Source organism: Gigantopelta aegis, chromosome 3, assembly GCF_016097555.1.
Source record: "Gigantopelta aegis isolate Gae_Host chromosome 3, Gae_host_genome, whole genome shotgun sequence".
In the NCBI taxonomy this organism is placed as follows: Eukaryota; Metazoa; Mollusca; class Gastropoda; order Neomphalida; family Peltospiridae; genus Gigantopelta; species Gigantopelta aegis.
In genome coordinates, this window is record NC_054701.1 from 16,223,571 (window position 1) to 16,276,743 (window position 53,173).

At 35.6% G+C, this 53,173-nt stretch overlaps 2 protein-coding genes across 2 annotated transcripts; both read right to left on the reverse strand.

Annotated features, from left to right (window-relative positions):
• Nucleotides 1-502: 502 nt before the first annotated feature.
• LOC121368515 (gamma-tubulin complex component 6-like) lies at nt 503-35,812 on the reverse strand. The gene is made up of 31 exons (XM_041493251.1): nt 35,622-35,812; nt 34,749-34,909; nt 33,912-34,045; nt 33,283-33,368; nt 32,434-32,500; nt 31,929-31,985; nt 31,339-31,466; nt 30,622-30,658; nt 30,228-30,367; nt 29,173-29,380; nt 28,145-28,440; nt 26,820-26,892; nt 26,327-26,436; nt 25,816-25,907; nt 25,257-25,396; nt 24,190-24,332; nt 23,484-23,575; nt 22,023-22,111; nt 21,120-21,235; nt 20,128-20,296; nt 17,716-18,805; nt 16,960-17,046; nt 15,695-15,851; nt 14,514-14,655; nt 13,925-14,081; nt 11,079-11,116; nt 9,235-9,367; nt 8,352-8,406; nt 6,023-6,184; nt 3,714-3,913; nt 503-3,034 (listed from the first exon to the last, which is right to left on the reverse strand). The coding sequence occupies exons 1-31, from the start codon at nt 35,810-35,812 to the stop codon at nt 2,952-2,954; spliced, it is 4,833 nt and encodes a 1,610-aa protein (XP_041349185.1). The 3' UTR covers nt 503-2,951.
• Nucleotides 35,813-37,937: 2,125 nt separating this feature from the next.
• On the reverse strand, nt 37,938-38,595 carry LOC121368516 (the record flags this gene model as incomplete). The annotated part of the gene is given in 2 exon segments (XM_041493252.1): nt 37,938-38,354; nt 38,356-38,595. Coding segments are annotated over 2 exon segments (657 nt in total), but the record flags the coding sequence as incomplete, so codon positions are not given.
• Between the last annotated feature and the right edge of the window lie 14,578 nt (nt 38,596-53,173).

A 53,173-nucleotide genomic window follows, 5' to 3' on the forward strand; every position in this document is an offset into this window, starting at 1 on the left:
GAAAGCACCGGGAATATCCGAAGCGGATTTAACAAGAGTCTGGCAACATCCGGTATCATGTCAACATCTGAAACGACTTTGGACAACTCGTTAGTTAATTGGTATCAACAGCAAGATATCGCGCTGATACCAGCAAGGAATAACCACCAGTTTAGCGGGGGATTCATATCATCGGCGATTAACGCATCTTCACCCAGAGGTTTTTCACCCGACGAACTGCCACGAATTGAGCTCGTGTCCCCTAACATCAGGCAGGAGATAATCGAAGGTAAAGACCTAAACTTAGCTACACTTCTGATTCAAAATGCAGATTATGGGAATTATAGAGGGATTAAAACTTCAGATGAAGAAATATTTATTATTAGAAATGACCCACGCCTATATGCTAATTTAACAGTGGAAGATTTCATCAAAGCTTTCAGTATATACAAAAATGTTGTGTGAAGTATATCCTAGAAGGGCAGAGTTAGATGCTTATCTGTATGACACTCTTTACATGGCAGAGAGGTGGCCAGGGCCTGGCTTCTATGAATATCACAAAGCTTATTCCCAGCAAGCAGCACAGCTGTTACTGCAAGGCTTCAAAGTAGATTGGAGCAAATGAAACACACTGTTATTTCAAAACATTTTTTACAGGGCAAAACATTATTTCTTGTAGTTCTTCACATACAGACAATTTCTGTCCTACCCCGAAGAAAGACATATACTTGCACCCTAGAGGGAGGGAAGACTAACTAAAATGGGCGCCAAGATGTATGTAACAATTTTAATGACAAGAAATGCTGGCGTCGTAACTGCAAATTTCTGCATATCTGTGCCTTGTGCAAAAAGGAAGGCCATGCAAAACTTGACTGCTATACTAGAGCAGCAACCAGCAACCGGATACCCCTCTGCCAAATGCAACAGTACAAAAAAAAAGCAAAAGGGCAAAATACAGGAGTACAAAGAGTATTTAGAGACAAACCTTGACAAATGGTAGCCACCACACCAAATAACATGAGCCAACTGAGTAAAGAGCTAATATTTCACCCAGATAGACAGTTTGTTGATAATCTTAAGAGCTAATATTTCACCCAGATAGACAGTTTGTAGATAATCTCATTAACGGTTTAAAGTATGGTTTTGATACAAAAATAGTTAACCCACCACTCCAAACAAAGGAATGCCGAAATAATTTGTCAGCCCGACAACAGCCGGAAGTGGTTAGCAAACTGACTGAAAGTGAACTAGAGAAAGGATATATTATGGGGCCATTTGTTACTGCACCTTTTAGTAATTACATTTAGTAATTACAGAGTGTCACCATTAGAAATTGCCACAGGCCGATATTCAGGCAAAAGACGCTTAATCGTAGATTTGTCAGCACCACATCATAATAGAGAACCTAGTATCAATGAACTGATTGACAAAGAAGAATGTTCTCTTAAATATGTCCGGATCGATGATGCAATAAAATGTATTATAAAATGTGGGAACGGTGCCGGTCGAATAAATCACAATTAATATAATCCCATATATATGTACAAATCATCCAAAAAGGCAACAACTTGTAATTAAATTAAACAGTAATTTATAATTAACCTCGAACATTGTACTATGGGATAGCGGTAAACAGTCTTTATACGTGTTCCCTTTTAAAATAATTATATAATCTTGATCTTTATTCCAGTTCAAACTATTATTTAAACCTTGAATAATTATGATAATGTCAGTGTTATTTTCCTAAGGAGATGATTTTATGACTGTGCATATTAAAGTTTCTATTTTGCATATTAATGAAGGTAACGACATGTTGATAGCTAGATAAAAAAATTCATAATTTTGTTACTAAATCCTGTTGTACATGACTAAATTGTATATTGTTAATTCATAGTGAAAGACAATATATATATGATGGTATGGTTTGCTACAAAACACAGAAATAAAAAAAGTTAAATGTTTCAGACATTTTGTGTTGTTCTGTAAATTATTAGTTTATATAGTAAAGTTTAAGAGAAAAATAATCCATCATATGCAGTCAAGTTGGATACAAAACATACACCCTCAGTGGTGTAAATTCTGACCCAGGAACTCAGCAACCCTCCTCCGTGGGCCAAAATGTCTTTCACTTTCGGTGCATTTTTGTAACCCACATGACTGCATATGATTGATTCTTATATGCCTACTCCCTTTGAGCGTGACCTAGAAATATACATGATTACAGCTCACATATTTTTACTGGAAAACCTGGAAAACATCAAACCCAAGCATGGACATAAGCCACTATTTAAATTAATTTATAAAACTGCATATGGCAGCTGAAGTACATCTTTTAATAGTAGTAGTAGTAGTAGTGTGCAGATGTATATTATTAATAATATATAACAAAAAAAACCTTCGAACGTCTTTGTGTAAACTGTTTCTGAATTACATCAGGTATAAGTGCTCAATATGTACATTACATATTTACGTGGAGATCCAAGGACACTTTTTTATATTATTTCCAACATATATTACTGACAGCTAATATACTTTTCACAAATGCCCTAATTGTTCAAATCTGATGATTTGGCAGAATGAAACTTTGATTTTTGGTTTTTGTTTTGGCACATGTTCAATTAATTTGTGTTAGTACTTGAAATTCCATGTTGCCATGACATTATCAGTGATAAGCCAAGTTGGAAACTGAATGTGGTCAATGAAAAAAAATATCTGGAAATCTTAATATTGGTTATTGTTGGACAATGGTCTAAAGTGCCCCCATTCAGAATGTATGCAAAGCATCAGCCAAGTCGTAAGTGTTGGACGGAGAATATGAAATATTTTGGACAAACATTGGAAACCCTGAAAAAACTGTACAGATTACAAATCTGGAATTCCAGATAAATTTGGAAATGTTTCCATCTCTTTAAGTTTCATTAAGGTAAATTCACTCCATATTGTGTTGTCAATGGTGACAAGACTCAGTCTGATTAGTAGTAGTTGTTGAAGTTGAGTCGAAGCAGCAGTTCCTGAAGATGAGTCTGGTAACCTCGGATTGCCAACTTGTTCACAACTGAAATACAATCATTCAATTAGCACAATTACTGAAATAGATATTAAAACACAATCCTAATCTCTCAATTAGAAATATTACAGAAATAGACTGCATCATAAAACCCAATCATAATCATTCAGTTAGAACTACTATAGAAATAGACAATAAAACAACAATAACCACTGAATTAGAACTATTACAGAAACAAGATAGCATGATAATGCAGTAACATAATCATAATTACAGAATGAGAACAATAAAAGAAACACACTGCAAAACTCATACCACACCAACATTAGGCAAGGTTGTGTTAACAGAGAATGAAAAAACTTTTTAAAAACATTTGAGTGAAGATTTGCCCAAAACATACCTGATTCGATACTCCCTTAATGAATGTCAAGTTGTTTGTTACATTGAGGTAAAGACGGGGAATTTAAATGTGAATAATTTAAGAGGTCGTTCCTCTTTCTCTCGCCTCTACCTCTGTCTGTCCGTCATTCTTCTACTTCTCTCATTCTTTCTCATTTGCTCACTATCTCACCTACACACATCGCAAGGTATAAAGAGTATTTCAATTTTAGAAATATTGTGATATTATTTGCTTTTCACACCCCCACCTCCTCCAAAAAAAAAACTTCAATTAAAAATTTACCATTGTACATCAGAAAATTTATGCTTTATTTTGTTCAAAACATACCTGTAAAGAGAAAGGCTGAATACTGCTGGAACGACAAGTAAGCCTCTTTTATTTTAACAAAGTTAGTGTGAGCTATCTGCCCGGTCTGCGGATGTCTTCTCCACTCTCCGTTGATCAGATTTGTCCGGAACTTGATGATCAGACAAAATATATCCTGAATGATTTTCATCACAGGCAGCGCTTTCTTGTTCAGTAGGGACCTGACAAGTGAACAAACGTACAAAACACATCAGTATATTGGTTTTCTTTATGTGAGAAGTACACATTTTATACTGTAATCACTAACAGCTAAATATAGCACAACATATCAGGATATTGGCTTTCTTTATGTGAAAAGTAGACATGTTTTATACTGTAATCACTAACGGCTAAATATAGCACAACATATCAGGATATTTGCTTTCTTTATGTGAAAAGTAGACACGTTTTATACTGTAATCACTAACAGCTAAATATGGCACAAACTGTACATAACATATCCGTATATTGGCTTTCTTTATATGAAAAGGAGCAACATTTTATACTGTAATCACTAACAGCTAAATACAGCACAAACTGGTGGTTTAGTCATAGCTGCAGTTTTATTAGAAAGAAAAGGAATATTTTTTAATGACATCGATAACATTTTGAACAATGGCTATCTGGTGTTTACTTTGAAGTTATTTTAACACACAGACACAGACACAGACACAGACACAGACAGAGACAGAGACAGAGACAGAGACAGAGACAGAGACAGAGACAGAGAGAGAGAGAGAGAGAGAGAGAGAGGCAGGGACGGAGGGAGAGTGATGAAATCCTGTTGCATGCATTTAAAAGCTTATTCCACCATTAATTAATATTAGCTTCTTGTTTGGGGACGAGGCTGGTGTAACTAATCTTTGTAACAAAATGAAGAAAGTAGTTAATGAAAGATACTGGTAGCTGGTTTATTTTGACAAGCCATATCAAGACAAGTAGTAAACAATCAGTCAACAGTGACTAACCCCAGCACCTAGCTGTCCAGGTATTCTCTGTTATAAAAACTAGTCAATGAAATATTCTGGCAGCTGGCTTATTATGACTAGGCAAATCATGTATTAACAGAAGAAACAAAAACAAAAAAGAAGTTTGTTTTGTTTAATGACTCCACTAGAGCATACTGATTTAATAATCACTGGCTATTATCATTATCATACATTTGGTAATTTTAACATATAGTCAGTGTTCTACGCTCGTTTTTATACCTTATTCTTCTTTGGCTAGTGGACCAAAACATTTCACTCGCAAAGCTTAAAATTTTACTAGCCAAGCTTAAAATGTTACTAGCGACACTACTCTGTTTGTATCATTTATGCATGTGTTGTAATGATCATAACATTGTACATGACTTATACTGCTGGATTAAATAAATAATTTGAAACAATAAAATAGTTTAGTTTTTACTCAATCATGAATTTAAAATAAGGACCATTTCAGAATTGATCGAATGATAGAGGTAGGAGGTATTTAGTTTCTGCTTTAAAAAATGACATGTTAAAAAGATGTTGCCGTTAAGTAAACCTTGACAAACAACCCCTCCCCTACAATGTTTGTAACACATCCCATGGTCCACCATAGCATGTTACGTAATTGTTGAAATGCCCACTGTGTAATGCATTGTTTAATAATCAGTCTCCATTTTGCACTTGTGATTACAATGTGGATAGTATGAACAGTGAGTGAGAAACCTTTACTTGATTTTGTACTCGTGTGAACTCTTCAATCAAATGCAACCACCAGTAATGTCCCATAGTTAATCGGTTATGTATAGTACAATACAGTATTTGGAACTTTAGTCGGCCAATTACATACATGATCCAGAAATCGATATCAATTGAGATATTCCAAATGGTTGCATGCATTAAAATAACACACCAATCGATGTATCTGGATTGTTTTCGCCACATCACTGCCGGCACTAAAATCAGCGATGAGTTCCAAATGCTACCGAAAATTAATATGGAATTCACAATAATACTAAGATGTTTTTGGAGTCAGTCACTAGATGGCAACGATAATAAATTCAATCAGTCGTCACACAAACATTTTGGTTGCATTGGCGACCATTTTGGTCGCAACTTAGAGCACTGATAGTCTTAGAGAGGAAACGAACTGATAGTCTTAGAGAGGAAACCAGCTACATTTTTTTCATTAGTAGCAAGGAATTTTTTATAAGCACCATCCCATAGACGGGATAGCACATACCACAGCCTTTGATGTACCAGTCGTGGTGCACTTGCTGGAGCGAGAAAGCTAACACTGACTGACCTAAGCTAACACTGACTGACCTGAGTACACAGCTATCTAGGTATTCCGTGTGAACCTGGTGTAGGCCGTCCAGGTTGTCGACGTTCTTGTGCAGATTGTCAGAAAAACTCGTCCACATTACGTGAATTATCTGATTCGACATGTAGCCCTGCATCACCTTCACAAAATGCTGCATCTCCTGTCTAAAACAGAGAAAGACACAAATAATTAATATCACTTCTGCAATCCAAATTTCAGGTGTATGTCACTGAAGATATAGTAGTATCTTTGCATGCAATAACTAGGTTACTCAGGCCTTTGGATTTCACGGAAACAATAGTTTCTGTTACCGTGTCAGTAAAATCATGGAACCGAAAATTTGTTTATTATATGTGAATATGATTATTATTTAAAAAAAGAATTTAAAAAAAAAAAAGAGAAAAAAAGTTTCCAATGGGTTCCCATGATCACAAGGCACAGAACCGAAGTGTTTCCCATGATGAAATTTAAAATCCTATGGCCTGTCAGTTAAGAGATTCTGTTGACTTGACACAGATTTAGCACACACACAAAAAATCATGTTACTACTACATATTATTACATGGTTACTTAAATATGTACATTCTAGACATTAATTGACAGAGTAGAAGTGGGTGTTTTTTTTTAAAGTATACCTGTAACATTCCCTCTTAAAATATACAAATTCTGTGCAGAAGTAAATGATCTACTGTATTAATATGTGAAGCAATGTATGAAGTTAAAAAAAAAAGTTCTATTGTTGATTCACCTGTGTAACAGCAGTTGTCTAACTGAGGGACTCACCTGTGTAACAGAACTTGTCTGAACTGAGGGACTGACCTGTGTAACAGCACCTGTCTGAACTGAGGGACTCACCTGTGTAATTACATCTGTCTGAACCGAGGGACTCACCTGTGTAACTACACCTGTCTGAACCGAGGGACTCACCTGTGTTAACTACATCTGTCTGAACCGAGGGACTCACCTGTGTAACTACACCTGTCTGAACCGAGGGACTCACCTGTGTAACTACACCTGTCTGAACCGAGGGACTCACCTGTGTTAACTACATCTGTCTGAACCGAGGGACTCACCTGTGTTAACTACATCTGTCTGAACCGAGGGACTCACCTGTGTAACTACACCTGTCTGAACCGAGGAACTCACCTGTGTAACTACATCTGTCTGAACCGAGGGACTCACCTGTGTAACTACACCTGTCTGAACCGAGGGACTCACCTGTGTAACTACACCTGTCTGATCCGAGGGACTCACCTGTGTTAACTACATCTGTCTGAACCGAGGGACTCACCTGTGTAACTACACCTGTCTGAACCGAGGGACTCACCTGTGTAACTACACCTGTCTGAACCGAGGGACTCACCTGTGTAACTACATCTGTCTGAACCGAGGGACTCACCTGTGTTAACTACACCTGTCTGAACCGAGGGACTCACCTGTGTTAACTACACCTGTCTGAACTTAGGGACTCACCTGTGTTAACTACACCTGTCTGAACCGAGGGACTCACCTGTGTTAACTACACCTGTCTGAACCGAGGGACTCACCTGTGTAACTACACCTGTCTGAACTGAGGGACTCACCTGTGTAACTACACCTGTCTGAACCGAGGGACTCACCTGTGTTAACTACACCTGTCTGAACCGAGGGACTCACCTGTGTTAACTACACCTGTCTGAACCGAGGGACTCACCTGTGTAACTACACCTGTCTGAACTGAGGGACTCACCTGTGTAACTACATCTGTCTGAACCGAGGGACTCACCTGTGTTAACTACACCTGTCTGAACCGAGGGACTCACCTGTGCAACTACACCTATCTGAACTTAGGGACTCACCTGTGTAACTACACCTGTCAACAATCTGATTAAAATTAGCTCTACTGGGTATACCAGTAGCTCTAACAGCATTGCATGGACTGCCATGTCCAGGAGACATTTCATCTATAAATAACAATTTAAATATGGACCAATTACACTTCGCCTTTTATAACGTTATTTGGGAGCATACAAATTCTAAAAATATTGTGTGAACTTGTTGGTCTATTACAACAGATTTTATCTCTATAGATCATGTTGGGTTTTTTCATCTTGAAACTAATTTTATATAAAATTTTATATTGCAATTAGTTTCTGGCATACCAAATCATTTCGTATACCCTCGGCATAATCCCAAATGTTTTCAAATTCTTTTCAAATCACTGCTATGATTTTGCAAGTACGGTCCAATGAAAGGTCAACTGGACATGAGCTGCAACGGGCTGCTATTAGATCCACATGTAATAGTGGATCTAATTTTAATTAAGATTTCTGTCTGAACTGACGGACTCACCTGTGCAACTGCACTTGTCTAAACTGAGGTGAGTTGCCTACACCAACAACAACAGCTGAAAATAAAAACAACAAAAACATTACCTCTATGTAAAATGAATTTATCTTTTGCAAAAAAACCCACGATTATAAATGTTATATCAACAAAAATACTAAGCTCTAATAAACAATCTTTTATGTTATCCAAACTAAAACATAAACATATGCAAAATTTCTGTAATACATAAATCAACCACCCCGTCGGGAATTTGAACCACAGACCATCAATATTTGAGTCCAGCACCCTTATCAAGTGAGCTAAAAGGAATACTGGGCCATTTTACACCAGGGTCTCCATGAACATTCTGTTTATTGCAAATCATTTTAAAACGTCTTAAGTTGCAGAAACTGTATTTATACAGCAATGACCTAGGAATATTTAATAAAGTACACCAAGTTTGAATCATTGTTTTAGTTTCAAAATTATTTGCAATAAGCAGAGTGACCCGGGAAGAATGAAAAGGAGATCCTTATATGAAATGGCCAGTAAGAACTCTTTATACCTCTGCCCTGTCAGTGGACTCATTTGGGCCTTTTCTCGTTCCAGCCAGTGCACCATGACTGGTATATCAATGGCCGTGGTATGAGCTATTCTGTCTGTGGGATGGTGCATATAAAAGATCCCTGGCTACTAATGAAAAAATATAGCGGGTTTCCTCTCCAAGACTATATGTCAAAATTACCAAATGTTTGACATCCAACAGCCGATGATTAACAAATTGATGTTTTAGTGGTGTCGTTAAACAAGACAAGACTTTTCTTTTTATACCTCTGCTACATAATCCCCATCTACTGCCCGTGGAAACATTGTACCCAAAACACATGATGAGATAATTCATCCTTACAGTCTCTCTTGAGGCGGTGCCAGATGTCTTTGAGGATCCACACAATCCGTTTGAGTTGCAGCATGAAGGAAAACAGCCGACTGTATTTTCTCATACTGGACTCCGTCAACACAATGTTTACTGGCCATCCAACCTGAATAAAACAGAAAATAACACTGCCCATCATTCTCATTATCTTAATCTAATAAAAACTTTCCAATTTCTCCTACGATTTCAATCTGTTTCGACCCTCCCTGTCAGTTTCCTCTGATACTATCTTCTGAGCTGTCCATACCATCGCCTACCTGTCTCAACTTCCTCCACGGGTGCAGTCTCTGTGTATTTCCCTGTACCCACCTGGCATCTTCATCCTTTGCCAATAATAAAGCTGATGGGGGAATGGCAGGTGTGTGGACCAGATAGCCACAAGAGACAAGCACCTGGGATGTGGAGGTGGACAGCGAAAGAAGTTGAAAGATAGGAGTTGCCATATCGGGAAGAAATGAGATGGAATTCAAAGGAGAGAAAGGAAAGGGAGCAGTGGGATAAAAAAAAAAATATATAATAATAATAATAAAAAAAAAATAATTAAAAACTCAAATACTATGTTGTTTTAAAATTGTGTAGTGACCTCTGAAACTTTTGTAGCAAACTGCAACACAATACTGAACCAAATGTGCCCTGACAGAGATGAAACCTATATTCACCTTTGGTTGGACAAGTAGGGGACTACAATACAAAAGATCACAACATTTTGTTCCCTGATTTCCCATCCAACTTCACCATCAAAAGGGACTTAAAATTAACAACAGAACCCAGTGGTTTTCCGTTTCAAAAAAAGCTATTTTCATTTCATATTTTTGTTAATTCCGTTTCATTTCCATTTCAGAATACAATATGTAATTAACAATTTTACTAACACAATTTGTGACAAATTAAAGCAAAAAAATATTTATTCAGGATTCTTCTGGTACATATTTCTGGAACCAACTTTATAGCAAGTGATACGGTAATAATGTCGCCATTTGTCCTTAAATCAAAGTACACATTAATAAAGAAAAATCGCATTAGGAGTAAAGGTCACAATTATAACTATATAAAGCATACTTGTTCAACAATTAAATACACTGTTTTATTCAAAGAGACTCAGGGTTGACAAACCGTAAACGTTTATTTTTATCACCACTTCGACAGTCTTAAGTATCCACATGCCACAGCAGAAATAAAGTAATATTGCTAGTTGTTTTTTCGCTAAACGTTTGCAAACTATTTTCACTGGTTCCCGAAATTGTTATTCAGTTTAATGTGTAGCATACAAATCAGTCTCCCAAGACGAGCATTAGCGACAAACGGCTGGCTGAACTTACTCCTGGCAAAAGACTATGACAATTAATCTTCAATTTACGTTTGTCCAATATTGAATGGGCAATAGTTTTTTTTAACTTAGCTGAAAATTGTAATTCCATTTCCAAATGTAAATTCCGTCCTTCAGTTTTTCATGACGTCGGAAAATCACTGGGTCTACTGATAGCAGCACAGGAAGGAAGAATGAAGGAAATGTTTTATTTAACAACACACTCAAAACATTTTATTTACAGTTATATGGCCATCAGACATATGGTTAAGGACCACAGAGATATTTAGAGAGGAAACACACTGTCGCCACTTCATGGGCTACTCTTTTTTTCAATTAGCAGAAAGGGATCTTTTATATGCACCATCATACAGACAGGATAGTACATACCACAGCCTTTGTTACACCAGTTGTGGAGCACTGGCTAGAACAAGAAATAGTACAATGGGTCCACCGATGGGGATCGACCCTAGACTGACCGTGTATTCAAGAAATAATGTTTAGTTCTTACCTCGTATTTGAGCTCAAGACAGTCCAAAGTATCAGGTGCTGTAAATATATACAACAACAATTATTACCAAATATGGTAACCAAGCTGATTTTTATTTACTCTCTCTTGTTTATTCTGCAAGAAACTTTTCATCCACTTAAAAAACAATAGGGAATTGGTAATGTTAATCATTACAATTATCTATCTTGGATGCCAATAATATTAACACACCTTTATAAAAATAAAACTAGTTATCAACTAACGATTGATAGCAATGTGGTTTGAAATAGCTTTAAAAAACCCATCAATGTTATCCCCCATTAGGGAATCACTTTAAAAAGAAAATCAGATAATTATCTTGAAATCTTTATTCAAATATATTTGTACTTTGATCAGTTCATCCAAACAAAAGCTTGTGAACGACAGATTGACATTCTCTTTATAGTCCAGTTCAACATACATTGTACCAACCAGGAACATTTTGCTAGGGGGAATTGCCAATATATTTTCTCTTTTCTTCCCTAAAAGCTTTGCTCACCAGTCTAGGTGACCCCTGTACAATTTCCTGCACATGTGCCTGCCTACCCTTGGGTACCAGATATTGAGGGGCAAAACAAAGCTTTCAAATATTTTTACATTTTTTGTTGTTTTTTTGTGTGTGTGTGTGGGGTTTTTTTAAAGTGCTGTTCCAGATGTATGATGTATTGAGCTATATCAATCAAGATATTATTTAATATGATTAGAAAATAAAATAAAAAAATGTAAAAAAATTATATACCGGTATATTTTCCATTTAAAAATATTGCCCTGAAAAACAGAACCAGCTGAATTCGTTTCGGGAATTTCCGTAAGATTTGATCCGTGACGTCACGAAGGGAACTCCTTTCGATAGTCAGCGCCATTGTTCATTGCTTCTTTTGTGTTTATTATGGTTAAACGGCGTGTTGTTGGCGGCTGTAGCAATACAAACGCCGATAAATTTAGTCTTCACGCATTTCCTAGTAATGTTGCTGTGAGAAAGCTGTGTGTGAATTTGATTAAAACAACGTGGAAATAATGGACAGGAAGAAAATGCCGGAGACCGTTGCGACAGTAGACACTTTTAGTTTCGATTCGTCCGAACTGGCTTGTCGGCTTAAGCAAGATATGGGAATACCATGTGTTATGGCTTTTAAAAAAAGATGCCGTACCAACAATTGTTCTGCGACACAAAACAAATGACAACAAGCCGACGCCATTCACACCGAAACGACCGTGGGCCGCATATCGTCAATGTCCCAAATTGCGTTAAGCTTTCAACTCCGGTCAGTTTGTTTTCTTATGCACGGTTCGTGCAATCATCGAGATCCGATTTGTTGTCGTTTGCATCTCGTTCATTTGTGAGATTTTTCTTTACATTTCGAGAACATTAAAACAATAAAGTACAGACAAGTAAGTATCTATTGCCGAGTCCATCCCATCCTACAAAAATGTAGGGTTTTATTGTAAAAAAAAAGAAAAAGAAAAAAAAAAAAAAAAAAAGAGAGCTAATTTTGTACGCATCTTAGAAAACAATCGGCTCAGAAATAAATTACTTGTAAATTCCATAGTATGAAAAAAGGCGTTCCTTGTAAAACAGACTATAAATACATTAAATTAATTTTACTATACCTTCCCACAGAGAAAACCTTTTTTCATACTATGGAATGTGCTATAAGTTATTTATTTCTGAGCAGACTGTTTTCACAACTGCACACCAAAAAAAGGTATTGTTTTGTTATTTCCAAAATACTTTTACTATTTTTTTTTACGTCAAACTAAACTGAAATTATTCACACAAAAAAAACATCTTCATAGATGAATGGGACGGACTAAAAGTCATTTTTGTTTATTTCTTAAAATTAAAATAAGATATTTATTTCTGAGCAGACTGTTTTCACAACTGAACACAAAAAAATAGTATTGTTTTGTTATTTCCAAAACACTTTTACTTTTTTTTTTACGTTAAACTAAACTGAAACTATTCACACACAAAAACATCTTCATAGAGGGATGGGACAGACTAAAAGTCGTTTTTGTTTATTTCTTAAAATTACCGATATCGGGTCCACTTGACTTGTAGAATTCAAGAGTTATTTATCGTCTTTTCTACTACATCACAAGTATTAGAACATACAGTGTAGCAAAATAATTCGCACGAAAAGCTAAAGAACAAAACAAGAATAAAAGTTGTAAATTAGTGGTAAGCTGTCTCCACGACCATTTTCATCGTCATCTGTCAGGCCGGTGGTTCGTCGGAAGATGTTCCAGGTTCAAACTGATAAGGCATTATTTGTTGTGTTGCACAAATATTAGTCCAGTCGTCATTACTACACTGTTCATCATCGAAAGAAGAATCGCATGATCAATGAGCTTGGCAGTCGCTGTCGGTCCCACTTTCGCTTGCGCTGGCAGTCATCTTGTGGTAGGTTTCTGTGAAGCGCGTTCCCTTCGTGACGTCATGGCTATTTACAGGCAAATGTGTTTACCGAGAATTTTACTCGGTCGTTTCCGGCAGTGTTCTACGGGAGTGATGTTTTAATACTTTTATGGGGCATTTTCGTAATTATTGATTTACATATCGGTGTAAAATATTATTGTAATGAATTAAGAAAGCATTTAATTGTGGAATTTGAAATTTTAGTGTATGGTCTGGCACAGCACTTTAACCAGCAAGAACATTGTTGCATATTTGTTGTCATAGTGAATATAAACTGCGTTGATGATGATAATTCCAAGTATAACTCACCATTAAAGTTGAGGACTTTTGGGTATGACTTGAGTGCAAATGGTAGATATCTAGCATACTTGTCATGTTAAATATAATGAAGATAACAGATATAACTCACCATTAAAGTTGAGGACTTTTGGGCATGACTTGAGTGCAAATGACAGATATTTAGCATACTTGTCATCCGGGTGAACAGAAGACTGGAGTGCACGTGTTAGTGCACCGTTCAGGAAGATTGGATTCAACAATTCACATGCTAAGGGGTTTGTAGCCAGCTGAAAATGTAATATATCATACTTTATAAACCCTCAGAATAAAAACTACTCTGTCAACAGGATTTGATCTGGATCTCACCAATTATAATCAATTTGGCTAACTTGGTTAGAAAAAATCTGTAATCAGATTATTTGAGTTAGTCAAATAAAATACAATGAAACAAAGGCTCTATTAGTAGTACTAAACCAAATAACTTCCAGCTGAGTGCTGTGATTGGTGATAAAAGTGTGTGTGTTGGTTTTAAAAAAAATTAGTTTCATCTGGGCAAAAAATGTATGCAATTTTATTTTATCTAGTACCACTGTGTCAAGTAGCCGTGTCCTTGAAACATGTAAAGGTTCCTGTAAAACAAAATGTACTCAAATTTTGTGCAGAACTAGGGTAGTCAAAGAGTTTATCAGATGAATAGGTATACTGAATATTTGCATTACCTTTTCAAAGAGAATATCACTAACAACTTGTGAAAAATGTCCGTCAGCCATGAGTAAGAAGCGTCGAAGTGCATCAAAATGTTCTACTATTTTCAGCTCCACAAAGAAGTAGTCCAGAATACACTGGTTCACCAGAGACACTCTGAAATGAAAGTGAAACTACATTGACAAGTGAAATACTGGGCTTACACATGATTCATACAAGATTTGGTCTTTTGGATGCATAAAAATATACAAGAAGAAATCATTAAAAGGATTTGTTGTTTGGCATATGTGGTTTGATCTTCTTAGTGTATCCAAAAAATAAGGCAATTTTTTTTGTTTTACATTTTTATAAAAAAATTAGTTTTTAAAATACTATGAGATTTGAATATTCAAAGAGAATATATGGCTCACACTGGAACAAATCTTGGTTTAGCCAATTTTCAGATATGTACATGTATGTCCAGTATTTCCTTGAAAATCATTAAAATGTGGTTACTTTAAGGAATATTTTAGCCAAAAACTAAATGTTGTAGCCACTTTGAATAAAAATTAGCAATTGGCTGATCTGGATTAAAAATCCCACACCTCGACTGGGATCCGAACCCAGTACCTACCAGCCTGTAGACCGATAGCCTAACCACTACGCCACCGAGGCCGGTATATCAGATATGGTGGCTCGATATGAAAATAAAATTAAGTTAAACCACCAAGATACAGAAGGTTCTACCGAGCCCTGATGGAAGCTGTGACAGACATTTTCAGTAGAGACAAAAGATGCATGTATTCTTAAGTCGTAATGCCAGTGCTCTGTGAGAGAGATCTTGAGAAAAGACAGAAGATGCATGTGTAACGTCAGTGCTCTGTGAGAGATCTTGAGAAAAGACAGAAGATGAATATAAGTTGTAATTTCAGTGCTCTGTGAGAGAGATCTTGAGAAAAGACAGAATATGCAAGTAAGTTGTAACGTCAGTGCTCTGTGAGAGACCTTGAGAAAAGATAGAAGATGCATGTAAATTGTAACGTCAGTGCTCTGAGAGATCTTGAGAAAAGACAGAAGATGAATATAAGTTGTAACGTCAGTGCTCTGTGAGAGATCTTGAGAAAAGACAGAAGATGCATATAAGTTGTAACGTCAGTGCTCTGACTGATCTGGTAAATTAAGATACACAAAGGATGATACTGAAAGTTCTACTAACTGGGCCCTGATGGGAGCTGTGAGAGAGATCTTCAGTAAAGACGGAAGATGCATGTATTCGTAAGTCGTAACATCAGTGCTCTGACTGATCTGGTAGTCTCCCAAACTACTGAAAACAATGGGCGTGTTTCCCAGCAGGTCAACCTTTGGAGGCAGATCTAGAAAAAAACAAGTTGAACTGTTATTGAATATTCTCAAGCTATGTTTTCCCTAGCCTGTTTTAGCATGGTGTGGCACCATGCCTCGATAGTATAGCGCCATTTTGTTCTTAATTAGTGCCATGCTGCCCTGAGATTAAACAAGCCTTTTCCAATAATTCTAAAATTGTCTTAAAAACACTCGAAAAATGTGTGTATTATATATTTTGCCATTCATTTGTTAAAGCAAGCACATTAATTACATTTATTTTTATTTTAACTAATTTATCTTTAATGAAAAAATTATCCTGAAAATGGTAAAAATGCCCCAAAAGTGTTCTACCATGCTGTGACAAATTTCTAGGAAAAACACTATATGAGATAAAGGATATTTTAAAACAATATATAAGCTACATAAAAGTAAAGAGAAAATCTTACACAAGTATTACTCTAAAGAGAATACCAGCTTTGGTGGTGTAGTGGTTAAGCCTTTAAACATAAGGCTAGTAGATACTATTTTAATATTTAAGCAAGATCTAATGGCTTAGTTTTCTTTCACTAATCACTACCAACAAAGCATTAATACACTGTCCTGGACAGACAACCCAGATAGCTGAGATGTGTGCCTGGACAGTGTGCTTGAACCTTAATTGGACAGAAGCATGAAAATCAAGGTAAAATAAACTCTAAAATGAAAATTTAACTAAAATGTATTTATGTAACAAGATAAACAATTCAGTAAGGAAATTTTTTATATAACGATGCACTCAACACATTTTATTTAAAGTCATATGGAGTTAGACATATGGTTAAGACACAGATAGTGACGAAACCCGCTGTCGCCACTTCATAAGTTACACTTTTCAATTAGCAGCAAGGGATCTTTTATATATCCCATTCCACAGATAGGATAGTACATACCACGGCCTTTGTTACATCAGTTGTGGAGCACTGGCTGGAACAAAAAATAGCTCAATGGGGCCACCGACGGGAATCGATCCTAAACCAACCGCACATCAAGCGAGCACTTTACCACTAGGCTACATCCCCCCCCACCCCCAAAAGATAAACAAATGCAACCAATGCAAAGTATGTCTTTTGTACTAGCTAAATATATACAAAATCTTACCAAGAAAGTCAAAATTGTCTGTATAAGGCTCCACCATCTTTTTCAACCATTCTATGTCAATAGAAAAGGTCTCTGCCAGTGGCATGACTGAAAAAGAATTTATAAAATGCCATAAATACATTTAGTATCTAAAAATAGTGACAAAAGAATTCAATTATATGAGGTTTTACTATTAGCTCACAGCTAGCTTTCTTTACTGGGACCCATTCTTACAAACCTCGACTAAACTTAAATCTTTAATGAAACCACAAGCAAACAAGTCTAATTCGCGATTACAATCTTGAGTCTATATCCTCTAAAGTTTATCTGCTGTGGCAAAAAAAGAAAGTTATTACAAAAAATGAACTCAAGATTGATTACTTTGATGAGTCAAGATGCTTTGTTTTCACACAAATGTTACATGAACATAAAAGCAAAACAAAAAGAAGTTTGTTTTGTTGAATGACACCCCTAGATTTATCGGCTATTGGATGTCAAACATTTGGTAATGTTGATATATTATCTTAGAGAGGAAACCTGCTACATTTTACCATTAGTAGCAAGGCATCTTTTATATGCAGCATCCCAGACAGGATAGCACATACCACAGCCTTTGATATACCAGTCGTGGTGAACTGGCTGGAACGAGAAATAGCCTAATGAGCACATAGACGGGGATTGATCCCAGACCTACTGTCCATCATGCAAGTGCTCTACCACTGGGCTACATTCCACCCCGATATGCAAAATGCTCTTTGACAAAAGCCTAACACTGACCTGCACTTTTATCAGCGTCTGTCTGTTGATCTGACGAGCCAGTCTTTACACCATACAGCAACCTCTGTACAGAAGAATCTGTCGAATGTCCATACACATTTCTCTCCTTGAACTTCTTCACTCTCACTTCGTTTTCGTCAACGTATTCAGACTCCTTCGTGGCATACATCAAGGCACTAGACTTATGAACCGACCTGACATCCACGCACTGACTTTCTGTCGTGGCAGACATCTTCTTGCTCATTCTAATCCTCGGTCGAATACCATAATCTTTTGGGTTCGATTCAAGATTAGCATAAATCCATGCATGTTTCTTTAATCTTGGAGCAATAGCATTTTCCTGCTCGGTCTGGTCAGAAACGTGACCGAACTGTCCAGCCAGCTTGATCACCAGTTCTTGGGGTTTACTTTCAACATTAGCGTGAACATTGGATTGTCGTTTCAAATGTGGAGCATCAATTTCTTTCCCTTGTGTTGATTCGGTACTCACACATTGATCCGGGTGGAACTTTAAGTGGGATTTCTCCTCACGGCTCTCGGTCTCCTTCGTGGATCCAACATCCTTGAAGCACTTGATGGTGGGTAGGAATGTATCATCAGAAACGGTCTCCGTCGTTGCCTGCCGTTCAGGAAATAACTGGATCTGTGGCTTGCTTTTTTCATCAGCTTCCGTCTCCTTGGTAGCATGCATTTTATCTGATATCCTGATGTGTTGTTTTTCGGGTGTAGGCGTGGTTTCTTCGGAAACATGTCTGGTACTGTGGTCTAGCTTAACACCTGGAGAGCCAGTTGGACTATCAGCCTCTTTGATCTCCAGGTCAATCTGACACACATCCACTGACGAGTCATCAAGCCCATACTTCTTTAATCCCTTGATTGCCCACTGTGGCATCGTAGCAGCAGCAGCAGTATTACCATCATCATCATCTTTGTCATCAACAACATGGACTGCCACCAGCTGCCTGTCAGTGTCGACATCAGCCCACTTGGGTAGAGCAGCTTGGTCATCGTGGACAGTTTTAACTTGATCAAGGTTCTGAGCCCATGACGGCAAAACAGAGCTGACATCACCTTTACTGTTTAACATGGCCTATAAATTAAAACATTTCACACTAAGTAAAGACTTATTACAACTCTATAGTTTAACATGACATACAAGTTCTCATAATTAAAACCAATTACTATATAGAGATTATTATTAGAGCTTGTGTGTCGTACTGATTTTACAAAACGAGTATCAGGATTTTTGTATAACATGCAAGTTATAATGTCTTTATTATCCATATTATTATTGTTGTTTTCTTTATGAATAACAAGACCCAACTCAAAATGTTTCAGCCACAACTAGAAGGAGACGATGAAATGACGTCATATTTCAAATGCACAGTCTGGGCTAGGACTGAAGAAGCAGCGTCATGTTATGACGTCACTTCTCAAAATTACATCATTACACTTGTTATTACACGTGTGCTTCGTGTGATTATTATTAACTCGGTTATGTTGAACCATATGGATAATAAAACTATACAGTTTAACAAAATGTTTCACTTAACTAAAAACTATTACTACAACAATATAGTTTAACAATATAAAACATCTCACATCACTAAAAACTATTACTACAACAATATAGTTCAACAATATAAAACATCTCACATCACTAAAAACTTAGTACAGCCATACAGCTTGGTATGGCTTACCACACAATTGATATTTATCATATAAAAGCTATTACAATAATTAACACTGAATAGTTCATAAATTGTTTTGTATAAAATGTCAGTTTTATCTTGAGAATATGCAATCAGACTTCCCACTTATAAAAGACTAGATATGAGGCTTGTTGAACAGGGCTAGTGACCGACTGGTTTATGCCCCTAACATTAGATGATTTTTTGTTTGTTTGTTTTGTTTAATGACACCACTAAAGCACATTGATCAATTAATCATCAGCTATTGGATGTCAAACATTTGGTCATTTTGACTTGTCATCAGAGGAAACCCGCCACATTTTTTTCTAATGCAGCAAGGGATCTTTTATATGCACTTTCCTACAGACAGGAAAACACATACCACAGCATTTGTCCATTTGTGGTGCACTGTTTGGAACGAGAAAAAAACCAATCAGCTGAATGGATCCACCGAGGTGATTCGATCAACACAAGCACCTCAAGCAAGCACTCGACCGACTGAGCTAAATCTTGCCTATCTAACATTAGATGAATGTGATGTGATAGCAGATGATGGAACTAGTGAAATTATTCGAGTGCTCGGCCTCTTGAACATGCCAATGGTTTTTAAATATATCTACAGACAACTGGTTGAGAAATGGTCTTTATTGCCCCAGTTCTCTCAATTATTATCTACAGTTTGACACTGTACAAGTATTTGTTATTAATACGGTTTAGTTACCTGAGCTTCAGTTGATTCCATCATCTCTCTCTTCAGTTTGGCTTCGTCTGCTAACAGGAAGTCTATCCTGCGCTGCCCCAGCCGGCCGCGGCGAACCTTCCACAGGGCTTTCTGTTCACGCCGGGCGGCCTCATCACTCAGTCCAGCATAGTACGCTATCAACTCCTCTCTAACATTAAAATAACAAGTGTTCCTCTTTAACTAAAGTATTAAATAAATATGTACACTTTTTTTAAATCCCACCTCTGCATTAACTGCCTTATCCTTATTGTATGTTATCAACTCCTCTCTGGCAAACAGTAAAATAGCTTAACAGTAAAATAAGTATTTTTTAATATTGTTTCACGTTTAGGTTTTTCCACATTAACATAAGTATTCAATAAATATGTATAATTGTACACTTTTTAAATCCAACCTCTCAATGCATCAAATTTCCTTATCACATCAAGCAACGTCACTTAGAGGCGTGGTACAAGCGAGTTACCTCATCAGGTGTCAGCTATTTCAGCATATTAATGGTAGCAGTCTTCTCAAATACATACTTCTCTACCACAGGAACACTATTAGTTGTTTCGACATGGCATTACAGAAGTGTTTTCATAGTTTTCTCATACCTATGTGGTACACTGAATGTTTATCAACACCCCAGCACAAAAATACACATCAGGCATTGGGTGTCAAATAAAGGTAAGGACATGAATATGGTTATTTATTACCCCAGTGGTTTCTCATAACAAGGAAAATATTTTTAATATTTTCTCAGTGGTAAATATTATGCATTGGTTTAATGAATACTATTGGATGATTTGATGCTTACAAACCAATGACCATGTCGGTATTAAAGATGGTGTCATTACAATTTGACAAAGACACAAAATGACGTCACATAGTTTAAAGAATTTGTGTTTACAGCTCTCCATTTTCATTGCTAAATTTGTAATAAAATGTCATTTTAATGGTACAATGGTACAGAGTATTATTCCAAGACCTACCTGGCTTGTCGTTCCAGTTCAAGCTCCTCTGTTGCCATGGCTGACTCTTCTCTCCTCAACCTGGCCATGTATTCTCTATCACTAGCCTTCTCTTCCTCAGACTTAATCGCTTTACTCTGGTAAAACAATCAGTAAAACAACTTCAAACACTGCCTCATTACTTCACATCACGTACAATACTTTACAAACTTGTGTTATTAAAGGAAGGAAATGTTTTATTTAACAACGCACTCAATACATTTTATTTATGGTTATATGGCGTCAGACACATGGTTAAGGATCACACAGATATTGAGAGAGGAAACCCGTTGTCGCCACTTCATGAACTGCTCTTTTTTGATTAGCAGTAAAGGATCTTTTATATGCACCATCCCAGACAGGATAACACATACCATGGACTTTGATATACCAGTCGTGGTGCACTGGCTGGAATGAGAAACAGATTAATGGGCCCACCAATGGGGATTGATCCCAGACCGACCACGCATCAAGCAAGCGCTGTACCACTGAGCTATGGCCCACCCCTGTGTTAATAAGGACATCTGTCCAATAATAGTTTCACTTCAAAAAGATTACCTAAAATGAACTGTTTAACAAAATGAAGAAAATACAAAGAATCGAGTTGAATAAAGCAATGGCTCTGTCAACATTTGAGATGTTATTTACAATTACATTTTAAATGAAAGGTTCTACAATATCACTGTCCAGGCTTCTTAGCCTAGCAGACAACAGACTACCATTACAAAGACAGCATTATGGAATAGGATTTTTCTAAGAAAACATTTTCGTCTTTTATTAAACATAATTAAGTACCACAATATTTTATTGAATGGGCCAAAAAGGTTTGATTTTAAATGGTTACTGTGTGTACTAAAAATATTTGTGAATTGGAGAAAGTCAAACCTGTTGGTCTTCAATCATCTGATTCTTTAGACGCTGGAACTCCCGTCTCTTCTTCATGTCTGCAGCTTTCTTCCTCTTGTCAATCTGAGCTGAAACACACACAAAGTGAAGAAACATAAATGTTACATCAAGTGTAATAGCGACATTGTGTAACAAGTTGACTAAGTTTAACCTTTAGACTACTTGATTAATTTGTGACAAAAACCATGTTGAGGGTACAAATTTATTACTTTTACTCACATATTTTCACTTAAATATTTTCATAAATACATAAAATAAAGTTTATATTTGAATCGTTAAGTATTATTTTTGTAGGTTTTTCAAATTTTTATATTTTAGATCAGTTATTGTTGATTAAAATGAGACAAAAAAGCAAAAGTAGCATTAACTTAAAGAGCATTTGTGGCCAGATGTCCAGTATTTATGTCCATTATTTCCACTGTTTCTGATCATAATTGTTTTTGAAAACTAACTACGATTTATATCCCAATATTTTCTTTGTTGATAAATGATCAAATTTATTATCAAATTAGCTCTCACAATCATCTATCAATTTCTGAAAATGACTGACATTCCACCAATGTTGTCAAGTAAAAATACTTGCTGAAAACCACTTTTCAACTCAAAATTCCCAGATATTTTTCATATAAAAACGAAAAACTAAAGCTGCCATACTATCAAATAATCTATTTCCTGTTATATTATTATTATTATTTCCGGTGAGTGCCATGTGCAAAACAGCGGAAAATGTGAATTAGGGAATGTACTGTATGCAATGTACAGTGTGTCTACTTGCTTGACATCTGGCAGATATCTTGCCTGCAGTAGTCACAAGGTTAACACATAACGCACTACACACCATCAGCTGTTAAATGTGTTTACTCTCCGATTACTGACCGACAGGATGGGATATTTTATCCTGCAATCACCGTTTCTACTGACAGAATATGATGACTGATAAAGCAAACTCATATCCTGCTACTAGCAGAATAGGACTTCTGACGTCACACGAGTGACATCACACACATAGCTACATTACAAAATACGACTTCTGACGTCACACGAGTGACATCACACACATAGCTACATTACAAAATCGCTCATTTGACCTCTAGGTATAATGTGGCTGAAATAACAGAAATAATAACTTTTCCCCTTAATTTTTATGGTCTTCAGGATAAAGAAAATAACTAGTTAATGTCGGATATCTGCTTTATCCTGTTCAGGCTGAATGAGTAATTGCACATTGCAGAGCCTCGCAGTATTTCCCATTCTTACCTTCACAGGATAAAGCAGATATCCGACATCGTTAACTAGTTATTCTTTATTTAACATGCATCCCACACCATAGATGAACAAACACAGAGCAATATCCTTGTCTATAGATGGTCTACTACTATGTTACATGTTGGTGTGAGGTAATCGTACTGAAGTGAGAAATAATATGTTAATCTAGAGAACCTTGTAGTCGCTGTAGTTCCAGTGCATCTGTGCTATGAGCTTTCTCTACCAGGTCTCGTTTAGCCTCCACTTCCATCTCCTCCATCTTCTGTCTAAATTACAAACATGTCAAAATAATCATTCAAATCATTCCATTACTGAACTGGAAAATATTTCAGTTATATTTTACATAACAGCGTTTAAAAAAATATTCGTGCTATGTTGTTACATGATATCAATGAAAAGCCATATTATTACATAAACTGCCAAAATATTTACGTAATCTATATTTCAGTTAACTTCCTCACACATGAACTAATTAACTAACCTGTTTCTTTGCAAACTCACCAGTTCAAAAAAGAAAAAGAAAGAAATGTTTTATTAATAATGTTTTATTAAGCGACACACTGAACACATTTTATTTACGGTTATATAGCGTCAGACATGGTTAAGGATCATACAGATATTAAGAGAAGAAACCCGCTGTCGCCACTTCATGGGCTACTCTTTTCGATTAGAAGCACTATCCCACAGAGAGGGTATTACATACTACGGCCTTTGATATACCAGTCGTGGTGCACTGGCTGGAACGAGAAATAGCGCAATGGGGCCACCGACGGGGATCGGTCTTAAACCGACCACACATCGAGCGAGTGCTTTACCACTGGGCTATGTCCCGTCCCTCACCAGTTCAAATGCAAATTCACATGTTTAAATGCCAACTCACCTGGATATGGTGAGCTGCTGGACCCTCTGTTTCATCTTGCTGTAGTAGACACTGGAGACGTTGTCGGCCGAGCGGAGCTCTCTCTCAGAGAATGTCAGTCGCACGTGAGGGATGTCTTCTTCGTTCACGTCACAGATGAAGTGCTGAGGAAAACAATAAACTAGTCAGGTCACAGAACAGTATTCTCGTTGGTCACATCACAGATGAAGTGCTGAAGAAAACAAACTAGTCAGGTGACATGACACAGTATTCTCATTGGTCACATCACAGATAAAGTGCTGAGGAAAACAATAAACTAGTCAGGTCACATGACAGTATTTTCATTGGTCACATGACAGATGAAGTGCTGAAGAAAATGATAAACTAGTCAGGTCACATGACAGTATTCTCATTGTCTGATGATAAAAACACAAGCATTCTGAGAGTAGTGCTCAAGCAATATATGTCTCCTACCAGGCCCAACAAATTTTCGTATCTCCTAAGTTCAAGGGCCATAACTCTGTCAAACATGTATAAATCAGCATGAAAGTCAAACTCGATCTGTAACAGTACCTGATAAAGCTATACACACCATTTCAGCTTAATATTTCAATGCATTGTGAAAACAAACATTCAGGAAAACCATATGTGGGACAGACAGACACACACACCGACAGACAGACAGACAGAAGGACCGAGATAAAACCTATAGTCTCCTCCAGTTGGATCAGTAGGTGATTAGTAAGCTGCAAGATGATCACATGAAACATATTAAATTTGTTCTTCTCAAGGATAAAGAAATGAACTGCAGTAGTCTTCAAAAAGCAAATATTCCCAAAATAGTTTCTTAAAGCAAATTCTGAATTTATTCCATCTACATTAGATTATCTTTTAATCACCAATTAAAAAACATTTAATGCAGTCTGTTCAAAAAAGGGGCACCATGTTTTACAACCCTCAGTTGATAGAGATATATTGTTGATCTCCCTCAAAACCAAACATATCAAAAATGCTCAGTATTACAAAACACATTCCATGACCATTTGGAGAGAATCCCAATAAACCGTGACATAAATAGATAAACTGACCTGTGGACAACAGATCTTCATGAGGTTGATAGATTTACCACAGATGTATATGTCCCTGGCCAGGTCACTCAGAAATAGTGGCATACTTTCTTCAGCGTTTGTCGAAACCAACGTGTAGGCGTGGGTCCAAAACAACTTGTCTGAAAATGTATAAAGAAGGTAAACATAAAATAATTCCACAATTAACTCAAGAGAACCCTCACACATGCCTGAGATTAATATATGTTTGTGGTCATTCACATGCCATTACTGACTACTGAAATTTCTATTTTTCATTGTAGAAGTGATTCAATGGAGAACAAATTATGCACTGAAACAAAATCTTCAAAAAAAATCCCCATTTCAATTAATTAAAAATTTGTTTAGGTATCTCACTTGAAACATTTCTGATGGATTTAGCAGATTAGAAAAAGTAATATTAATAATTAAAAAGAATAGAGTGATGCAATGACCGAAACTGTCTTTGTAACTGTCAATCTTCATGTAAAATTTTTATTAGATGGCTATAATGAAGAAAGAATAAAGGAAGCTAAAATGTGACTAACTTTTAAAACATTACCTCGACATTTTAAATAATCTTGGTTGAAATGAATAGAAAATTCTCCATATACATCATGGTAACTACCGTGAAATAGCCAGTCTTGAATAAATCTAAATAAAAAGAAACAACAAAAAACAATTCATCACAATCAAGACAAACAGTATAAACATCGGTATTAAGTTGTATTAAATATAAAAAGTAGAGAACGATAATAAATGGTTACAGCTGTAGTATATAAAATGGTTTGCAGAAGTTAAAAATTAACATTTTCTACATTCAAAGTGGCAGAAAAATTGCAATTATGTTGAAACTGACTTGGCAGATGTCATGCAAGAGGAATTTTTAAAATTATTATTCAACTACATACTCAATACATTTTAACTATGGTTATATGGTGTCAGACTACAAAGATAATTAAGAGAAGAAACCCGCACATATGGGCTACTACTCTTTTATGTTATGAAGAATTTTATTTTTTTAAATTCTGACAACATGGTAACCATGGTTTATTCACCAGCACTACACTTACGTTGTGAATGGAGCACTAGTGATCTGCAAGATGGAGAGCATCATGGGATAGTTGTCTGTGCTGTTAGCTTCCAACGTCTCCTTATAGAGCACCGACAGAAGTTGAATACCCTGAAGAAAACCCAAAACATGGAATGGCATAAACAATATAATATGATACTTTCTGCTCTTATATGATATACTAATTCTGATTGGAAGTAACGGATGTTCTCTTTCAATAAAACATTCAAAATTACCTTCATTAAAGAATATGGATATTGAAAGGACAAGAAAATTATATTATTTTATACTATTTGTGACCGTCACGGATTGATAAATTGAAAACAAAAAACATCTTTTAAAACAACCACTTATGACAGTTTGTAGGCATGTTACTTTTGTTTTTTGAAAAAGCTATTTTCAAAAAAAACATCAAAAGAAAAGTATTTGTCTGTAAAAAATAAATGAGTTAAGGTCAGTTGTCTGTCCAGTGAATGGAGGGCTTGTCGACTTACAGTTGGAAGAGCAGGTTGATCAGCGACTGGTTCCGTCGTCCTGTACTCACATCGACACAACTTGGACAGGTATCTGAAAATCAACACAACATGTATTCAACAGTAATCCCAACTGTCAATGTAATAAAATGAAGATATGTAAATGGAAAGAGTTATAGCACACTGATTTATTAATCATCGTCCACTGGATGTCAAACATTTGGTAATTTTTGACATATAGTCTAAAATAGGAAACCCACATGTTTCTATTAATAGCAAGGGATCTTTTCTATACACTATCCCAAAGATAGGATAGAACATACCACAGCCTTTGGTATACCAGTCATGATGCAATGGCTGGAACAAGACTTTAGCCCAATGGGTTCACCAATGGGGGTTGATCCTAGACCGACAGTGCATCAGGTGAGAACTTTACCATTGGGCTACGTCTCGCTCCATATATGAACAACTATGTGAACAATACTGCATTAAATTTCAATATTTTCCGAAGATTGTGAATAATGTATTGTGATATTTTTACAAAGTATTATTAAATAAAAGAAAAACTCATTACTGGTACTTTGCTTTCAACAAACCTATATAAATTCATAGCCAGTTTATAAATGAACTCTCTGTTTGTAGCCAACATAATTCAATAATTGACAGGGAGCAAAAGGCAACTGCCATTCAAAATAGACAATATGCTTTCTGATAATCAGTTTCACAAGCATCAATTGGGGTAGGATTTAGCTCCGTCAGTCGAGTGCTCGATTGAGGTGCTTGTGTCACAGGATCGAACCACCTTGGTGGATCCATTCAACTCATTGGGATTTGTCTCGTTCCATCCAGTGCATCACAACTGGACAAAGGCTGTGGTATGTGCTTTCCTGTCTGTGAGAAAGTTCATATAAAAGATCCATTTCTGCATTAGGAAACGTAGCAGGTTTTCTCTGATGACTACATGTCAGAATTACTAAATGTTTGATATCCAATAGCTGATGATTAATTAATCAATGTGCTCTAGTGTTGTCCTTAAACAAAACAAACTTTCTTAATCCTTTTCCTATTCAGATTACCGAAATTAGAACAACCAATATGAGATATTTAAAAAATAATAATAATTCTTAGTTTAAATTTATATAAAATTAAAGTAAAATTTAACTGATCTGTAATTGTTTGATCAAAATCTATGATTTTGTTTTCAGATTAAAATGTTAAAAGCAGAGATTGCTTTCCATTCCATAAAATAAAATATTTCAAGCCTTGCCAATATTTAAAAAAAAAATATTTGCAGGTATAGTCAGTTCAATGATATAAATTGATGTAAACAAGCGCAGTAAACTGACCTAATTTGTGTGATCAGTCTGTTTGCGTTAAGCTTCAGCTGCATGACGGTTGTGGTTTTGGGAATGGACAGAATAACTGCACGGTATATCTGAAGGACTTTCCGAATGGCGCTGGTGAAGGCCTGGAATATGAGGCCAGCGCTGTAGAATGAATCGAGGACCGGGGGTCTGGAGAACACGGCCAGTCGGTAGTAGTTGGAGCCGCATTCGAGAAACTCCTCCAACAGGCTCTGTAGTGAGTCAGGAGTAATGCCAGATATGTAGATACCAAGTCTCTGAGAGAACTCCTGATTTCCCTTCAAAAATAAATATGAATGAATGAATGAACGAAAGAACGAATGGTTTAACAACATCCCAGCACAAAAACAAATGGGCCACTGGGTGTCAAACAAATTATAATTCCAAAATTATTAATAAAATAGTGTTGACAGCTATGAAAGAGCTGCATTTATGAAAGACCCAATGAAGTATATTAATATTAAATATTAAAAATACATGCTATGGTCAGACAATGTAAACAGTGTATGCAGCTGTGGTAAACAAACCAATATGACACTGAATTATTAAAATAAAACGAAAAAGAAATTTTGAAACATTATCAAATATGATTAAAGAACAAATGTTAAAATTTCCAAGAGATACTGAATATCTCAAAGAAACCTTGAGAATGTTGCCACCCCTGCACCATGATGAGGAAGAGCACACATGGGTACAAAATAAAAATAACTTTTTAAACCAACCCAGATTAATATTAAACTATACTAATTAAAATATATTCTCATCTCGCTTTTTTCAATGTATGAATATTTGAAACTGAAATTCCTTCCTTGTAGTTTAATATTAATTATGAGAGGACTCTCAGGATGATGAAGAAATTAGAAATTTCAGAGTGGGAAAAATGTAATTTCGACAACTGGTTTGCCAGACATGCAGGCTACAATTTAACATAGGGAACCTGGGCTCTATAAATTATTGTGCTTAGAGGCGTAGGGTAAATACTAAACTCATACTGACAGTAAGGTGTTTACTTCATCAAAGGCAAATGTGTTTGATGGGATTCCGATCAGGAGGTACAGCAGGTCAGCAACAAGACTGTGCTGAGAGATTTCTACATGTGGCGGCAAGTCCACTTCTGGACACATGAGCTGGACGTTACACCTCATCATCCGATACCAGTTATCCACGGCAACAGCACCTGCCTCTGTTATGTATGGACCTTCAGTTTGACCTGGCTCACTGTAAAATTAAAAAAAAAGAAATTATAATCTAATTACTGATTGTAGTAAAACAAGGTATTTGAAAGGTGCATAATAATATGACTTAAAATATATTTAAAAAAACATGGAAAAGGACAACGGAAGACAAAGGTAGGGGAGGGGAGGGGAGGGGAGGGAGATAAAGACAGACAGACAGACGGGGAGGGAGAGAGAGAGAGAGAGAGAGAGAGAGAGAGAGAGAGAGAGAGAGAGAGAGAGAGAGAGAGAGAGAGAGAGAGAGAGAGAGAGAGAGAGAGAGAGAGAGACAGACAGACAGACAGACAGAGACAGTAATATAAACAAAAAATGAAGCATTGCATAGTAATGTCTTTTATTACATCTATTCAATCTTACTATAGTGATAAAGACATTTTCAAACCGTGAGATAAATTTATCTTGTATCGCACATATGTGCAATCTGGACCAGAACTTTTAAATGGGGAATTCCCTTTTTTATTTTTAATGCAGTTAGCTCCTTTTATTTGCCGACGTCATATATAATTTACAAATTACATCACATCATATTTGAAACATTACACAATGCTGCCACCGAGTATGATTCATAACATTATGTAAATCCATGAAAGGAGTTTTGATCATAGATTTAACAAAGTGTTGTTATGACATTAAATTAAAAATGTTTTTGTAAAACATAAAAGAAGGTATGTAATAAATACAGAACTTGACATATCTTTGTTTTAGCTTTCTATTTATTGCACTTATTTTGTGAAAGAACATATCACTGCTTTGCATGGTATATATTATTGCGCAAAATAAACTCATGCAATAAATAGGAAGCGAAGACAACGTATGATCTGTATATGTACCATCCGATTCTCTCCCATGTGTAGTGTTTGCTGGGTGTGTACGTCAGGGCACACTCCCAAATGTCATCCTCAACAGGAGATTCAGCCAGTGTGGTGACCGATGACGAGATATCAGAAATAAAACCTTCATCATCAGAAAGCTGAAAGACAAATGATTTAATGAATACCTTGTAAAGGACATGTCACTTGGTCAAATGGTGACACAACACACTTCTCAAAATAAAATAAAAATTCCTGAGAATAAGTACAAGTTTACAAACAGGAAAAAGGTGTAGAGAGATGCTGTCTACTCTACAACATGAAGGAGAAAATACAGCAAAATCAAAATCAACTAATATACAGGACAAATTTCATATTAGACATTAAGAGAAAATTTAACAGAATTATGACATACCTCAGAATGGCATTTTGGTATTTTGATTTCTGGAGCTCTGCAAAAACAATCATTGTTGTTATCAAATTATTATAAAGCAACAAAATGTGCAACCGTGATAAATGAAAAATAGTGTTATTTTTTCTGTGGAAGGAAGGAAATGTTTTATTAAAGGACACACTCAACACATTTTATTTATAGTTATATGGCTTCAGACATATGGTTAAGGACCAAACAGATATTGAGGGAGGAAACCTGCTGTCGCCACTTCATGGGCTACTGTTTTCGATTAGCAGCAAGGGATATTTTATATGCACCATCCCATAGACAGAATAGCACATACCACGGCCTTTGATGTACCAGTCGTGGTGCACTGGCTGGAGCGAGAAATAGCACAATGGGCCCACCAATGGGGATCGATCCCAAACCGACCGTGCATCAAGCGAGCACTTTACCACTGGGCACCGCCGTGACCCATTTTTTCTATGGTGAATATAGTTTTACTGACCTTAGACCTAGCTGTTATACTGTCTGAGAAACAAAACTAAACATAAAATTTTAAACTAGATTTAACTGAATAATATTCACAATTGCTGCCAAAAAATAACACCTATTGTCTAACCTTCTCAAACATTTATTACATTAAATTTATAACTAATATCACTGAAATTATATCAATCAATTCTGTTCATTCAAACATTAAAAGCCACGAGCAAATGGGCTCCATTAAAAGCAAACCTTTGCTCTCCTTCTTCTGGTAAATCTGGCAGTTCGAGTCGCATGTCAAGCGAAGTCATTCTGCTGTGTGTGAGACCGCCAAACAATGTCATCTTGGTCTCCATTTCATCTCTCGTGTTTAACAAGCCCTGAAAATATTCATCACATGGTTTACTTTTGTCTTGTATTTTCAGTGACACAAAAATATTAATGGACAGGTGTGATTTTATACAATTTGTGACTGTTATACATTGATAAATAAAAATAAAAAATAAAAATTCTTACATAAAGCTCGACTATTCAATGAATAGATTTTTTAACTAAATCAAGTCTGTGTCCCACTGAATTCAAGATGTCTATCGCTGCTTTCCTACGATTCCACTATTCATACACTATCTGTACAAATGCTTAGGTACATCCACATATATCAACTGATTTGATAACTATTGAAATCAGTCGGTCGGCATCATCGAAACATTTATAGAAGTGAAGATGATGCATCGTTTTCCACGTCATTATTTCTCATATATACTGTGAATCTGTTTTATGAGGACCTTACATGTTAAATAGAATTATACAACTTTCACTTTCACATAAACAACAATGCATACCGTCGTTCTGAACAACCCATGACCAATTAACCCAGTTCCTGGTGTCATTTCAAAAATCTGAAAAACAAAGATAGAATATATACAGAATTTTATTTTAATTATCTTTATATTAAGATCAAGAAATGGATCAGATATTAAAGTTCAGGATAATTCATATTTCTTTAAATTCCAGGATAACAGAACCAGAGTTAAACTGCAACCAAAATGCAAATATCACAATGCAAATATTCATAATAAATGCACTTCAAAAGAATTATTTACATTTGTTTAAATTAAAATAACTCACGGTTACATCCCTCTAGTTTATAAATTAGGAAATAGACATTACAATACTTTGATAGTCACATTTTAATAATTATTACTATTTCATTTTATGGACAACATAATAATCAAGTATATATATCAAAACTACTAATTCAAAACTCAAATTTTAAATTAAAATATGCAAAAATTAAATTCTTTATTGAAACTGAGCAGTAATTGCTCATAACCAAGTACAACCTACATTCATTTTGTGTACTTCTGTTTGTTTTTCTATGTTAACCGTCTGGAACTGTGACTCAAACAATTCTCTGCAAGGAAGTGAAAATTAATTTAGTTGAAGTTAGCAAACCTGTATATGGGGCCATCCATATAGTACGTACGGCACTTAAGTAGGAGGGTGGTACAGAATAATATGTACACTGTGCGTATACGGGGGAGGGGTCAGGACAAATGCGTATGTACGTAAAGCCATTATATTGTCAATTTGAGTATAAATGCATGCACACTTAGAGGCACGAAAAGTGAAAACAACACAGTACATGTAACTTTAGTAATTTTGTATCACATTTCATGTACATGTTTTTTGATGTGTCAATTAAACTTGAATTACTTGTCATTCTGTCATTTATGTTCTGTAATAATGTATTTTATGTGTATGCATATAGGAGGGAGGGGGGGGGTTCTGGCCCACTGCATATGCCATAATTTCCAGATAACTACTAGTAACCCCTCAAAGCTCAAAACAGGATGCATACGATTTTTTATGGAAAATTAAGAGAATGGAATTTAAAATAAAAAAACTAGTTATGTCTATGAATTATTTGCATTTAAACCTAATATGCTTGACAAGCCAACATTTAATTTGATGTGACAAACAAATTAGATAAAATGTATTCATTAACTATATATATCAACATTCAAAAGAAACTAACTGTAAAAGAACAATAAAACAATGATTTGTCTTGTGAAATAAACTTTCGATCAATACAACATGAACTGTCATAAACACAATGATGGATCCAGTAGTAATAAATGTTAGTGATAAGGGCAATTAAGCTGTGATAGTGAATGAAAGTAAATTAATACATACTTGTGGTAATGCATGTAGAACCTGCAGTTTGGCCGGTACACTCTGCTTTCTCCATAATAGATAGGTTTGTCGTCAACATCAGAACACTGTCAAATGTTATTATCAACTTTATAACATTGCTAAAATATTACATACAAAGTTGAAGGAAATAAAATGATTTTTAAATACATATTGTAATTTAATAAAGATAAAGATTATGTTTGCACACACACAAGCCTATACCAATGCATGCGTGGACACACACACACACACACACATACACACACACACACACTCTCACAAATTTAAATGCAGTATCTACAAATTTATTACATGTAATTTATTATATGTATACTGATGGAAATTGAGGGAACACAGCAATTTGTAGACCAAATTCAATTCACTACTAGCGTAATAATGTCTGTATTTCCTACCAAGTTGTAATGTGGGATTGAATGTCTGTAGTTTTGAATGTGCTGCCTATATGTTCCCAGTCAACTTCGGACAATATGAATTAATTTTTGATGCAGTCATTATTTCTTGTTGCTATCTGTGTGATCCTTTATTTCTTTCCATCAGTATAATTTATCTGTTAAAATATATATAATATATAAAAAATGTAGTTAATATTGTAATTATTTGTGTAATACCTTATCCAGGACTAGTTTCTGAAAGACTTGTTTCCCGTGTCCAAGAATATCTTTCTCATATTCACTTCCACTTCCTCTGAGTAAAACGAAAACTTGCAAGATTTTGGACACCTCATCTCTGTCATGGAGAGAATCTAAATAAAGCACATCAGTGTTTAAACAGATCACCCATATATTCAGAGTTAAACATGATAGACATAAGTTAGCAGCCATGTAAGGAAGTGAGAAATGACTTCTTAAAACTGGTGGCTTAGCATTACAGGTCAACTTCTACTCCATGATTTGGGAGAATAATATAATAAGATGCCATCTTGAAACAAGTTGTCAGTTTACATTTCTAAGTTATTTTGAGTCATACAGCAGGGGCCTAATTCACAAAGTTCTCTTAGGCTCTGTTAGATAACAAAGTATCCTCTTTGTAGGTCTCTTAGCATAGTACTGCAAGATTGCAAAATTGCAAGAGTTTAGTGAATTAGGCCCCAGAGCTGTTGTATATATTAATTAATTGCTTAACGCATTAAAAGTAGAAAGGTTAAACTATAAATAAAACCATAATAACAAATGTAGCCAGTTGTGGCAGCCTTTTCCATTTTGGCTTAGGTACTATAGATAAGACACCAGTCTTTGAAATCCCATTAGTTGGGACAACAAGAAACACAATACCATTGAAGGCAATCAATCTAACAAACCATACCCTGTAGTACTTCTGGTAACTGCTCTACTACAGAGCTATATCAAACTTCTTAAAGTCAGATGAATGCCAAATCAATGTATGGCAGGAACACTTAACCCATTCAAATGGATCTCTATCTTAATCAATAGTATTCTTATATTCACCTGATGTATTATCACATGTATCTCCCAGCCGATTCAGCAACTGTTCCAGTCTGTCAGCATCATCATAGCGCCGACAGCACCGAAGATGATAAGAGTGTGTTAGAATCCCATCCACATCTTTGGGCACCGGCAGGGAATTCTCACTACTAGCCTGGGATTTCCTACAACATTAACAGAATTGAAATAAAATTATTTCTGTATTTTTTAACTCAAACTATTTAAGAAAAACAGCAGCCCTTGAAATTCATATCTTGTGATAGCAATTTATACCAATATTAACAAAATAAATATCCAACAATCATAAAAATGTTGTTGTAAAATATTTTGCAACAGCTTTTTATATAGAGATAGGCCTGGAACAGTACAAATCTATGTAGATACAAATTAAATGCTAAATGTTCTGAGTCCAATTTTAAATATTAGTTCAGAACAGATCCTCTCTAAACCAGATATTCCGTATGACCAAATTTTTTACTTGCTTCCTTGGCTGTCCGGTTTAGAGGGGTTTCACTGTATTTAAGGAGGCGAATAAGGAGGTGAACAATGCAAATTTATATCTATAGACACAAATTAAATGTTCTTTTCTATTTATATTTTTTCTTTTCTATTTATACTGACGTCCAAAAGAAACTATACCAATACTCTAAGAGACTACAGAAGAAAACCCAAAATAAGTTGCATGTCTAAAACATTTATATTCATGAGAGTGGTGTTTCGGCATGTTGGGAACAAATTGTATTCCTATAAAACAGAAAAATATTTAACCACAGTTATATTTCCATTATTTAAATTATAAAGGAAATTAAATAAATTAGTTTTTGTATAGTTTCTTTTGGATATCAGTATATTTTGGACCAGACAACAGAAGCTTGCCTTTGTTTTCCTTTGAGGTTTTCAAACAGTGTGTCGTAGGCTTTCTTCTTCAGTCTAAGACAGGCCTGGTCTGTGGTGTATCTGGGCTGCACGAGGTATGCTCTCCGCTCCTTGTCTAGCAGGTGAAGTTTACACAGCTTGTTGATCAGGTCGACCACACTGTCGTTAAACACACCAGGATCCACATCCATCTCAACGGCTACAACTGAAATGTTGGAAAGGAAAAAGAACGTGAGCCAAATTTACGCCGCCTATTTTTGACCTAAAAACGTGTTTTACTATAAGTATTTTACAATGGTTAAACACTGTGTTTAAGAAAAACAGGATTCATAAATTTGGCCCAATTTGTTTAATAACACCTCAGGACATTTTATAACTAGTTACTTTGAAACTTAATCGAGAGAAAGATGAAACCTGCTGCTGCTACAAAGGCTACCATACTTGTTTCAATAAAGTAGCAAGGGATCTTTTATACACACTTTCCCATACACAGGGCAGTATTTATTAAGTATGTACCAGTCATGGAAAGGTATTAGAATTTTAGTATATAGAAAGGAAACAAGATAAACCTGCTATATGCTAAACATGACAGAATATGACCAGAATATTGGTACATATACGGAGTTCACAAACCTAGTACTATGCATATTCATGTTCAAGAATCATGTACCCATTGTTTTGAAACATATTAAAACTCAGTTATGTTAATGGTTAATTTCAAGATGATAATCAAATATAACCATTAAGTGCATAATTAAACTATCTAAGAAAATATATACTCTGGAAGAAGTCTGTAATATATATATATATATATATATATATATATATATATATATATATATATATATATATATATATTTATATATATATTATATTTATTATTTATTTTATTTATTGTAACTTCAATTTTAAAGAAAACATTTTTTTTTTTTAATGCATATATATTATATAGGTCATCGTTATTAATATTAAAATCTACCCTAGTCAAAGCATTTTAATAAATCATCTAATTGTTATACTGAAAAGATACATATATAGTTGTAAACAAAGAAAAACTACCAAAATTTATTGAAGCTCTTAGTTTGGCTATATCGTGATTCTATCCCGTGAAGTAAATTTACGGGATTGTTTATATTACTTATATAAATATTTATAATGAAATTCCATTATTTTCCATACATTAAATACTGTTACCATACATTTATGTATTGTGTACAATTTATCGATTAGTAGAACCTTTCAAATGAGTATTTTATATAATAAAATGTTTATAAAAAAATAAAATTTGGTTGTGCATTTATTAATAGTTTGGGGATCACACGTAGCTCAGTGTTAAAGCGTTCACTTGATGAGAGGTATGTTTAGGATCGATCATCATCATGCTGTTTGTCCTATCCAGTGCACCACTACTGGTACACAAAGGGCAGTTGTATATGATATCCTGTCTATGGGATGATGCATATAAAATATCACTTGCTGTTAATAGAAAAATATATTTCAAATGCAGAGGTGACAGCGGGTTTCCTCCCTCAATATATCTGTGTTAATTTACCATATATCTGATGCCATATAACCATAAATAAATGTTGTTGAGTGCGTCATTAAAACAAACTATAAATGAACATAAATAGTTTATGTCTTATTGTTAATATTTATATTGCTTAAATATAATTAATATTAATAATATTTTATTGTCTGTTATTAGGCTATGGGTTCATAGTTCATTCATTGTGTGCTTTCACAAAACTTTTGTTGGGCTGTAATGTTTTTCAATATATATCGTGGGGTTTGTTAAACATATATTTTATTTAAAATCATCATCTGTTGACCAATCTATAAAGTTGTCTCTGGTGTATTGATTTTTCTTCACAGTTTTCCTAAATTTCCTTTTCTTTGCAATTGGTTTGCATTTTTTTGGATACATTAATTTCTTACTCAAAGTAACAAAATCTGAATCATCACTGTCAGATGGTATAAGTTATTGTTTCCTTGTAGGATTGTTTAACGCTTTGTCATTTCCTTTCAGTCCACTTGTAGATGGTATTGGATCTCCTACAACACTTGACGATGTTTGTTCTTCATGTTGTACAATAGCTTCATTCTGCCTGTCAACTGTAGTGGTGACACCATGAATTTCTGCTTGTACATTAATAACATTATTCTCATTTTCCTCAACAATATCACAGTCTGTGTCCGATCCTTGTACAATTGTTATATTTCTAATACTTTCTTGCTCCAAACTTGGTGGTGTCCAGGTATCAAACAGTGGTGTGGTATAGTCATACTGTGCTGGAAAGTTAAGTTGATAAACTTCTTTCAGAAGATTAAAAAATGCCACATAAATATTTTGTTTATGGGTATGATTTCTTCATATATTATTTCTGCTACATGTTGTTCGAACATTTTGGTATTGGTACCATTGATTTTTCTAAAATGGTCTTTGCATATTTTCCACACACCTTCAATTTGGTTTGTACAGCAGTTTATGATTTCACCCGTTTCAACGTTCTTATACTTTTTGTTAAAATTTGTTTTATGGCACACCGAGTAATGTTCATATCCTAAACTATTCAGCTGCAAGTAAGCGGCCCAGCTGTCAGAAAATATTCTTGATCCAGGACTCACATGTCTTTGAATGATAGGAATTAATGTATTTGCATCACAGTTGTCAACAAGATACAGAATTATTATGTTGCTCTCTCTTTCAATTATTCCAAAAAATCCTAATTTTAGTACCTCGTGGATTTCCCCTTTTGTATTTCATTTTTCGTCCAAATAAACTTTTATCGATTTCTACATCTCCCATGAAATATATCATTTGATATTGTTGATGTACATAATGACAAAAAAGTTCACGTATATAACTTGCCCAATTTACAGCTGTGCATTTGTAATCCATGCCGGTTGCCAGTGCACATCGGTGTAGAGTATTTCCTTCAAGATAATATTTGATAAAATTCATCAAGTCTCGGATATTGTAAGATTATCCTTCAAAAAAAGAATTTTTTCACATTCCTTTTTCATGGCCTATTGGACATCTAAAAGAAAAACCATCTTTCGTTTTACTTCTTTTCTTAATTTTCATGTTTAAACCGCAGTCACGTGTCAAATCTTTAGCTAAAAGTTCATTTTCTCTCAACCAGTTAAAAACGTCTTCATTAGAACTCGTGAATAAAGTATGGAAAGTCCACGGATTTTTAAAATCAAATATAGTTATGTCTGAAATATCTGTTTTTCGTAATGCGAAAGTACCTTCACCGTGACGTTTACGAGTCTTACTATTTTCGTTATCCATCTTCAACAGCCAATAAATCATCCAGTGAACTGAAGGAATGAATTTGGATATAATATAGCCAGGTAGTGCATGATTTTCACTTAATCATAGCTTACATGATGAATGTGTTGCATGAAAATTTGGCAGAAACGCCCATTTATTTTATACCACATCGTGCATTTACACACAACCTGGTTCAGTCTTCAACATTAAATCGTTCATACCCCAAGCTGGACTTTGAACACTATTGTAAAGAGATTTGCCTATACACGTAAAGTTAATGCAGTAGCCGCTTTAAGGGGGTGGGGTGGGTGTGTGGTTGCTGACAATTATAAAAATTTTTTATAACAATACAATAATGTAGAAAATTATGTAATAAATGATATAAAATTACTAATTTTATATATAATTAATTATCACACACGCATGCATACTTAAATAAATTTACACATACATACATACAAATATAATTAAATGTACATGTACATGTACCTATATACATACATATATACGTTTAGGTATATAAATATAAATTGTTATTTTTTTAATACTATATTAATATTTTATAAAAGGTTAATTTAGTGCATGTGATTTCACAATATATTTCTTGTTTGTATCAAGATGATCGTGAAATGTAATTAAATGTATTTACGCATTGTTTCTTTACACCATGTGTAATAGCAAATGCATGTGCTAAGAAAATGCAATGTTATCTATAAATTAACTTCATGTAATGAAAAACAACCATTTCTTTAACAATTCGTATGTCATAAAACGTTGTAACATGTCACGAAATAAGAAAATGTATGAACTATGGTTTGATATACAGGACATAATTGGTAAATCGCAAATGTGGCCATCAGAAATTAGAAAATTATTTTGGACAAAAAATTTGATACATTGGCAAAGAATTAAAATTTGTTCATTTGCTTATATAAATGGGTTAAATCCAATCATTCTTGTGCAATGGATGGACTTATTTGGCAATTGTAGGGATCAGTCTGCAAAAAGGCATATAAATGCTCTTTTTAAACTGTTTGAAAATGGAAAATACAACATAGCATTATATTCTTATAATGTGACAAACATTAGGTGAAAATATATATACATATAATTTTTTTTTTTTTTTTTTTTTTTTTTTTTTAATGCACACATACTTTGTATGTACAGATACCTATGTATGTATGTTTGTAAATATTTATGTACTTATATATTACTAATTAATTTTTTTTTTTTTTTTTTTTTTCAGATATGAATACCTTGACGGATCTGTGAGGAGATTTTGTAATTTGCAATACAAACCAACATGAAAATTAATCTATTAGAATTTATTTTAATGTATTAATTTTTTTTTTAAACTTAATTCATTTAATATAAATAATTATATTTTAATTAATAGAAATATTTATTAACAACGATCGTTTAGGTTGACAAGAACCATAAATGAATGAAAGCTGTCTAAACCAGCATATTTCAACAGTCCCGACCGATGCCGGTTTTGGCAGAGTCCACTGTATATGTGTGTGTGTAGTATACCCAAGCCACGTGGGTATATAACGCGGATGTAAATGTGGCATTTCATGGAAATAAACGTTTTGAAAAAAAAAGATATATATATTAAAATCTAATTAAATGACAAAACAGTCTGGACATACCTTACCTTTCCTAAAAAAATTATTTTAATTAATAAAGTTTTTAAAACAGTAAAAAAATATTAAAATTTAAAAGGTACAAAAAAGATAGAAAAAGGTCATCAACAGTACGGTAAACAAAATGTCTCATTCTGCAACACCATGGTTGGTAATCCAGTTCACAGTACCTGTACTTAGTCCCACTGATAAAACAACAAGGGAAAGATTTACATGTATGCACATTCTAGCCTGTGGGGTTGGAAGGAATCCATGTACCATGGTGAAATCTGTAATGACGAATAAAATCTGGCATCACTGTGGTAGCTGGATGTAAGAAAGAAATGTTGGATTTGTGGGTACACCAGGCTTGGCAGAAACAAGTTGGGGGGGGGGGGGGGGCTGACATCTCGAGGGTGCAAAGCAAGTTTCCAGGGTGTTTGGGGGTATGTACTCTTGTAAAATTTCAAAAACTATGTTTTGAAGTGCAATTTCCTGCATTCTACAAGTAAAAATTCATCTCTACCAATATTTTTGATTCAGAATTATTTAGGGGTTAGCCCCCCCCCCCCCCCCCCCCAGCACCCTCTGCTCTGCAGTGCCTATACACACTGCACTGTCTATAGATTACAGGCATTAAATTTGGTTGTGAGTCAGCAGTTGACAAAATCAGGTATCTTGTTAAGTTTCAGGAAGTAAAACATTCAATTTTTAAGTACTCTGACATAATTTCCAAAAACAATGACTACGTTAGAATAAATTCAGGAAGTAAACAAAGCAGCCAAAGTAGGCTACTAGTCGGAAACAACTGTTCCACAACTGGTGGCTTGGTTTTGAAGTAAGTGTACAAACTTTAGTAGACAAGTATCATACAGCAGCATTGTTAGTGTCTTCATGGAAGACAGAAGTGCAAAAGCCACATCAACAGACAAGCCAATTAAAACTTCAAATTAAAACACTTCCTTGATGACGTTCGTTCAACCCGGCTATCTTGTGTAAATTGTTCCAAAGATCTCAAATACATTTCACATAGTTTTTTGCACTCCCATTTTACAGATCAGTGAAAAAGTTGGCAACCCGCAAGATGGATCCAAACCTGTCAAAATCAGTTTTGTATCTTTAAAATACCCTCATTTCTAGTCACTAACAGTCTAGGATTAGTTTGGTTCAACTTTAACAGACACACTATTCAAGATGGGTGGAACCAAAGAAAAGAGCCAGTATGTGGTCAGGTTGTGGGAAATCTGTGTAAAACTTCCCAAAACAATGTGTCCCGACACAGTACTTGAAATAATATCAAACATTCATTTAAACCCCTACATACAAAAAGTCAAACTTGTAAAAACAGAAACACTTTCCAACTTTATAGTACCGGTATATATTCAGATGTCTAGATCACATATGTGAAATCAAACTGAAGAGATATGGAGACATACCATACCAACATATGGCGACCTGAAACACCTCATGTATTCTAGGATGTCTGGGGCAATAATGGTGTGGTAAAAAAAAAAAAAAAAAAAAAAAAAAAATGTCAAGAAAGTTGATTTGGTGAACGGGGGGGGGAGTCAAGTTCAACATGGACTTAGATACATTAATATTATTAAAAAAACAGTCATATTAATTGTATAATTAAGTATTCAAAAGTGCACACACACAAAAAAAGACGAACGTCAAATACATTTCTAGTCTCATTAGATTTTGATACTAGTACTGGTAACACGTTTTCTGTAAACTTGCAGTAATGATGAATATGTTAAAAATTATCAGTGTTAATCAGACAGATGCGATGGCTTAGCACAGATAATGCCAGGATTAAATGACACACACATGGGCTGCTTGATGAGATAGGAACAGCCACGCCCAAAGCTCGCTGATTGGCCCACTAGCAGTGGCGGCAAGAAGTGAGTATTCGAGCCTGCTGCAATGCTTGGTACCATGCCAGTCTAATAAGTATGCAAAGGCTTGCAGTACTGACACTTAAAGTACCTGCTTACATTTGATCCCTCACACCTACACCGTTATATATAATTTTCTTATCATTTAGTAGTTAATTATAACAATTAATGCAAAGATGTACGAAGTCAACTATATATTCACCAAGTAGTAATACATGTATATTGTTATGGTGGAAAGAGGAATATCAGATGAATTGTTTTCTTAATATTTTTATTGTTGTAGTTAGTGTATACTTGTAGTTTATTTGAAGCAATAAATGCCTCATGCCCGTATTTGTGTTCGTGTTTTAAGTTAACTTAAATAAAAAAGATTTGAAAACCGTAACCTAAAAAAGAGATGATGTTTTTTAAAACAAGAGTGCTTGTGTATCATCATTAGATCTCGAAACTAGTACTGATAGCCATGTTCCATCCTGTAAAATAGCAGTCATGATGTGTATTATCATTAGATCTCGAAACTAGTACTGATAGCCATGTTCCATCCTGGAAAATAGCAGTCATGATGTGTATTATCACTAGATCTCGAAACTAGTACTGATAGCCATGTTCCATCCTGGAAAATAGCAGTCATGATGTGTATCATCACTAGATCTCGAAACTAGTACTGATAGCCATGTTCCATCCTGTAAAATAGCAGTCATGATGTGTATCATCATTAGATCTTCAAACTAGTACTGACAGCATTGTCCGATCCTGCAAATGATCACTCACTGGGTGCATTGTTATTGGTTTTGCCCTATAATTGATAACAAATGAGACACAAATAAAGAGCATTCGGTATTTCCTGATGATTGCTATACATGGGATTTGTCAATGACAACAATAACCGATCAGTCATTTTCCTTGTTGGTCAACTTCAAACTTAAAACTCTTCGAAAGGGATTGGTTATTAGTCTCTCATAAAGCAATCACAGGGAAAATTGAGTCCTATGCACTGCAACTGGATAGGGTTCTCATATGTCAGATATTATACCACACTGATAGTATTGGCCATAAAACATACAAAAGAAAAACCACAGAAATTCAAACTGTTCCATGGTGTTTACTAGAGCAGAAAGTGTTGGTGTGGAAGTGTGCTGTGCTCTAGTACAAACCAAATCATGAACAGAAGTTTGCTTTAGGGGAGGCAAAGACATACTATTTTAGGTTCAAAGTCTGGAAAACGAAGATACAAAATGTACAAGGACAAAAAAAGTAATCCCTGTAAAACTTACTAAAACAGCAAAAAACTAAATACTTGTAATTCATCTAATCATATTCTACTCAGTGACTGGGTGTAAAACATGTATTTCTTATAATAACAAAAGAAACACAAATAAAGAGTCCTAACGATTGCAATACATGGGATTCATCAAAGGAAACAGATTAGTCATTTTCCTTGTTGGCCATCAACAAACTAAAAACATTCTTCGAAAGGCATTGGACATTATTCTCCTATAATACAATCGAAGGGAAAAGCTGACCCGTGCCCTTCAACTGAACAGGTTTCTAACATTTCATAAATATTATACTACACTAGAAAGGATATAATGAATATGTTTTTTAATTACTACTGGTGTAAAAGCTTCTGACAATATGATATCATTTACAAATGTTATCCTCAGAGTAGCGACCAAAATACATCTGAAAGAAATAAACTGCACAGAAATTCAAAATGTTCCATTACAAACACTTTAACAGAAATCACATGTTGCAAGTGCTGTGCTCCAGACTTAGGCTTACATGTAACATTTTAAACCAAATCAGCAACAGAAGTTTGCTTTTGAGAGGCAAAAAACAGTTTTTTAGGTTCAAATTCAAGACAGAAAAGTTTTCAAAGCAATGTGGCTAACAAAGTTCTTGAAATAATACCAAACAAGTGTTCAAATCCTTACATACCAAACATATAGAAAAACAAACTTCATGTTGAGGTATATTCTTAACACTGGAATGGTTACATGGGTTGTGGTGACATTACACTGGGATATGCCTAAAACATATAACCACCATATAAATAGCCAGCCCTCATTAGTCAAGGTTATATAAGAGGTTGCCATGTATATAGCCACTTCTATTTGTATAATTGACTAAGATGGCGAATTCCATTGCCAATGAATTTATGAAATTCATCTTTGTATGCCATACTTAATACCTGAGAGCAAGAAGATCCTTACGAAATGTGGCATCGTAGAAGTACAATAAAGGTGGTCAGTGGTTCAAAACAAGAGAGAAACATTCAAAATGACCAGAAACTGTTAAAATGGCCTTGTGTATTATTTTATAGATTCAGATACCCAGATCAGAGATATGAAATTAAAACTGTAGAGGAAAGGGGGCAAGCATCCCTAGTATAAACAACATTTAACTCTGGTAAATGTTTTGTCACGGCAATGTCATATAAAAACCAAAGAAAAAATCCCAATCATGACGAGACCATTATTTTTACACTGGGACAGGGAAACGACAACCCATTAATCATTGTTTTCACATGTTAGGATCAAAGTCAGTGTTATTAATAAGGTGAAAGGAGTGGCAAAAAAAAATGGGACAGGAGACCTGTGTATGAGAGTAACAAAAACTATAAAGTAGTGTGAGTTCATAGTTTATGAAGTTTAAATAGTAAATGCACTGCAACTGATTAGTTCTCACATTTCATAGATATCATACCACACTAAAAGGGAGATGATATATTTTTTTTAAAATTACAAATTATCTTTTTATATACTGGTATATACAGTAGGACCAGATGGCTCTACACCCATTCTTTTAGTGAAGTTGGATATTATTTTTTGTACAGTTAATACAAGAGAGACTGTGCTAGCTTGTTTTCGTGCTAACAAGGTGAGAATGAAGATTTGCTACCATACCAACATACAGCGACCTGAAAGACCTCATGTCTTATATTATGCAAGCCTCTGTCGTGCAAATCAACATAAAAGTCGGCATAACATCACATACATTATTCTTTCATGGAACTCGTTTCTCCAGTAGACCACTGAATAGAATGGGTATTAACCAAATATAATTTTGCAGTATAATGAGCAATTCCTGTAAAAACAAATAACTTAAAAATTGCATGAATGTTGTGCAAATATCGCACTCTAAATTATACGACGACATGAAATGGAAGCTCAATGTGTGTGCTGTTTGAGTCTTGTCCGACCAAGACAAGAAGCGCTACAATGCGATGCATGTGACAAGTGGCAACACCAAATATGTGGAACCGCCAAGTAACTGTATCTGTAGTAACTACATATTGAATGTTCAATGTATTTATTGTAACAATACTATAAAAAGAAATCAGAATGTTAAAAAGACTATCAGATGTTTTTTGTTTTTTTTACGATGTTTAAAACAAAGGAGACCAGTCTAACTGGAGAGGGATACAAGTACCTGATTGTCCTGCCTAGAACTGGAACTTCGTGAGGCCTGGAAAAAGTACATGTCTAAAGAAATGTCGCCATCCACATTTCTGAAGAGGTGTGCCGGTCTCTACGGACCACCAGATCATGAGAACAGAAGGGAAGACAACGAATAAATTTCTGCACAACTTATTCAGATACATGATTTATTCAGATATGCTGGACTTGGATTGGACTACAGTAAACTCTTCTTTGCTAGCATGCAACCTATATAGTCACCCGATACCACCATTTTCAATCTTCTTTTGAAAAATAACTTCCTTTCTGCCAGAGTACCAAACAGGTTGTCATTTTTATTGTTTTCTTTCAAAGTGTAATTGATAATATTTTATTATACAAATGACTTGTTTTGTTTTATTGTTAGATTGGTGTTTGTTCTCTACAATAATTAGGAAATATGTTTGTATATACATGTATTAATTATAATAATGTTCTGTAATGATATTTTGTTTATATTATTTATTACCAGCAATTACCTTGGTTATTAAATATCCAGTTCCATATCCACTTTTATTTATCTGTTCCGCATTTTACCAACTGCACTAAAAGACTGCGCAATGGCTGAAAACAAACTGTTGACCCAAAATGCGTTGACTTCGACCAGAAGTGACAGCGAACTTACCACTATTGATCAATAAGCCCAGTCTGTTCTCCGCAAATATCGACTTCCAATGCCGGAAGTACCAATCATGGTCCAAGGAAATGGAAGCGGTCTCTTCAATTCAGAATCTGAGACAGTGGAACTTTGTAGGCAGACAGCATTGGAATTGCTCATTAACTTTGACCACTACCGTTCCTTGAAGATATCTTAGCTACTGAAAGTGTGTGCCCGATTACTGGAGGAAGCATGTATTGACTGTGCTAGTCAATGTGGACTTTCTTGAGCATTCACTATTCAAGCTGTTGCCAATGTATTGAATATTCCTAAAGGTGTTGTCTATCCACCTATGAAAGGTGTACTCCCTTGTGTGTGCAGCATCTTGAACACAACGTATACACCTACGAGAAAGCAGCCGCCAATTGACTCAAATGGATCAAAAGAAATCATGTGTTCACACACAGGCGGAGGTGTCACCAACAGTTGGACCCCTAATCACTTTGTGCCACTGATCAATCCAAAACCTGAGATAATTCTGCTACCTGAACTATAAGACACGACTCCTTTTGACACAGAACCGCCGCTTATACCAACCCGATCTGACCACTCCATCAATGAAAGCTCCTCAATGACTCCTAGTCAGAGTCTAATTTTCTTTTCGAATGAGCGACTTCTGAACATGGTACACAATGCATCAGACTCGAACATCATTCCAAGTCTACTAGGAGGTGACAAAAGCAACCAGAGATTTATCGTTGACAACAGTAAAAACATAGAAAGTCAACTGAACAAACGTATGGAGCATGTTGACGACTGCGGTGCATGGCCAGTAAAACTGTGTTCTGCTGTTAAGACAAGTTATTTAATGAACCCCCATGGAATACTGAAGACTATCAAAATGGGAAGTGGCCAATACTGCAACCCAAAGAAGATCAACAAGAAGGTCATTTAGGTGCCTATGGAGACACAACCTGACCCTGAACATGTAGTTGTCCTCCATCAATCAGTGGCAGCTGACGATAAGCTTTAAACGATACACCACATGGTTTGAATTTGCCTCCACTGTTGTTACCTACCCATCTGTAGCAATAGGCAAGTGTAGCGGACAATGTTCTGCAATTTCAGTTATACATGGGAACTGCAAAGATCCACTAGGCAAAGTTCCATACATTAGGCCGAACCCAGTTATGATACAAGTTAAGGACCGGGTGAAGAATGACTGTCCCAAGAAGATATTTAACATTCTGCGCAAAGAGGCAATATCGATCTTGAGCCCAGAAGCATCAAACAGGTAAGCGAAATAAAGACTAACCTTCGTAAAACAGCAACTAAAAAGTATAGAAGCAACACTGCTGATGAATTGTTGGAATTGTACTCCATGATCAACACACATTCTTATGTTCAAGAGATTGTACACATAAAAGGCAAACCACCAGCTGTCATTCTCTACACCACCGAACAGATGGAAGATCTGAAATCCTTTATTGGAACAAAGTCTGATTATGTGATAGGGATAGATAGATACAACATGGGCCCATGTTTCGTCACAACAAGAACCTCCGAATTCTTCAGTCAACAACTCAAGATCACCCTATCATGTTGGGGCCGATCTTTCTTCATTGGGACGCAACGTTTGATATTTACCACACTCTTCTCACATCTCCGACGGAAAATATGCAACGAACTTATTGCTGCAGAGATCAACATTGGCAGTGATGAGGAGGCAGCACTGGTGAAAGCCATGGATGATGTTTTACTAACTGTGACACGCTACCTATGCACAAAGTATCTAAAGGACAATGTTGCGTGTTATCTACAGATGAAGTTGGTGCCACAACGACAGACCCAACAAAATTCTGACTTACATATTTGGCGCTGATGGCTTAGTGATGGCAAATGACAGCTACGACTGAGACCAAGGCCAATGACATAATTAAATCAACAAAAGACGATTATCCAGTTTGTAAATTATTTTGAAAGACACACCAAGACTCTCCTACACGACAATGTTAATAAACTACACACACATACTGACGTCAATCATTACTGCATTACTTATACTTTAAATACCCACTCAGCTGACAACGTAATTGTGCAGTTCTCAAATACCAATTAAAGAGATTAATTAACAGCTTTGATGTTTTAATAACTGGAGGAAACACATGTACTCCATTTATTCTCAGCTCGATTGTTACAAAGTTATATTAACTTACGAATTTGATTGAGCTCCTTTCCATAGCCTACATGTACGTCTCACGATTACCGCAATGAACGGCAAAGCAACTAGAAATTTAATAAATTTTTCCAATTGTTTGAACCCTATTTTTTGTTGTTATTTTGTTTTATATCTTTGCAAAGTTTATTTAACAAAATAAAAAGTAACCAAGAGTAAAATTGTTTGGCTTGGTTTGGTGGAAAATTTGTCAACAGTGTTTCATTTTAGCATTTACTATGGACATGTCGGAACGTCCAGCGTAACGCCGCCGTGTTGAATTATCGCTTGATGATAAAATAATTTAGAAGTTCGAAAGTGTACCTCAACCGACGTTGAAAGCACGAGTGAAAGTTTTGAGATTGGTAAATTTGACTGCTGGAGACATTATAAAGAAATGTCACTCTTACACAGTATGAAAAGAATGCTTGTGAAATTTTTTTTGACGTATGCCAAATTCATATAAGGGGATACAGTATTACATTTTAATTGATTAATTATTCATACATATTTTACGACTGGCAAGAAAAAGTGTTCACCCAGTCACTACAGGCATTACTAGTGAAATAAATAACTTTTAATTTTGGATTGTGATGGCGGATTTCAGTGTTTTCACTGCCCAATATGCCTTGTATCGAAATTCAAACCATCGAGGAAGCAGAAAGTTATCAGTTATCTTCACTCCCATTTTCATGGTCAAAAGGGAAATTTAAATATTAAAGGATACATATCACTGGCTGTACTATGGAATGTCTTGGAAGCAGCAGCCAAAATCATTACCATTGTCCTGTCTGTAACATCACATTCAAAAAGAAGGCTCTTTCTGAAACATGTGCCTTCATGTAATAAATATCTCAGTGATAGATTTTAAATTATTTTACAAGAAAACACAACCATAGTTCCACTTATAGATCCAAGCAGTCAACCAAATGCAAACTCGGAAACGGACCCAATTACTAGATCAAATTCAGAGAATGAGGCAGTTACAAATTCAAAGTCAGAAACTGACACAATTTCAATACCCTCCATTAATACCAATTCCATACCATGCCAACATTGTAAGAAACTGTACCACAAAACATATATCCACCAGCACATCAGAGACAAACATGACAAAAAATAAAAAAGTATGACAAAACAGCAACACCACCATGCCATCCTTGTGGACACCGAGAGAGGGGTATATGCTGTTTCAAGAACACTACATGGTCCACAACATCTAGTACACGTCATAAAGAAAACGATGGGAACAAAAACCCATGTAAAGTGCGAAGTTGCAGACTGCAGGCATGTTTGCCAGACCGAGTGGCGCAGTGGAAATGTGACCACATAAAATCAACAGAGTTCTCAACATTAGGAACTTCATGTAATGTTTCGAATGGGAAACTGAACGATATGGTTTCTGAAGGATTTCTGACAGACGTCCGTCAAAATAGCTATGTCACTCTTTTGGATTCGGCCACAAATAAAAAATATTCTGGCTTTTGTCAAACTTCCCCATCGACCCCATTTCAGCGATAGATTTAATTTTTAGTGTTTACACTGACGCAACACGATGGTGGTGCAAATTAAGGAGGACAAAAGTGACAATTGACACATCGACAATGACTTGTAAATGCAAGAAGAACTGTGAACATCGAGGACTGGTAAGAAGTTGGCCTTTTCAACAAGGACAAGATCTGACAACAATGAATGACGTTCACGAATGAACCAGCTGACGACCTAACAGATTGCTCTGCGTAACCCCCTACTGAACAGATGTTAGAAGACGTTCTGACGTATATGCTTGACAATAAAACAGTAGACAGTGAATGTATGCTCAAAACAGCTCATGCCTTTTGAAACAGAGTGCAAATCATGCGGTAGCCTTTTGGAAGACCCTCAACTTATAACACATAGAGCTACAGTGTGCACCCTGGACTCAGCAACCTTTTACGAGACATTCTACAGAAAGTGTCTAACCTGCAAGATGCCAGGAAGTCAAAGACGGCCTCTTTAATTACGACGACCACCTCCTGATTTTTTTTTCAGTTCTTTCGGAAATCAGGGCTGGCCTAGTTGTAGTCATGATCTATTCATTGTTATAACCAAATATTCCAAATACTGATACCATACTAATGTTCTGGTGTATACTTCTAAAACAGAACATGTAACATGAATATATATATATTCGCCAACACATATACGTTATGTATATTTGTATCATTAATATCTTTATTGGCTATTTATATATAATTGCAGAATCATACAGCAATCAATAGAGTAGTCTCAATGTTAGAATATTGACTAGGAATAGAACTGAAAACACCTATCTCTCGTTTGAAGCACTTGTACAGCATGGCTACGAGTTCTGCATGACATGCGGCCATTATCTGAAAATACTTATCCAGGATCTGACCAAAAAAGCTGTGTTTAAATATGCCGTAAACAAAGTTCAAATTCCAGACAATCCTGAACCTGAGGTGGATGCCGATGCATTTTGGCAAAATGTAAACCAGGAAATAGTCGCCAGAGGGTTTCTACGCGTAAAAAACCTAACCCGTTTGTAATGAAGACTGGCTACCAAAGCCGGGCTCTATACATTGGACCAAACACCAGGAAAAGCCGATACCTGTACAACACCAAGTTTGCCAAAGTGAAGTGTACAGAATCTGAGGACCATGAACCAGTGCCAGAGAAAATTCTGGTTCATCTCTTGGCAGATCTCAAGCTATTGTAGATGCACCATTCAACTATTCCCAATGGAAGTGCTAGTTTTCAAGTGACACAATACATCATTTTGGTGTATATGCAATCCTTATTGCATAGTCTTGTTGCAAAGAAATCTTTTGGCATTGTTGACAGCAACCTTGCAAGACGATGGCTACAGCTAACTATTTTGACTGGATACATGCATAAGACCATTTTTCCTAGGATTGAAAGGAGGTCAAGGAGACATGGTTTCAAGCCCATACCTATATTAACTCCAGAGAATTAGGGTGTGCACTTTACGGTCGTCCGATCGCGGCGAGTGAAAATAGCGTCGGCAAGTCAAATCCTTATCACGTGTCGCCAAGCGGGCGACCGTAAATTTACGCATAATGTATTATGTATCAAAATGCAAATAACTAATGTCTGTAAGAGATCGGAAAGTTCTTTTTAATTTATTGTTTTCAACTGGTTTCTATTAGTATTTGTGCAACCAAACCCATATAGGACATAATAGCGACCACTTCCCCAGTCTATCGAAAAGTCTAAAACCATTTGGAATGCCTCGGCTGGTTTTGATTATTATTCGGAAAATCTGACTATGTTAATGTATTCGTAGGTTCAATCGGAACAGTCATTTAATTACAATCGGAACAACTCGTCACATTCTGCTACGCTATGTTTCGCAGAAAGATTTTGTTCACGAGCCTGAAGTTTTCTGAAGTTAAATTGTGTTGGAACGTTTTCGTTTCTTATGGAATATACAGTCTACTATATCAAACTCCCAGTCGTCATTATGAACAAAGTCAACACAGATTGCTGTCAGCTTAGTTTGTTTTTTAATTCCTGTCATACGGCCATAAAAGCACCTTATTCATTCCAACTCTGAGCTTTGGTAAAACATTCCAGATGTTTGATTGTGATAGTCCCGTGACAACATAATAATTATAATTTAATTACAACAGCTAATAAAACTATAACAAGTTCTGTTTCCTTCTTTTGTGTTGTTGTTATTATTACTTGTATGACATGACAACATGTTTTAAAGTGCAATTTAAGTAAGTTCTTTTTTTAACGAAATTCGGTCGCAGGCCATTCAAATGTTATACGGGCGAGTCAAAGTGTTGCAGTGAGTAGCCCGATTGGCCAGTCAAAACAAATCCCAAGTGCATACCCTGGAGAATGTTGTTGTCACAGACTGCTTTAACAAATGTGCTTGTCAAAATCATCGATGATTTAAAGCTTAGCAAAGATTGGTCACATTGTAATGTTTCCTCATGAAGTGAAAACTTTTCTTCCAGCTCAGTTCAAGTGCTTCATGCTGAATGTTTATCTGGGCATACACTTGATCAGTATCATTTTTGCAAACAGTGCTCTGAGCAATCCAATTGAAACAATTGTGTTCTTTTGGTGTTGCAGCTTAGAGAACACCAGCTCCTACATATTTGTGAAATGTGTACGAAGTGGCTTAATCATGCAAGCATATCTTCACTGTGGACTAATTGGTGGGCTCCATACATTGGACCAAACACCAGGAAAAGCCGATACTGAATTTGCCAAAGTGAAGTGTACAGAATCCGAGGACCATGAACCAGTGCCAGAGAAAATTCTGACTCGTCTCTTGGCAGATGAAAAGTTAGACATGGTCAGGAGATTCTGTAGACTGATTGGTGTTAGAGCTGACGGAAGCAAATAAGACATGTTGTGCCAGCTGCATAGCAACTCTCTCAGTAAAGCTAAATTCAATCATGCTTATTCGTCCCTGTTCGGCATTTCCGGTGGTTGGTTGTCAT

Excerpts from the sequence above, each read along its gene's own strand:
- LOC121368515 (XM_041493251.1), bottom strand. The coding sequence starts at position 35,812 with ATGGATGTGGATCCTGGTGTGTTTAACGACAGTGTGGTCGACCTGATC. Across the intron at positions 21,236-22,022 it reads AGATGATTGAAGACCAACAG|AGTAAAGCGATTAAGTCTGA; the intron begins GTTTGACTTTCT and ends TTGTTTTACCAG. Across the intron at positions 9,368-11,078 it reads GTCTTGAGCTCAAATACGAG|GTTGGATGGCCAGTAAACAT; the intron begins GTAAGAACTAAA and ends TGTTTTATTCAG.